This window comes from Phocoena phocoena, chromosome 17 (assembly GCF_963924675.1).
Source record: "Phocoena phocoena chromosome 17, mPhoPho1.1, whole genome shotgun sequence".
NCBI classification, from domain to species: Eukaryota; Metazoa; Chordata; class Mammalia; order Artiodactyla; family Phocoenidae; genus Phocoena; species Phocoena phocoena.
In genome coordinates this window covers 38997370-39069458 of record NC_089235.1, presented here as the reverse complement: position 1 = coordinate 39069458, position 72089 = coordinate 38997370, and the positions used below count along the sequence as shown (strand labels likewise).

Genomic DNA, 72089 nt, shown 5'->3' with positions numbered 1-72089 from the left:
TCTCAGTTAATGGCAACATCATCCAAACTGTAATAAAGGCCAAAACTCTAGGAGTAACTTTTGATGCCTTCCTTCCCTTCAACTTCCCATTTCAGTCCATTAGCAAGACTTCTTGATTTTTATCTTTTAAATATCTCTTGACTTTATTGCCCAAATATCCCTTGAATTCTTTTACTTTTCTTAATCTCTGCCATCACTGCCACCCTAAATACAACTTTCCCCCACCCCTTAATTACTGCAATGGCCTGTTTTAAACTTAATTTTTCAGCTGTAGGCATTATCAGTTGTCTGCCTGCTATGGAAGATGAAGATTTGCTTTTTATCACATTTTCTGAACCTCTCCATCTTTTTAATATATTTATTTTAAATTTTCAGTTAGAGTAGTAATCACTTTTACATTACTATGACTACTTAAATGCTGTTCACATTTGAGTCATGTACCGTACCACAATTTTTATCTTTCTCTTATTTGAGTGTCTTCTTTTCTTCTTTAGTTATCATATGCTATCATTTAAAAAAATCCTCAATTCTTCCTCAGAACTATGAATCTCCTTTCAATATATTTAACACATTTACTATGGGCCAGGTTCTCCTCCAAGTGGTTTTAATCTGTACAGTGGCCCTTTGAAGTAGATACTGTTATCCCCCATTTATAGATGAGGAAATTTAGGAAGAGAGAGAGCCAATAAGAACTTGTATTAGGATCCAGGCATCTGTGTTCCTTTTCTTATTTTTTTAGGAAAATATTTTATTTTATTTATTTTTATTGAGGCACAACCGACATGTAACATTAGTTTCAGGTGTACAACATAATGATTCAATATTTGTATATATTGCAAAATGATCACCTCAATAAGTCTGGTTAACATCTGTCACCACACAGAGTTAAAAATTCTTTTTCTTGTGATGAGAACTTTTAAGATCTGCTCTCTTAGCAACTTTCAAATATACAATACAGTATTATTAACTAGATTCGCAATGCTGTACATTACATCCCCATGACTTATTTATTTTATAACTGGAAGTTTGTACCTTTTGACACCCTCCAACCATTTTGCTCACCCCCTGCCTCTGGCAACCACCAATCTGTTCTCTGTATCTATGAGTTTGGCTTTTTTTTTTTTTAAAGATTCCACACATAAGTGAGATCATATGATCATATGGCATTTGTCTTTCGCTGTCTGACTTATCACTTACTATAACGCCCTCAAGTTCCATCCATGTTATTGCAAATGTCAAGATTTCATTATTTTTTGTGGCTGAATAATAATCCACTGTGTGTGTGTGTGCACAACTTCTTTATCCATTCATCCATTGATGGATGCTTAGGTTGTTTTCATATCTTGGCTATTATAAATAATGCTACAGTGAACATGGGGGTGCATATATCTTTTTGAGTTAGTATTTTCATTTTCTTCAGATAAAACCCAAAAGTGGAATTGCTAGATCATATGATAGTTCTATTTTTAATTTTTTAGGAACCTTCATACTGTTTTCCATAATGGCTCACCAATTTACGTTTCCACCAAGAGTGCACAAGGGTTCCCTTTTCTCTATATGCTGGCCAATACTTATTTCTTGTCTTTTTGATAATAACCATTCTAACAGGTGTGAGGTGTTATCCCATTGTGGGTTTGATTTGGATTTCCTGAGTGGTTAGTGATGTTTAGTTCCATTTCACATGCCTGTTGGCCATCTGTATGCCTTCTTTGGGTAAATGTCTATTCAGATCTTATGCCCTTTTTAAAATTGGATTTTTGGGGGCTTTTGCAACTGAATTGTATGAGTGATTTATATATTTCAGATAGTTACTCTTGTTAGATATATGATTTGCAAATATTTTCTCCTATTTGGTAGGTTGCCATTTTATTTTATTGATGGTTTCCTTTGCTGTGCATAAGACTTTTTAGTTTGATGTAGTCCCACTGGTTTATTTTTGTTTTTGTTGCCTCAGGCATCCATGTTCTTAACCACTATAGTATGTGATCTCTCCTCAGGGGAGTAAACCAAGATTGAAGAGAATATGCACTCTGTTAAGCTGGAAGAGGAAAAGAGAGATCTCAGGCTTAGTGGATTGTATATCCTCTTATTTCCTGGTTTACTTCTTTCTTTGGGCAGAGCATATACTCCAGCAGCTTCCTGAGAGGGGTCATAAGATGGAAATTTTAGAGACCTTGGATATCTGAAAATGTCTTCAGTCTTCCCCCACACTTACATAGTAGTTTCCCCCCTGTTGTGCTGATCGAATTCCCCTGAAATAATCTTCTCCCTGAAGGATTTAAGCTTGGTTACCAGTTTTCGTGGGGAAAAGAGTGTGAGTTTCATCATTCACATGATGCCCTTCTTTTCTACATAGAGCCTCTGATCTCATCTGTACCCATTGTCCCTAAGTCGTACTCTCTCCAGAGAATAAACCTTCAATCTTCTGCTATAGTTGGGGGAGAGACAGGTTTCTAGTACTGGAAGGAAAGAGCCTTAGGTGTATGTCTTCAGTGCTTTGTAAACTGATATTCAATCAACTCTGTTTTCACTTCCTTCCCCAGCAGAAGATATTGAGGCCTCTTAAGCCTTTGAGGACTTATTTGGTGCATATAAGGTTGCTTCTTAGCTTTTTCCACTGTCAATTCAGAATCCTCTTGGATTCACAAAAGAAACGATCACCTATCCATCTCATTCCTGCTTGCAAAGTTTTATTGCTGTTGTCTCCTACCCTATCATCTTCATTCTTGTCAGAAATCCTTTGAAAGTTCCCTTTTTGATATTTTATTTGGATTTCTGAAAGGAGTGAAAATAACTACAGTTCAAACTGTCACCTTAAACTGGAAGTCAAAATAACCTGTTGACCTGTCTTCATGTGCATACTCTTACCGCAGTCTAATCCATTCTCCAGACCTCAGCTGGAGTAATCTTTTGAAATGCAAGTCTAGTATGTCACCTCTCTGTTGAAAATAGTTCATTGGCTTTCCACTGGAGAGCTCAAAGTCTTTAACGTGAACCGTAACCCCCAGCAGGGTCTGACTTCTTCCTGCAGCCTTTCATTGTCCTGTGCACTCTGCCCACACTGGTCTTTCAGTTCTCTGATTGCCACTGAGCCTGTGCACTTCTCTGCCTGCACCACCTCTCCTCCCTTCCCCTTCCCAGCAATTTCCCTTTACCTTGTTAATTCTTCCTTTCCTTCCAGCTCATCTGTCACTTCTCTTCCTGACTTCCATGAGCAGGCCAGGCCCTCCTATGAAATACTCTTAGAGGAACATGTATTTCCCTTTTACAGCTCTTATCCCTGTTGTAAATTTACATTTAGCTGAATAATTCTTTCACTAGTTTTCTCTCTTCTCCTGAACTACAGTCTTCACGAGAATAAATACCATGTCCATTTTTGTTCACCATTGTCTCCTGGAGTTGTGTGTAATACATTATAAGAATTTAATACACATTTGTTGAAATGGAAAAGATCAAAACTTGCTTCATTCCCTCATTCTCTAATTTATTGTCATCTTCCGAACTCTAAGGGGAGCTCAATGCTCTCTTCCCTCATTTCATCCCTGGGAAGGGAGCAGAGGACCAATGTGGGTTAGACCTAGACCATGAGGCCTCTGGCCATAGTCCTTATGGACAGAATTTTTTGGTGTCCACATGGCATGGTGTCAGGCAGAGTACAATGCACTAATTATCGATCCCGGGGAAAACTCCAAACACGTCTGCCCGTTGCATCTTGGTATTGACTGGAGTTTCAAAAAAAAAAAAAAAAAACAAAAAACAAAAAATAAAACAATGCAGTCAAGCCCTGGATGGGACAGCACTTAACTTACATAGAGAAGAGGCACAGCAAGCTCAGCTTCAATATGGCATCGGCACCCCATAGCTAGCGGGTCTCTCCCTGCTGCTGACACAGGGTAATTAGCCTAGGCACTGCACCCGTTCATGCTGCAGTGAAAGGAACGCTGTTCCCTCACCTTAGAGGACAGTCATAACAGTGGGGTTGGTCAGGTACCATATGAGGCACATGCTTTAAGCAGAGACAAAAGAGTACTCATTGAGATTGAAACAAGGAAACATATTCCCACACAAGGTAATAAACCAGTCACAGTCTGTGTAGGGTCCTTAACCCTTGGTAAGGAAGTGTTCCAGACTCAAGGTCCATTCTTATGCAGCTGAGTGGGGGCTCCATGAGACTGCCTTTTCCAATGCAAGGTTCTTCTGGATTGTCTCTCTCTCTCTCTCTCTTTTTTTTTTTCGTTTTCTCCTTTTGTTCTCTCTTCAGAATTTCTCTGTAGATTCTTAGCTCTTCCTCTTGCTTCTTCCTTTTGTTTTATGTTCTTGGGACTGGATGGAACACAGGGGAAGGAAGCCTAAGCAGAAGAAGACATCCTGTTTCACACATGGTCCTGCCTGTTCACTAGAAATAGGTTCTACAGTGAGATTTGGGGGTCATAGCTTCATCACTGAAACCCAGAGATTTTATCCAGTACCCTTCCTGCACGCCTCCTTTTTGCTAACTATAGCATCCATAGACTGACTATTCAGGATCTCAGTCTCCTCCATATTTCTACCATGGAGACAAGACTCTCATTTACATCAGGCAAGAAGTTATCCAAGTTAGAATGCTGGGGTCCTGTTCAATTCTAACTGACCACACATCATTCATTTGTTGATTCTGTTAAGTCTTTTGGATCTGACTTCTGTTACACACAACTGAGCAACTTCCTTTATTTAATTAGTGGTATCCATACAGTGCTCCAGTGATTCCTGGAGGTTTTGTAGGTAAGCCCCTGAGAACCACTGCAGGGGACAAACTGGAAAGGAGCATACAGGCCACCAGAGAGACATGTAAGACTTTCATGTTATATGCTTTTCCTGGTGCTTTACTGTGGGTCTTTAATGCTTATATATATAAGACCATTTTATCTACACAACAACTCTACTATTGTCATCTTCATTTGATGGGTGAAGAAACTGAAGTTGAGCAACTAAAATGATACAGCTAGCAAGTGGCAGAATTGGGCTTGGAACTATGGTATTCTGATTTCTGAGCCTACCTTCTTGATTTCTAAGTTATACAGTTGGCTCTTCATATCCATGGGTTTCACATTTATGGATTCAACCAACTGCAGTTTGAAAATATTTGGGAAAAAATTCCAGAAATTTCCAAAAAGCAAAACTTTAATTTGCCACATACTGGCAACTAGTTACATAGCATTTATACTGTACTAGGTATTATAAGTAATCTAGAGATGATTTAAAGTATACAGAAGCATGTGCATAGGTTATATGCAAAGACTATGACATTTTATATAAGGGACTTGAATATCCTTGTATTTTGGTATCTGAAGGGGTCCTGGGACTAATCCCCTGAGGATACCGAGGGACAACTGTAATGGAGTTTACTGTGTCTTAGGGACTGTTCTAAATGCTTTACAAGCATTATTTCACTTAGTCCTCATAATGGCCCTGCATGGTGGGTACTGTTAACTTCCTCTACAAATGGAGAAGTTTAAGGATAAGGAATTTGTCCATAGTCACGAAGTGGAAGAGCTGGGATTTATACTTGAATCTGGCTGATCTAAGAGCCCACGGTCTTAATCCCTATGCTCTACATGTCCTCCTGTATGTGATGACTGGCTGCACATGTGGGCTTGTCTCTTCTGCTACAGTATGAGCTTCTTGAGGAAAGAGGACCGTGATTTCTTCAGCTTTGTCTGTCAGGAGCCTTAGCAAGGTTCTGGACACACAGTCCATGCTCAATAAATCCCAGTTGAATTGAATGGAAGTCAGGGTTTACAAGAGGGTCCTTGGAGTTTAGAAGATGGAGGAACTCTGAGACCAAGTGATGAGAGGCTGTTCTTGTAGATGTTGAAGACCTAGGAAGGACAGCTGAAAACTGTCTGATAGCAAAATCATGCAGGAAGGTAAGTAGTGCTGTAGTCGTGGTAACATGCCTAGTAAAGTTGACTAATTGCCCAGGCAGAGCCAAAGAATGGTCATGGCTTGGTGTGGTTACCATGTTTCAGGGTACAGTCTTCTGTTTTGCTGTTCCAGAAACTTTCTTTCTGTTTTCTAAAATGATTACGTTTTCATGTTGACACACTAAAGGCTCAAGAAACTGTTCAATAGCCAGAATACCATATAGGTAAACTCAATTACTTCTTTTGATTGTAATGGTGTAGTCATCAGAGAAAGGCAGAAGGCAGACGAGAAAAAAACAGCCATTCACTATATTGTTCTGTTTGGAGAAAATCTATGTGAATAGAAGGGGGATGGTCATCGTCGAAAAACAAGGGCAGCTGGCAATATCTGTCTAAGCCTGTCCAAGGGAAGGAGTCTGATCTAAGCACACTTGTTCAGATAAGCCTTATAGTAAGTGCTCATTAAATGATAGCTGTATTTTTGTTAAGATGGGTTAGATGGGTTTCTTAGGTACCCTTAACTGAAAAAGTTTTTGACATTAGATAACTCATGCTCTATTTTCATGCTTAGCAAACAATCCTCTCATCATTTGACTTCATATAGAGAGTGTTTACAGCCAGTAAAGTGCTGGTCAGCCTGAGTTGATCTCAGTTTCACTTTACCAGTGTTTCTTCTTGTGAATTAATATTGACAATATTGACATTTTGGAGCATTGTTTCTGTGTGCTTGTTTACATGGAGTCTGCCTCAGAAGATAGCATACTCTCCCTGTATAATTCAGAGCAGTGTTCTCTGGAAGCAAACCACTAGGGTTCAATTCCTGGTTAATACTATCTCTGTAACCGGGGGCAAGCTACGCAATCCTTTATGCCTTAGTTTCTCTTATTTGTAAAATAGGAAAAATAATAGTACCTACCTCTAAAAGTAATTGTAAGAATAAAATGAGATAATACACAGGGGCTGGCACATAATAAACTCTCAATAGATGTTAGTTTTTAAGTTCAGCTACTTGAGCTTGCTAGGCTAGGTCCAAACCCTGGAGTTTTGGAAATAATCAAGGTAAATGCTGCCTAGTCATTGAGCCTAGCTCCCTGAGGTGACATCTTCTGCTTGTCTATGGGATCACCTTGACATTTGAAACAAGTCACTAATACTTATGTAGTCTCAGATATTTACATATATTTGCTCATTCAACATTTCTGGCAACCTTAAGAGGCAGGTACTAATATTATCCCCATTTTACAGATGAGGAAACTGAGGCATAGAGAGGCTAAGTAATTTGCCCAAGTGAGTAAATGGTGGCTCACTCAGAGAACCACCTTTTATTCACTTGTTAAACTACCTCTTCTTTCTCAAAGAGAATGGGTATTTTGCAGTGAGATATTGAAAACTCATTTTTTTCTCTCATATGTAACAATTCTTTAAAGTAATAGTTTCTTAGTGAGCTTTGAATCCACCCATAAATGTATCCTGTAATTATAAAACGTGGTGGGCTGCTTTGTTACTTGCAAATAATAAAATAAAACACAAGGTTGTTCACCAGTTCTTACAAAGCAGGCACCACAGAACTTGCCTGTAACTGTGCTTTTCGCTTCTCAATTTGCAAAATTGGCTTTATGGGTTCTGTTTCAAAAAACCCAAAGGTAGGAAGAACTGTATAAAGACATTAACAGACTTCATAAATGTCTCTAAAGTTGAATATGCATGCACTTATTAAGCCCCTTGGGTGTTGGCATTGTACCTGTAACATCTAAGGCAGCAACACTAACATTTTTCTGGTCTTTTAAAAGTATTTACAAAGAGGCTTTCGTTAGATGCTTAGAACACGTAACTGCAGCACTGAAAAGATGAAGAAATCGTAAAATTTTCTCCGCTTTTGCGTCTCTTTTCTTAACTCCTGGGAATCACGAACGTTTGTCCAGTGTATTTCGGCGGTTATTTACTGAAGCCTCTCACCGCAGCAACGGGTTAACCCCGAACTTTGTCTCAGAAGCTCTCTCCTGCCCCTTGTTCAGGTTCCCGGCTTGGTTGGAATCTGAGCATGCGCAGGAGCTCAGCAACGCCACGGCGAGCGAGCGCGCTTATGGGAGCCACCTCCCTTCCCTGGACGACGGGAAGTAGGTGAGCGTCTGGGCGCGTGCGCAAACGTGGCCGGGGCGCCGGGGTGGTGGGTTACGCCTGGAGAGCGCATGGGCAGACAAACTGTGCGTCCGTTTGTCCGGAGCAGAGGGGAGAGTGGGCGCCATCTTCTTCTAGGCTCACTCAGGGGTCTGCCTGTTTTGGGGAGGCTGCTGCGACGAGGAGTGCACCCCGCCCCCAGCCTTGTGGTTCCGACTCGGCAGCAGCGGTGTGTGTTTATTGCCAAGTGCGAAGCAGTTACCCCTGGGGCGCCGGGGGCTGGGAGGGGTTGGCGGCCGGGACGGAAGCACGGGGAAAGGCGGGGCCGCGCAAGGAACTAGCGTAGCTTCTGTCGTTAGGGCACCCTCTTTCCTTGCTAAATACCGACTCCCCCGTCCATGTGGTGGTGTGTGTGCACTTGCCAGTCTGCTTGAGAGTGAAGATCTCGAAGGATTGCATAGGTATTTTTTTTTTCTTTGCTATGTCATCGTAGTCAGCGGTGGCAGAAAAGCGCTGAAGGCCTGGCTCATTAGGCTTGAGGGGAGCTAAAGTGTTTCAGTTAGATTTGGGGACAGTTCACGCTTTGGCGAGTTAGGGCGGAATGTTTGCCCTTGGGACGGTGTAACGGAAAGGCACGGAGGTTGGGCGGTACAGGTTAATATGAAGGCTGATTTTTGGCTGAAGGTGTGGCTACAGCATCGGATCCCACGTAGCAACTTTGGCCTGGTGCAAAAGAAGGAAGCTCTGACCCCTGGGAGTATGGACAAAGGCTTTGGGCTATAGAAGCAATGCCTTCGGATGATCCGTTTGAGGATGATGGATGTTATGGGAATTCCTGTGCCGTGTGGATTCATCTTCATTTACGGTTCCTACTGGGGACTTGGCTCTGTGTCGTCATGCCTTTAGTTTTTTATTTTAACCATCTACATTATAAAAGGATAAAAGGCAGATCGTCATAAAGAATCATTGTGGACTGGGGTAGATTATTTTCTGCAGGGGAAACTCTTGCGTTTGTGCTTCAAATGTGCTTCATCCTAACTTTAGGTTTTAAGAAATAGTGGCAGTGTTCTCCCCCTCACCATGTCTGGAAAATGACTTGCTATTCTCTAGTTAAAATAAATGGATCTGAAATAATACCATTTAAATTTAGCCTTCCTCCCTTTTCCCTTTCAGTCTTGATGAGAAGATGCACATTTCGTGGGGGTTTTTTTTGTGATAATGATGATTAAGTGGGATGAATCGTTGGATAAAATTAGCAAAATTATTTAAAATGAGCTTGTTAATTTCAGCGACTTGCCCTTAAATGAGCTCTTAAGGACCCACTTCCTTCTTTTCATAGGTTAGAAGTTCTAACAGATCACTGTCTTTAAACCAACACAGCCACAAAAATACTTTTGTTGCTTTCGTAAGTAGAAAAATTTTAAGTGTAGAGTATTTTAGGGTATTTTTGTGTTTTACTTTTTTGTGTAATGTTCTAAGAATAGAATTTCTGGGGAATTTGCTTAAGGAAATAACATGGGAACCACAGGAAAGATGCTCATTTTCAGAGCTGGTTTCTTATAGGTGGTCTCCTAGGTGTGTTTTTTAGAGGGATAAATGGTACATTACCTTTCTATCTCAAGGGCAGAAAAGTTTAAGCAGTAGTTATATTTGTGGCAAATTAGAAGAAACATTTTATATATTCTACTTGAATTGCAATTCACGAATTTGGACTCGTGGAACTACTTAGAATATTGTTTACAAATTAGGGAGGATAAATTGTAAGCCTTTTTTTTTGTGGTATGTGGGCCTCTCACTGTTGTGGCCTCTCCCATTGCACAGCACAGGCTCCGGGCGCGCAGGCTCAGCGTCCGTGGCTCACGGGCCTAGCCGCTCCGAGGCATGTGGGATCATCCCAGACCGGGGCGCGAACCCGCGTCCCCTGCATCGGCAGGCAGACTCTCAACCACTGCGCCACCAGGGAAGCCCCTATAAGACATTTTTTGTATTTGGCATTAATTACTCCGTGAAATGTTTTCAGCTTTTTCTGTAGATATATTTCTGTTCCTTTTTGAATTTTTAAGAAAGTTTAGGAGGGACAAAATGATGTTTATTACACTGCTTTCTAAAATATTTTAAAAGCGAAAAAGGAGCTAAGTCATTTTGCATAGGAAGAAGTCTTGGAACAGTAAGGTGGACAACTATTCCAGAAGCCATTTGTAGTTTTTGTTAAAATGTTGGTGTGGATGTTGGTTTGTTGAAGAAACTAAGCTTATACACGTTTTTTGGCGGGGGGTGGGGGTGGGTGGGGGTGGGGTTGGGGAGACAGTGCAGATATTTTCTAATAGACTATTTTTTAGAACGGTTTTTTAGTTTCACAGTAATATTTAGTGGAAGGTAGAAAGATTTCCCATATGTCCTCTGCCCCTCCCCCCACATACCATGCAAATATTTTATAGTAAAACTCATTAATATTTTTAATATCAGTTTGGCATTGATAATTTAGATGTGTAAAATGTGCCAGTTAATTTCTTGCTATCCTTGTTAGTTTAGCTTGTAGTTTAAAAAGTAATCTATGGACATTTTTCAAAGGAAAATAAGTCTTGCAGACCTCAGAGAACATGTTTTCAGACACCACTTTTGTGGATGAGTGGTACTTAGGTGTAAGTACTGAATTAAAACAACCTTTATTTGCACACTAAAAACATAAACTTATAATCATTAATTTAGCCGGTCTTAAAAACTTACTTGGTTAAGACTACTTTGTTTGGGTACATCTGAAAGTATTAGATGTAATTTCCTTAAGGAATATTAAATTCAGATTTTTCAGTTGTTAATACTGATATCCCCAAACATTCCAAACTAATATATTCTTTTTTTTTTGCGGTACGGGGTCCTCTCACTCTTGTGGCCTCTCCCATTGTGGAGCACAGGCTCCGGACGCGCAGGCTCAGCGGCCATGGCTCACGGGCCCAGCCGCTCCGTGGCATGTGGGATCTTCCCGGACCGGGGCACGAACCCGTGTGGCCTGCATCGGCAGGCGGACTCTCAACCACTGCGCCACCAGGGAAGCCCCAAACTAATATATTCTTACTGTATTTTTACCTTTCTACATTTTCATTTGGGTTTTCTCGGTAGAATGCAGGATAGTTGTTTGAAATGGAATAAACATTAGCATCATAAGATTCTGTGTTTATCTGAATGTTTTCTTTCTGGCTTAAGATGAATTTTACTAGTTTTTTAGGAGTTTAAGATAAGGAGTAGCAATAGTTGAGTATAAGAGTAGTAGTAATTGAGATTTTAGATTTTAGGGATATTTTATTATTTGTCTTATTTATAGTGGAATCAGGAAATTTGGTTCCATGTTTAGAAATGTGAGGTGTATATGTAGAACGTAAAATTGTGTCCAAATGGTAGCCATTGGTCTTGGATTTATTGCTTTAAAAATTGGGTTTTTGAATTTGAAACATTAGTGTTCACTGTATCATTTATTAATTTGATTTGGTCTTACGTTTTGAAAGGGAGGAGATTTGCAGGAGAGTTGGACATATGAATTAGATGTTGGTCTTTTCATGGGTGGAAATGAGTAGAAGGTGTTTTGGGAATTTTGGGTGTTAAATTGTCATTTTACTTGTAGAACAGTTTTTTTTTTAAAGTGGATATAAAATTCATATACAGTGAAATGCACAGACCTTAAGGATAGAATTCATTTAGCCTTGATAAATTTATACAACCATATAACCAACACTCCAATCAAAATATATAACATGTCCATCACCTTTTTCCTCACATCACTTCCAATCAAGGACCGATTGTTAAATTTTCAGGTTTTTTGCTTCTAAATAATTTGCCGATGTCTACTTGGAAGCTGTACCTTCTTTTTGCTGAAGGATGATTAATTTCCCCTTGGAACAAAGATAACCATTTCGTAATGCCCTTAGTTGTGCTTCTTATATTGCTTCACTTTTAATAGGTAATTCTGAAGTGAATATCCTAATCTGGCGTTGTTTAAGATCAATTGCAGGGTCGAAGGATTAATTATATTTCATTTTCTTTCCACAGTTAAGTTGCTTTTACAGAATTAACAGGTCTCCAAGAAATAAAAAAAAGGTAAGATATCCAGAGCTTAAGGCGTTTCACAGAAGCTTGACAAAAAAAAATGCAAAGTAGAATAGTACATCTAGGTACATATGGCTTCTGTACTTTATGTCTGGTCAGTGGTGCACTAGTGGTAAGCAGTTTATTATCATGAGCAGCAATTATATACTGACCATAGATGCCTTTTCTAAGTATGTAAAATTCGTTGTGGTTGGTAAAATTCTTTAATCACCAAAGCTCTCTCTCCCATGTTTCAGTAGAAGATATGTCTGAAAATAGTTTGGTCTTGTTGTGAAGTAGCACTTGGCAGACTTACAAAGAAGATGTGATATTTTTGATGCTCATACTGTATAGGATAGGTGATAGGAAATGTTTCTTCAAAGTAGCTGGTTTATTTATTTGTATGTTTAGTTGGGAGAAAGTTTATTCCTTTTTTTCTTTTTAAGAATTAGATACAGTCAGTATCTTTGTGAACTCATGTCTTATTTTCATTTATAAATGCTGAAGAAGGTAGGAACCAAGTAACTATTAAGCTTAGATTGGGATTAGGTACTTCAAAAATAAGACTTGCTATTATGTGTACCTTTCTGTCTGCAGGTCATTATTGCTGTGGTTTGAGCTCAGCATGGCTGTAGTCATCCGTTTACTGGGGCTTCCTTTTATTGCGGGGCCTGTGGATATTCGTCACTTCTTCACGGGATTGACTATTCCTGATGGAGGAGTGCATATAATTGGAGGGGAAGTTGGGGAGGCTTTTATTATCTTTGCAACAGATGAAGATGCAAGACGTGCCATAAGTCGTTCAGGAGGGTTTATCAAGGATTCATCTGTAGAGCTTTTTCTTAGTAGTAAGGCAGAAATGCAGAAGACTATAGAAATGAAAAGAACTGATCGCATGGGAAGAGAGAGACCAGGATCTGGGGCACCAGGGGTTGGCAGCTTATCTAATTTTGTTGAGGCTATTAAAGAAGAAGCAAGTAATTCTGGATATGGCTCTCCGATTAATCAAGATGCTGGGTTTCATACTAATGGTACAGGACAAGGTGATTTAAGGCCAAGAAAGACACGACCATTGAAGGCAGAGAATCCTTACTTGTTTCTACGAGGCTTGCCTTACTTAGTAAACGAAGATGATGTACGTGTCTTTTTCTCTGGTTTGTGTGTGGATGGAGTAATTTTCTTAAAGCATCATGATGGCCGAAATAATGGTGATGCCATAGTAAAATTTGCTTCATGTATCGATGCTTCAGGAGGTCTTAAATGTCATAGAAGTTTTATGGGTTCAAGATTTATTGAAGTAATGCAAGGCTCGGAACAACAGTGGATTGAGTTTGGAGGTAATGCAGTTAAGGAGGGTGACATTTCTATGAGGACTGAAGAACATTCTCCACCAAGAGGAATTAATGATAGACATTTTTGGAAACGATCTCATTCAAAATCTCCCAGAAGAACACGTTCTCGTTCTCCTCTTGGATTTTATGTTCACTTAAAAAATCTGTCCCTAAGTATTAACAAAAGAGATTTAAGAAATTTCTTTAGAGATACTGATCTGACTAATGAACAGATTAGGTTTTTATATAAGGATGAAAGAAGAACAAGATATGCCTTTGTGATGTTCAAGACTCTGAAAGACTATAACACTGCTCTGGGTTTACATAAGACTGTTTTACAGTATCGTCCAGTTCATATTGATCCAGTTTCTAGAAAACAGATGCTGAAGTTCATTGACTGTTATGAAAAGAAAAGACCAGCGTCAACAGAGAAAGAGAGGCTTGGACACGTTTCACAAAAATACTCTCAAGAAGGCTATTCTGGCCAGAAACTGTGCATATATATAAGAAATTTTCCATTTGATGTTACAAAAGTTGAAGTGCAGAAGTTCTTTGCAGACTTTTCTCTTGCTGAGGATGACATTTACTTGCTTTATGATGACAAAGGAGTTGGTCTAGGAGAAGCATTGGTGAAATTCAGATCAGAAGAACAGGCCATGAAAGCTGAACGTTTAAACCGACGAAGATTCTTGGGGACAGAGGTATTGTTAAGGCTCATATCTGAGGTACAAATGCGGGAGTTTGGTGTAAATTTTTCTTCAATGTCCAGTGAGGGAATGCATGACCATTCACAGTCATGTGACAGAGATGATCATTCCCATTCATTTGACTCAAATGATCTACCATTATACTCGGTTGGCCCTTCTGAAAACTTTAGGCATCAGCAGGAGGACTTGAGGCAACTGGACAATTTCAAGCATCCCCAGGGGGATTTCCGACCTCCTGAAAGGCGCCCTCCAGAAGACTTTAGGCATTCCCCAGAGGATTTCAGGCACTCCCCTGAAGACTTCAGGCACCTTCGGGAGGAACACTTCAGGCGGCCTCCTGAGGAGGACTTCAGGCGCTCTTGGGAAGAGGACTTCAGACACTCTCCGGAGGAGGATTTCAGGCACTCTCGGGAGGAGGACTGGAGGCGGCCACCTGAGGAGGATTTCAGGCGGCCTCCCAAGGAAGACTTCAGGAGACCCCCTGAGGAGGACTGGAGGCGGGCCCCCCAGGGAGACTTCAGGAGGCCACCTGAGGAGGATTGGAGACGGCCTCCTGAGGAGGACTTCAGACGGCTTCCCCCAGGGGAATGGAGGCGGCCACCTGAGGAAGACTTCAGGCGGCCCCCTGAGGAGGATTTCAGGCGACTTCCAGAGGAAGACTTCCGGCGACCTCCCGAGGAGGACTTCAGGCGGCCCCACGAGGAGGACTTCAGGCGGTCTCCTGAGGAGGATTTCCGGCGTTCTCCTGAGAAGGACTTCAGGCGGCCACCTGCGGAACACTTCCGGCGGCCACCCCTGGAGCATTTCCGGAGGCCGCCCCCGGAGCACTTCCGTCGGCCACCTCAGGAGCATTTCCGGCGGCCGCCCCCAGAGCATTTCAGACGGCCACCCCAGGAGCATTTCAGACGGCCGCCGCAGGAACATTTCAGGCGGCCATCCCAGGAGCATTTCAGGCGCCCCCGAGAGGAAGATTTTAGGCACTCACTGGATGAAGATTTCAGGGGTCCTCCAGATGAAGACTTTAGGCACCCTCCTGATGAGGACTTCAGGAATCCCCAGGAGGAAGATTTTAGAAGCCCTTCCGATGAGGACTTCAGGCGGCTCCCGGAGGAAGACCTCAGGGAAGCTCCAGAGGAGGACCCTAGACTTACTGACAGTTTTAGGCTTCCTGGTGAGGAGTTTAGGAGCCCCCCTGATGATTTTAGAAGTCATCGCCCTTTTGTGAATTTTGGTCGCCCAGAAGGTGGCAAGTTTGATTTTGGAAAGCGTAATATGGGAAGTTTTCCTGAGGGGAGATTTATGCCTGATCCAAAATTAAATTGTAATTCAGGTAGAGTAACACCCATTAAGATAATGAATCTTCCATTTAAAGCTAATGTTAATGAAATTCTAGACTTTTTCCATGGTTACAGAATTATACCTGATTCAGTTTCAATACAGTATAACGAGCAAGGATTACCTACAGGGGAAGCCATTGTTGCCATGATAAACTACAATGAAGCTATGGCTGCTATTAAAGATCTGAATGATAGGCCAGTTGGCCCCCGCAAAGTTAAGTTAATTTTGCTCTAGAGAGCATTTCTAAATTCAGAATTACCTCCCCACAGTATTGATGCAGTAAACTGCATTTTTTTAAGTGTTTACTTTTAACTAATGAAAAGAAACATTTTAATTTTACCTGTGAATAGAACAAATGTAAATAGTAGAATGTGAATCTGGTTTTCTTTTGCTTGCAAATTGCCGTTCACTTTTTCTAACTTAAAAATATATATGCCTTTTTTTTGACCAGTGGGGGAGAGAACTAATTCCCTGAGTGCATTAATTTTTGTTGATGTCATGGGTAAACGTCAAGACTTGTATAGTAGAACTGTATTTGGGGAAGATAAGTTTTATATTCACTTTTGTTTCCATTCTGTAGTCTACATCTTTTTACTCAAACTGTATAAGGAAATGGTCAGTGACTGATTGTTCAGGGTTAGCATTTTCATTGCTAACTGCCTGCAGAATTAATGCCCTCTTCCTTGTCTGAGATATTACTGTTAAGCCTCCCCTTAATCATAAATAGTTCAAAATTGACAGACTGTGAACTTGAAATTTACTTATGTAAAAAGCTTAGGAAATTCTTAAAACTTCGATCATCATAACTTTCAAAATTTTATAAAAATAAAAAAATTGCAACTGAATAAACCAACTAATTGTATTTGTATAAAGAGAAAAAAATATTATAGCTTCTTTTGTGAAGGTTTCTAACAGCTGTATAAGGTAATATTTATGACAGGAGAGACCAAACATTTTGTAATAATAGTGTATTAGTGCTGTGTATAGTTCTGTGGTTTCTTCCAACATCTCATCAACCAAACTGATAAGATTTGCTCAAAATACTTAAAGACAAAAAAATAAAAAAGTAATTATAGGTACAAGGGGACTTTCAGGCTTATGCTGGTAAGAATCTGATAAATGGACATAGTTTGTGTTTCTAGGAAGAATTTACTGATGATTCATATAACTTGTATTTTTAAATTAGGTTCTCATCTCTTAATTTCAAAACTTTTTATCCGAAGACTCAATGACTAAATATAACAAGACTTTTGTGAGATTGAATTTTGACTTCATTGATATTTGACATTTAGACATTTTGCAAATACTGGATTTGATTTTCTATACCATCATAATGTTAATGCTTACATTGGGCACTTACTATGTGCTAGGCAGTATAAGTACTTTACATGCATAATGTCAATTATTCCCTAAGAAGCTTAAGAGTATTTAGCGCTACTTCACAAATGAGATAATGAAATTCAGAGAGTTTAAGTTACTTGCCTGAAGTCATAGCTAGTAAATCATGGAGCCAGTTTCAACCCAGACAGACTACACACTCCAGTTCATGCTCTTAATACTTTTGCCTGCTAACTTTGTTAAATGCTGTTTTTAATTTTAGTAAGACCGTGCTAAAAATATTTTCAAGAGTAAAGGATATTTTCTCACCTCCATTTTTGCTTTAAAAATAGCATTAAGAAAAGGTAAAATTAGTATGCCCAAACATTGTTAATAAAAGACAAAGTAACTAAAACTTCCAGGGTTTCTCTGGGAGACAAACATTATGTATTGGCTTCTAATTTAACATTGTTCATCTTATGCAACATGATTTGACTTTGGTTGGCCTTTTATAGTTTACATAAAACAAGGTTAATTTTCCTCAATTCTGTAATTTAGATATTTCCCACAGTGAGCAAATAAGAATAAAGTTTGAATTTATATCAGTAGTTTAGTCATTTAATAATAGGGTATGGCAGAAGTAGAATACTTTGTCAGTATTTAGCCAGTTAGTGCTGTAAGTATTTTGGATTAATCTTTAGTGATTTAAATAAGTCTAAGAAAAACCAACCGAAGTTTCTGCATTTTTTTTTTTTGCGATACGCGGGCCTCTCACTGTTGTGGCCTCTTCCGTTGCGGAGCATAGGCTCCGGACGCTCAGGCTCAGCGGCCATGGCTCACGGGCCCAGCCGCTCCGCGGCATGTGGGATCCTCCCGGACCGGGGCACGAACCCCTGTCCCTTGCATCAGCAGGCGGACTCCCAACCACTGCGCCACCAGGGAAGCCCTCTGTGTTTTTAATTATGTTGAGTGTCGTTCTTGCTAGTGGAATGAATAAATTGGTAAATTTGGTTCAAAAAAGCACATCAGTATGGCTCTTGAAACTAGTAAGCTTACAAGCAGCTAGGAAAATGACAATAGGAAGAAATGATATTTTTAACTGCTCAGAGATTACTTAGATAATTTATTGGAGGAGTATATGGGAAGACTTAAAAATGCTTCTTAAATATATATCAGTAAAAGCTAAGATGAAGTTTAAAGTGCAGTATCACTTAATATTGAACTGCTTCTCAATCTAGGCTGGGATGGTCGTGGTAGATAAGAGGCTATCACAAGAGTAAACACAGGCTTTGTATTTCGATTGTAAAATTAATGGATTGATATGAATAGTTAATTTACTCCGTAATCTTCGGTTTAATATATTTTTTAACTTTAAAAAGTTTATTACAGAAAGCTGGCTTCTACTGCTTGGGAGCCATTTTTGCATATCTGTTCCCAACTCTGCCTTCAGTGACATGTTGATAACTTAAATTGGCCGTGGTAGTATTCACACCATGGAAATTGGTAAATGCAGAAAATCAGGGCATTTTCCACCCCAGAGAGCCAACTACCAGCACACCACCAATTTCAAACAGGTAAGAGAATAGTGTACTAAATCCTCATACACCCATCGCCCAGCTCCAATAATTATCTCATAGCCAGTTTTGTTTCCTCTCCTAGATGTATCAGGTATATTGGCATATTGGTTCTCTAGTTTAATACCCAGTGGCATTTTAATTATCTTAAAGCCAAACATTTTTGACTTGAGGTATTCTGAAAAATATAGATCATGCCTAGAAAGTAAACTTAATCCCAAGAGATAGGTAAGAATCATTGTGTTAGGAGCACACACTTACCACTTACTGAAAACACTGTCAAGAGCATTGGCTCTTGGTCCATATATCACCTATTAAGCAGTGACCCTATCACCTCCATCTTTGTATTAAATGTAAGCTAATATTTACTGAGCTGTAATAGATAGTGTATTTATGATCTTTAATTACATGTGAATTAACTATATCATTTAGTTCCAATAACCCTAATAAACCTGTTTTGGAGATAAGAAATGGAAGCCTATAGCCTGTCTTTTTATAAGGAAGCTAAAAGAGGCTTTTACATTTTTAAATAGGGTTACATAAGTACCTATGTAATAACCTTGATTTTGTCTCTCAGCTCACAAATTGTAAAAATATTTACTGTGTAACCCTTTAAGGAGTTTGCCAACCTACGTCTGGTCTAAAATTTAATTTTACATTGAAAGTATTTTGTATATTTCTTTTGTCCTTAGAATATTTTTTTTGAAGTGGCCAAAGCATACATTTTATGTCAGAATTATTTGCTGATTGCTTTATATATCAGGCACTATTTTAACTTTATAAATAGGGCAACTGATGCTCACGAGAAGTGAGTTGCTGTCATAAGCAAGCAGCAAGAGCAATACTAGAACTGTGTTTTTTTTCTCCCAGCTACAAATACCAGGATTAAACACTGAGCAAATAAAAATGCAATGATAGCCTCAGTTTTTTAAGAATATCAAATTATTTAGGATCTTAAAATGTTTTGAATATTTTACTTAAAAACTAAGTAAATTTATCACTTAGGGCTATTTTCATGAAGCAGTGCTTTGTTAAGAACAGAACCATGAATAACAAAGTCAAAAAAGCTTTCTGGAAAGTTTTATTTTTCTGTTATCTTTTTGTGGTAATCCCAAATGATCATTTCCTAATTTTTATATGCCTGACTGGGATCTATGAAATAACAGAAGTACAATTCCCCATCCAAAGAAGAAAAGCATCAGACATACTGAAAGGCTCTGATTAAATTGTTTTATATTTTCAGGAACAAGAGTGACTGTACACTCTTTTATTGATTAGATGGTAATTTGGTAAAAGTTTTATAGAATTTTTACTCATTTATGGTTTTCCATGATGTTTTTTAGGGCAACATTCCACCAAATCATAGCTTTGCAAAAGATGCAGTGCCATATATAGCACTTTGGTATGACAGTGGCTTCGTTTTAAAACCAGAATCAAGCTGAATGTAGCTTTCTAAAGCTAAAATTTATGCTTTATGTATAGTTGTAAAACACCAATATCCTAGTGTCCTATTATTGTTAAGAGTGACTATAATACTCTGATTGAAAAGTAAATTTATATATTGAATGATGAAACTTCAGGTTGTAGTAGAAGTGAAAAAAAAGTAAAAAAAGAAAACTTGGCTTTTTGATTAAAGCTTTATGGAACAGAATTTGTATTTCATCAGAATGACTATCTAGGACCCTTTTCTGGTATTGAAAGCATGGTGTCTTAACCTAAAGGAAGCAAGTGGAATTGTTAGAATTTTTGTTGTTGTTATCTATTTAACTAGTGTAACCTCAACTAGGTATAATGCATTAATATGAAATACTTCTGAAATACATAACCTTTTTTAAAAAATGGAAGTTATACAAAAAGATCACATGCTGCTAGACAGAATGTTGAAATGACTGGTATGTAATATTTTTTAACACTTCATTTTTGGTCAGCATAAATTTCCTTTAATAATTTCTCCATTTCCAGTAGGATTTCATTTCATTTCAAGCCAGTATAAAGTTTTACAGTAAAAGTCATTCTGGATTCCAAGTCATTTAAGATGAAAATGGAAATGCAAAGTTTACTTAAGAAATTTAATTTTCTTCTTCTGTAACATCTAAGTCTTCATCCTCTTCATCATCTTCTATTTGTTGATCCTTTCTTACTCGACAGGTGGATACCTGTTAAAAGTTAAAACATTTAAAATAATACTAACTAAAAAATATTTTTACATGCTTGGTATCTTTTTTTTTTTTTTTGCGGTACGCGGGCCTCTCACTGTTGAGGCCTCTCCCGTCGCGGAGCACAGGCTCCGGACGCGCAGGCTCAGCGGCCATGGCTCACGGGCCCAGCCGTTCCGCGGCATGTGGGGTCTTCCGGGACCGGGGCACATACCTGTGTCCCCTGCACCGGCAGGCGGACTCTCAACCACTGCGCCACCAGGGAAGCCCTTGGTATCTTTTTAATACGCCCTGATAGAGAAGTACACGTAGAACAAATATTTCAGAAAAATGTCCATAAGTAGTAAAATTCCCTATGAATTATTGTATTTTAAGGTTTGAAAACAGACGCAAAATTTTTTCATTAATATTATTTTTTGAAGAAAAATGTGAAATTAGCCATTTGATTCCAGTTGGGTACCAGTACTTCACTAACCGACTTTCAGAGAAAAGTATAGTCTCCGTATATTATAAATGTCAAAAAATATTTTAAGTTAAACAGTTCTTAAGTCACAAAAACAGGCATCTGAATGAGAGTCACTAAAGGGATGGCAAAAACACAAGGATATTTCAACTAGGCAACTGAAATATTAAACTTTAAAAATAGTGTGATTTAAATGTAATGAGTTGAGAATCTGAATTCACTACTTGGCTTTAAGTCCTGACTGTTGCCACTTGGATCATCCTGCTTCAAACTTTTCTGAGGGTGATTATACCCAGGGGACATCTGGCAATGTCTGGAGACACTGCTGATTGTCAAAACTGGGGTGTGTGTTTGTGTGTTACTGGCATCTTGTGGGTAGAGGCTAGGGATGCTGCTCAACATCTGTACAATGCACAGGACAGTACCCCTGCCTCCCTCCCCACCTCCAAATTATCTGGCTCAAAGTTAATAGTGCTGAGGTTGAGAAACCCTGGGATTATGTATTCTAAAGTGCAACACAGATCTTGGCTAACTTAGGTGATATTATTAGCTCTAAAAGGTCAAAACTCTGCATACTATAATACTATAGTACTATAATACTAGATTTATGGAATTTATGTGCAAGGCACTTAGTACTGGAATAATAAACATATAATTTGGTTAAGGGGAGAGATGCATAAATAAAAAGCAGTAAATAAATTCTTAGAGGAGAATCAAATGTAAACAGAAGGTACTGGGTCACACTTATCTGAAAGTTATATTTTGAAAATATTTTGCTCAATTTTGAATTCTGAAGGCTAGATATGAAAAAGGCCATAGCTTTCTAAATCAGGAGTTGGCAAGCTATAGCCCAGTTTGTGGCGTTTCTGTAAATAAAGTTTTATTACAACTACTGATTTGTTCATGTATTGTTTATGGCTGCTCTTGGTTGGGGCAGAGACCATTTGGCCCACAAAACCTGCTATTTTCAGTGTGGCCCTTTAGAGAAAAAGGTGGTTGACCCCTCCCTGTTCTAGATACCAGGTACTTCAGGCTTTCTGGATATAGAAGAAAAGAAAATTGATTCTTTACCCTAAAGATATGTGCTTCTGGATCTATGATAATGTTCAACAAAAGCCCTTTTTAGGTATCATTTCCAGTAAGCTGTGATAGTGGGATTTAAACCCTAAATAGTTTGATTTCAGAATCTGTGCTCTTCATGCTATACCAGAGAACAAATGTAGATCAGCATTTTCCTGTCCCTTCCACCTCTGCTCCCAAGTGTTCTGCTTCAGAGAGTAGTATCTTACAGATGATATAAGAATTAAGAGCCGAATCTAGTGCAGTCTTCTGTTATTTTACATAAGAGGGTAAGAGAGGGTAAGTTATTCGAAGCCCTGTGACTTAAGGGAAACATTTTTAGTACTGAACAATTCCAAAGGCAGTAGCTCACATTCCTTTAAATTATGGTTTCTAGCTCACCTGTCCTGTTCCAGATACACACTTGGCTGACAGTGATCTCTGAAGAGGTGACTTTGAATTTGCTCTTACGATATCTAAACGGGATGAATAATCTGGTGGATACAGAGAATTTCGGAAAACCTGTTGCAATGATAAAACATTATAAAGTGATACTAAACAATGGAAATCTAGAAAATCATGTTAAGTTCCCCTTAGTTTATTATGTTAAGTTCCCCCTTAGCTTAGAATTTTTTTAAGCAACTCCCCTCCCCACACTGGGGACAAAGTTTATTTATTGTAAATTTAAAACAAAAATCAAAAAAATAAAATAAATATTTTAAGTTGGAAAGATGTAAGTTAAAAAATTCTATTGAACCACCTAAGATGATGATGGGCCCTGAAACAATCACTTAAGAGCTTTTGCTGGTGAAACATGAAAAGTTCCTACATTCAAAGAGTATGCAAGCCAGTGGGAAGACTAAGTCACAACTTTGATTCTTTCTGTTCTGCTTATCCTCAACTCTTTATCAGTTTAAATTCACTGATGGCTTTCATAGTACATCACAGAAGAGTAAATGGAGCCACTCTAATTTATGGATTCCAGTCTCACTAGGATCTGGAATGCCATCACTTGGCAGTAGTTCCAAATCTTACTGTGGTCATAAGCTTCCCTACCTGTAGTTTTTCCACCATTTCTGTAACAAAGAAGGCAAGTCTGTCAGATGTGAATTTCTTCATATTCCCTCTTTTTTTCCTCAACTCTTCACCCTATCCTTTTCCTTTTTTTTTTTTTTTTTTTTTTTGCGGTACACGGGCCTTTCACTGTTGTGGCCTCTCCCGTTGCGAAGCACAGGCTCTGGATGCGCAGGCTCAGCGCTGGGCTCCGCAGCATGTGGGATCTTCCCGGACCAGGGCATGGACCCGCGTCCCCTGCATTGGCAGGTGGACTCTCAACCACTGCGCCACCAGGGAAGCCCCCCTTTTCCTTTTTTAAAGCAAATGTCATTCTGATTCTCTCCAAGGTGCATTTTCCCTTTAGCGAAACTTCAACAAACAAAAGCTCTTTCTCCAGTTTTCCTCCCCCACAAACGAGATCCATTAAAAAAAAAAAAATTACTTCAAGGTATAACTTTACTTTTTAAAAATCTTCTCAAACATTCTACTTCATTTGTCAACAAACTACAATTAGGCTTTCCCCTTCCACTGAAATTGGTCTTGCTGTCAGTCACCAAAGTTGTTTTTTTGTCTTCAGCTGACCTCGTCCTGAAACTTCTTTTCCATGCATGCCATCACGAAACTCTTCATGTGCTAGCTGCTCTATTTCTTCACATCCCTTTTTCTACTGCATATACCTGAAATATTTTTAAAGGGTTTCCCTTAGGCCACGTTACCTTTTTTGACAACTTTCTCTGAAAGATCTACATAGTGTTTAATGGCTACCCTTCCACCAATTCTCTGTAGACTCTTCTGATAGCCATATTTATGCTCCCCAGTACCTTCTGTTCTAGACCAACACCGTCCAATAGAATTTTCTGAGATGATGGAAATGCTTGCTGTTCTGTGCTGTCCAAAAAGGCCACATATGGCTACTGAGCCCTGGAAATGTTTACGTGACTGACAAACTGAATTTTTAAGTATAATTTAATCTTAAATAGCCACATATGCCTAATGGCTACTATACTGGACAGTGTAGCTCTGGATTCACCTTTACAGTGAAAGACATTACCAAAACCTTAGACCAAGCTAGAAGCCTGGGCATTCTCCCTAAATTTCTCACCTGAGGTAGTTCTATTTTAATTTATTGACTCTATACATCTTTAGCTTACTTAGAATTAGCATACTACAGACCAAAATATGATTTCTCTACCAGAAAACTTTGGCTCCTGACTACTGAGAGTCTAAATGCCTTAGGTGACATTCAAGGCTTACAATCACCCCAACCTACCCGTTATACTTCACTTTTAGCATATATACCTGTATGCAGAACACGTAATACTACTGTGACTTTGCAGTGCTGGTTCCTCAGCCTGGAATTTCAGCGCACTTATTCATCCTTCAGGAGCCAAGTCAAATGCCATCTTTTTTCTGCTTTCCCCTGTTCTCTAGTCAGTAGCTCCTATTGTTTATACCCTCAGTACAGCTTTTATCTCACTGTTTTGTAATTACATGTCTGTTTCTACAACTAGTTTTAAGTTCCTCTAGAGCAAGAAGCCTTGTTTTATCTTTGCAGTTCCTTCCAGCTTAAGACAGTAGCCTGGTAAATGAATGATGTTAACATGAACTTAATCTGGGTGTTTTGAGAAAAAAACGACCCAAACTAGGGGATGTCTCTACACATTTCTTTAAACCTTAAAGAAGTGCAGGACACAAAAGGAATCAAGGGATGAAACTTAACGCAAGAGGTATGATGACTTGGCTTAAGGGTAATTCAGGCATGCTAATAATTAGGTTATTGAACAGTTTACTGAGGACCCAATTATATTTTGGTGCCAGACATGGAACCTGGCATCCTGGTATGATATCAAAACTGCACGACTCAATCCACTGGTATTTGGAAGAAATATTTTTGTTAGAACGACATTCCTTTTTAAGCTTTTCTAGCAAAGATAAAAGTGGGAAGTGGAAGATAATTTACAACCCTTGGGGTAAAAGTCTAAACCAGTTGAATATTAGTCTCCTACTACAAAACAACAGATTTACAGGAATATTAATTTATTGGCAATAATGCATTTTCCAATATGGTCCAGGATCTCTTCTAGGAGTGAGTCTCAAGATCTGAAATATGCTCTGAACTGAATGTACAGAGGTGATCTTTTGAAGGGGAATATGGGCCTGACAATACTTTTTATGTGAAGAACAAATCAGGTAAGATGGTTTCTGATAACTAGATGCAAAAAATTAGCTGCTGCCTGAGTAAGTCAGGACTGCTATCTAAGAAGAACAGCAAATTATTTCTCTGTTCCTCTCTGCATATTTTCTCTACTTGTTTCCAAGAAACTTGTATTTAAAGGGTCCTTCCTCATCTTGGTAGCTGTTTGATGTAATTTTACTTCGACTTGTCCCACACAACTTTCCCCAGACTGCTCTCTTCTCCTTTCCACAATTTCTGTATGGCATTGTAGTGATAGCTTAGGCCTATATAGTTCATGACATCTCAGGACCTTTGTATACCTATCTGAGCTCTCTGCCTGAAAGCTGTTGCCACGTACCCTACTTATCCCTCAAACTTCTGATTAAGAAATCATTCTTTCTCTAGACTATTTAGAATCCTCCATCACATACACTTGCAGCACACTGTATTTTTTTCTTTATTTTTTCTTTGTATATTTTTTCTTCTTCACATTATAAAATGTAAATAGTTACACAGTATATTTTTTAAATGTCTGAACTCCTTCTGAACTCCTTTTAAGTTTCTGCTTTTTTGACAACTTGGACCAATTCTTTTTTTTTTTTTTTTTTTTTTTTTTTTTTTGCAGTATGCGGGCCTCTCACTGTTGTGGCCTCTCCCGTTGTGGAGCACAGACGCGCAGGCCCAGCGGCCATGGCTCACGGGCCCAACCGCTCTGCGGCATGTGGGATCTTCCTGGACCGGGGCACGAACCCGTGTCCCCTGCATCGGCAGGCAGACTCTCAACCACTGCGCCACCAGGGAAGCCCCTGGACCAATTCTTATAATGCAAAATCCTTGGCACTTAGAGTGGTGTCTGGCATATAACAGGTGCTCAATAAACAACTGATGAATGTACTTTTTATGAGGTAAGCACTATAAGTATCTCCATTTTACAGATGAGGAAGCTGAAGCATGAAAAAGTTAACTTGCTCAATACTGCCCCATTAGAAAAAAAGGGGAAGTTCATACTCAAAAACACATCTACCACACAGCCCTGAGATCTTGAATTTTTTTTAATGAATCCTACAACCTACCTAGCTAGCTGATGAAGAACAGTGTTAAGAGAAGTGGTAAAGGAAGTGGCATGACAAAAAAAGATATCTAGGACCTCTGGAATGAGAAGGAAAATCTTGGGGTCCAAAGGGCTTGAAGGAACTTTTAGTGACTTTAGTGACAAGTGTATTGGGTTAAGGGTATTAGAAAAAGGAGAATGAAAATACTTGTAAAGGAAACTTAAGTCCTGTAGGAAAAGCGAGGGATCAATTTTGAACCTGCCACTCAATATAGTGTTGTTTCTTGTAGGAAATGGTTCATGTCACTCATCAAGAACCACGCTTCTGGCAGTATAGATAAGATAAAAACACAATGTCTATAGCCAAACTTCTGGGTTTGGCTCCCAGCTTTGTTACTTACTAGCTATGGGATCCTCTGGGAGGTTCCTTAACCTCACCATGCCTCAGTTTTCTCATCCACAGAAGTGAGGATAATAAATACTTTTATTAAAGTTGATGGTAGGGTTAAAATAATACAATGAAAATGCATAGATCAGTAGCTGGTTCAGAGTAATCACTATATAAACATTTGCTACTTTTACAAATTACAGATAAAAGCTTGATCTATTTTTTAAAAAAATAGGATATAAAAAGGAATAAAAATTTAGAAACCTTAGCTTTTGTATTTGGAGGGAATAGACACTTAAGAAGCCATCTATTAACAAACAGTAATAGAGATACGATCATGTATGCTTAACTGAGGTAAAACTGAGATCAGATTTCAGCATTGGAAAATGTATATACACATACTAAAACATGTACTTTTCTTCATTTTGGCCAAGCTATAATCTGGTTTTACTGAATTCAAGTTTCTTGGAACCAGTAGAGTAGTGGAAAGTGAAGGCCCAGGGGATCTCTTTATAGATACTTCAGTTAAAAAAAAAATGGAATCTTCAAAATTATGAAATGACAGACACTCTCAAATTCTATCACTTAGTAATACAAAATTCTGGTTATATCTTGAGAGTACGTGGCCTTTTTCACTTCTACTGTAGACAGAGTAATATCTCGAATATTTTATCTATTTCAGCAAAAATACTTGCCTTTTTTTCCCCTTTTGGAAGGTAAGCTTGTAGGACATTAACTCTACAGGTGAGCTTGTTGAAACCAGGCTTTGATATTTAATTGCTCTAATGTTAGCTGGCCAGTAAGATTTATTTGTGTTTAACTATCAGTACAAAGTAAACCTACATTTATTTCATAGCTTACTGATTAAGTCCCACAAAACTAGTTAGAAGCCAGATTCTGCCAGATTCTGCTATTTACTAGCTAAGTGGCCAAGGGCAAGTTAAGTTACTTAAAACCTCTACACCTGTTTCTTTAGTTGTAAAACGAGAATGATAACAGTACCTACATCAAAGGAGTGAGTGAGAAAATGCCGGTAAAGCTTTGGGTGTTGTGGCATAAACACTCAAATGTTAGCTCAAATCAATAAATGCTATTTTTAGCACATGTAAGTGACATATCACTAGTCAAAATGATACATTATTTCATGTAATGGCTTTATTTCTATGTTTTACTAGATATTAATCCTTGGATTAATCCTTGGAACTCTACCATGGTTAATTTGAACAGTTAAAAAATAAATAGGAAGTCATACAGGTTGAGCTATTTGGAACTGCATACAATAACATCTAAACCACGTAGTGTTCTAATTTAAGCTATTTTTACCCAAACTAATGCTTTCTTTTAAACATTTCCATATCAATAGAAGAACTGAGCTTAGATGGACTTAGTCTTACCTCTAAATCTTCTTCTTCATCAATCTTTTGTATATTTTGGTAGGCAGCAGTGTAGACCTCTAAAGCTTTGCCGTGAAATAACATTTCGATAGTGATAAATTCTGAAAATATAGTCTAAAAGAACAAGGATTTGAATTTAAACAATCATATAAACTGCTTCATGAATTTAGTAAATTTATTCCTTACTATATAGTCTTGGCATTTTATGAGATACAGAGGTGTCTGTTTTTCCACAGGGCAGATGAAGTACAAAAGATAACTGGAATAAAAGTAGTTGCAAAGACCTTCTGCAGCAAAACTTTCAAATTACACAAAATATTTCCTATCTTATTATTTACTTCCCTTTTTTAGTCGGTTCTTCTATTAGATATTTATGATTTTAAAAAAGATTTGACTAAAATGTATGTCATTATGTACTCTGTTGCTCAGTGCCTATAAGTATTAGCTAAAGCGGTTTAGTACTGAAGCTGTTTTTTTTTAGCAACTCCAACTGATGTTTAAAAGAATGTTTTTTAGGCAAGAATTCTATCCCATCATATTTATATGATACTTGTATTCTCTAACCACAAAGGGATTACTTGGTAATAATGATATTCCTACTACTGATAATAGCACCATACATTTTTATAGAGCTTTCCAGTTTACAAATATATGACTTGTCCAGTGTTGCTCACAGCTATAATGTTAAGACTTAGATCTGATTCTTCAAAGTTATAGCTCTTGCTCATTGTACCGTGTTGTTCTCGCTGGAATCAATCATTTCCTTTAAAAATAAACTACAGGTAAACTCTATGAGCATGATGATGACAACTTACAGTAGGGAAGGTCATGAGCAAAGAGAAATGAATAAAGATGTGCATGTTGATCTAAGCAGAGGTGAGATAATCGGTGGGTAGGGAAAGTATACAAGCCAGACAAGTTTTCAATAAAATAGGATCTATCCTTTTGTTATCTTGTCCCTTATCAAAATAAAAAGTCAGAGCATTAATGTAAAGAGAAGTGGGCAGAATAAGAATAGGATAGAAAATATTCAAGCATTGTCCTTTAAGGGGCAATAGAGATGAGATGGGTTAGGCTAGAAGGCAATAGTCAAATACTCATTTTCCTTCATTTCTGTTCTCCTGTGTTAACCACCCAGATAGGAGTGGTCCTGCACCTTGCAAAGTAGCCATACAGATATCCCTTAGTGTCCTGTGATTTTTTTTTCCCCCCTCTCCATCTCCATTCTTAAGGATTAGAAAAATATTTAAGGGAGAACTAACAGGCTTCTGATTGCTACTCAGTGGAAATAGATCTGTAGTTGAAAGTAACCCTTCTGAGCTGCCAAGCACATATGTAGGGCTAAATGCAAAGATTGGGCTCTGGGATAAATGACTTATAACTATAACTGACAGTGACCTTTACTGTCACTTCATATAGGTCACAAAGTGCTCTGGTATACTGGACTGGCAACTGACTAATAAACAGCATTATGCCAAGGTGCAACTTTGGATTCCACACCAAGAATCTCCAGATAGAAATACCTTAGAGGTAGAATGGCTTTTGACTAGGGCTGGTACTTCTCTTGTCAGTCTTCCTAAGATAGTTGACTAGCTAGAAAGTAAGGGGTTAAGCTTAAATCACTCAAGTAAATTGGGTATTACTCCTCTTTTTAAATAGTTCTACAAATGAACATTCTAAATCTTTAAGAGACTGGCACACTATTCAATAACTAATGAAATCCAAACATTTACAGCCTTATTACACCTAAATCTGTAGGTTTAGGCTTAATTCAAGTCTATTCCACTGTGGTAACTGAGGAATATGGAAAAAATTCAAAATAATTTAAAATATTTTTTGAATATTTGAATATAGTTATTAAATCCCTGATGCCAAAATCTCTGAATGTGATGTCATCTCTGAACTAACAATTTCTTAATAATAGCATTTTATAGGAGTTATATTCCCCTTAGCTCATAAGTAAGCCCTGAAAATATGTTGGTATGTCTGTCACTGAAGAATGATACATTATTTTGGTTTATCCATATCCTCTGATAAAAGAATCTATTACACTCTCATTTTAAAAGACAGAGCTCAACTTTGAGTCTGTTAGCATTCTGCAGTCTCAAAATTTAGTTTCACTTAGTAATAGAAAACATTTTAAGAAGTAGCTTTAATTAGTAAATGGCTATTATTTACTACTTGGAACAATGAGTGAAAAATCACTCAAGTTTTGTGATACTTTGGTTTAATCCTTTATGGTATGACCTTTTATTTCTTGACAAAACGTATACTATATATCTATTTAAGATGGGAATGGCCCTGTTAACTCTTCTGTCAAAAACAGTGATGGAGAATCAGTGGCATTGCTAAGGTAGTATTCCAGACTTGGAATTTTTGACCCAAGAACCATGAAGCCTTAAGATTATCAGAGAGGACAGTTATATCCCTGAGTATAATAAGAAGGAAAAACTACCAGTTATACTTTTTCTTTCTAGCTATTCATAGAATTTCATAAAACATGGGAAAATGGGCAGAAAGGAGGAGGATAACAGCAAGGAAGAATCAGATGACAACTGGTATAAGAAAGAACATAAAAACATTGTGTTTTTAAAATAAAATAATTTCAGTGAGTCACCAGAAAGGTGGTGGAACTTTGAAAGATCCATTCATATTTAGAAAAAATTTTCCTCAAATAAACATAGCTTTCAATGATCTCATGTAATCTGCTAATCTGGAATGGGTCAGTATGGTCAGGGACAGAGGCATTCACGCATTACTTTTTTTCCCTCATTTTCAATTTTATTTTGTGTGACTAGAAGGCCATTTGGGTACGTACTTAAATTTTATTGGTGGGGGTGGTGGGGGAGCTAATATGAAATTCTCTACCCATCGGCAAGTATTCTGCAAAGCAGGTAGCCTAGTAGTTTAAAATAGGGGCTCTGGATTAAGATAAACCTGGGTTCAAATCAAGACGGAAACAAATCAGCTGTGTAGTATTAAACAGTTTGTTCTTTTTTCCTTAATTTCAACATCTTAGGTTTTGCCTTAAGGATTAAATGTAATCCAAGAAAAGGTACAGTATGGTAACTGGCTTAGAGTAAGTGCTCAGCACAAGTGTGCTGTTTTTATTATCCAAGGAGTAAACCAGCTATATTAGAAAATGTTCCTTATCATCACATTAAAGCCTCCATCTAGTTTAATTAGAAAGCAGGATATTTAACAAAAAAGTCATAAAAGGTCTTGTTAATAATTTTGGCAAATGGGAAATGGCAGCTCTCCAGAGTAGAGGCTATTTAATAAATGATGTCAGGAGAACTTTCTATCCATTTGAAAATAATAAAGTTAGACATCTACCTCATACCATATGCAGAATACAACTGCATAAAATGAAATATTTAAAATATTAAAAAATCATACAAACACTAGAAGAAAATATAAGCAAATAGTTATATAATCTTCGGGATGAAAACTCCTTTCTAAGCATGACACCAAGGCAGAAATCAAAAAGGAGAAGATCAATAGATCTGGCAGCAAGAATAAGACTTTAAGGTGGTAAAAACATACCATAAGCAGCAAAATGGGAAAATATATTTGCAACAGATCTTCTCTTTAATATAATGGGTTAATATTCTCAATATAAAGAATTTTTACAAATTAATAAGAAAAATGCCAACACTCAATAAAAATATAGGCTAAGGTCAAATGTGAGTAATTTACTAAAGAAAAATGTGTCATTAAATATATGAAAAAATACTCTGCCTCAACAGTAGTAACTGTAGCAAATTAAGATGATACTGATTTTTCACCTATTAGATTATTTTATTATTAAAAATACTACCACTCGTCATTGTTACATTGGTGTGCTCATGTAAGGTTCTGCAGGAATGTTAACTAGTTAAAGCTTTGTGGACAGAAGTTAAAAACAGCTATCCAAATTGAAAGTGTGTATGCTCTTTGAATGAGAATGCCACTTCTAGTAATTTATCCCAAGAGAATAACTGGACCAGAAAAAAGGTTGATGTTTAATGATGCAACGAGATCTATAATTGCAAAAATAATCTAGATGTCCATCAATGAGGGCTGGTTAAATAAACTGATATATCCATATAGCAGAATACTATATGAGGGTGCCATTACGGACAATATGGATCTTTGTTTCCTCAGCACAAACATATCCATGATATATTAAATTTTAAAAAGATGCTACATATAGTGTGGCCCCATTTAAATAAAACTGTATAGTGGTAATAATATTACCTTTCTCATAGGACACTGTGAGGAGGAAATGAGTTAATCCATATAAAATGCTTAGAATGTGTGACATAGTTAATGTCTAAGAAATATTTGTTATTATTCTTATTAGTATATTTCTTGAGTACATTTCATAGAAAGAAAGTCTGGAAGGATATAAACCAAAACGGCTTATTTCTGAGCAGTGGAATTATTACATTTTTCTCAATAATTTTATGAAAAAAAGTCATGGTGATTTCATATTTATTTATAAGAAAAATAAAGTTACTAAAAATTAAGTTTTGAAGCTATTTCTGGCTCACGTCAGCGACTTTACCAATACTGAATTCCTGTCCCTATCTGTTCCAGGAGTGACCCCTGGTCAAGATCGTTTTCATAGGTCAGAACTTCCCTTGACACCATATAACTGATGACTTTTTCCATTACATGGGAAACAAATAGGATTGTGAGTTTTCTTCCACATTCTATACAACTAAGTTCATACCAGCTTTTCCCAGAAAGACAGATTCTTTGCAAGGTTCCTATCAAAAGTCTTTTCCTAAAAATTGTGCTACCTTACTAATTAACACTGCTGCTAAAATTCAGATGGACTTGTCAATTAAACCCCACCTCAAACACAGTTAATACAGTTATGAGCAGTGCTCACTACTGCCAATCATTTTTACCCCCAGGGAGGTTAAAGAAAGACCCAGAAGCTCTGCCTCCATCTGAAGCAGTAGCCTGATAACAGGTACAAGAAGAATGTTCTTAAAAAAAAAAAATGCTTTGTGTCTGATTCTCCCAAAACATGAGCAGGATCAACAGTTTTGACTTTTCCAAGAATTTATCTCACAAACAGAGGTGTTTGTCAGACATGGTAATATCAACATGGCAATATCTGATTATTGTTTTTGTTAGAAATAAGGGGGTGGTAAAATAACCCTTCTGATTGATTTTCGAGGCTTTTGGGTACAGGATCTGTGCATCCCTCTTTATCCTAAAACATCTCAAATGAGGCCTAACTTGGAAAAGGAACAATTTGACAGTAAGGAGGAAAGACATACAGAACAGAGATTCATAACCTTAACAGGCCCTGGTATTAATCTCTGGAACTCATATTTCTGGGAGTTTGCTAGAGTCATGGGGGCCTGTATTAAAAGTGTACACTTTCACAGATGACATGATCTTGTACGTAGAAAATCTTGAGGAATCTGCAAAAAACTATCAGACCTAATAAATGAGTTTTGCAAGGCTGCAAGATATAAGATCAATGCACAAAAATCAACGGTATTTCTATGCACTTGCAATGAACAACTGGAATGAAATCAAGTAAACAATTCCATTTACAGTAGCATCAATAATCATAAAATACTTTGGAAAAAATTAAAGAAAAGCACAAAACCTACACTTTGAAACTTATAAACATTGTTAAAAGAAATTAAGGATGATTTAAATAAATGGAAAACCAGCCCATGTTCATGGATTGGAAGAATTAATCTTAAGATGGCAGTACTCCTCAAATTGACCTACAGATTTGATGCAATCCCTGTCAGCATCCCAGCTGACTTGTAGAAACTGACAAGCTGATTCTAAAATTCATACCGAATTACAACAGATCCAGAATAGCAAAAACAATCTTAAAAAGGAACAAAATAGAACTCACACACCCTGATTTTAAAAGTTACTACAAAGCACTGTTAATTAATCAGGACAGTGTGGTACTGGCATAAGGATAGACATAGATCAATAAGAATGGGAGTTCAGAAACAAAACCACATCAACTGATTTTCAACAAGAGTGCCTAGACTTCAATGAGAAAAGAACAGTCTCTTCAATAAATGGTGCTGGAACAACTGGATAGTCAGTCACTTGCAAAAGAATGGGGTTTAACACCTTCAGTTCACATGATACACAAAAATTAAATGCATAAAAGACTTAACAATGAAAACTATAAAAGTGTTAGAAGAAAACATAGGGATAAATCTTTATAATCTCAGATTTGGCAATGGATCCTTAGATATGACACTAAAAGCACAAGCAACAAAAGAAAAAGATAAATTGGACTTCATCAAAATTAAAAAGCTTTGTGCTTCAAGGGACACCATCAAGATAGTGAAAAGAACTCACAGGATGGAAGAAAATAACTGCAAAACATCTGATAAGGGATCTGTATCCAGAATATATAAAGAACTCTTAAAATGCAATAAAAAAAGATAACCCAATTAAAAGATCTGAATAGACACTTTTTTCAAAAAAGATATACAAATGGCCATAAGCATCAGCAGGAAAATGCAAATCAAAACCACAATAAGGTACCACTCTACATCCACTAGGATGGCTATAATGAAAAAGTCTGATGAACAACAAGTATTGGTGAGGATGCAGAGAAACTGGAACCCTCATATACTACTGGTGGGGAAATACAATGGCACAGCCACTTTGGAAAACAGTCCGGCAGTTTCTCACATAATTAAAGACAGAGTTACCATATGAACCAGCAATTCAACAGGTTATATGGTTGAACTGAAATGAAATGTCCAAGAGAAATGAAAATATGTCTATACAAAAACTTGTCCATGAATGTTTATATCATTAATCATAATAGTCAAAAGGTAGAAACAATCCGAAAGTCCATCAACTGATGAAAAGATAAACATAATGTGCTTAATATCCATACAATGGAATATTATTCCACCATAAAAAGGAATGAGATACTGATACATACTACACTACGGCTAAACCCTGAAAGCATGCTAAGTGAAAGAAGCCAGTTACAAAAGCCATGTATTTTATGATTCCATTCATATGGAATGTATGTTCAGAATAGCCAAATCCAAAGAGACGTGAGATTAGTGATGGTTGCTTAGGCTGGGGGTGAGGGCTGGGGGAGCAGGAAGGTAAAAGTTAAAGTGTACTAGGCCTCACTTTGAGATGATAAAAATGTTCTAAAATTGAGTGATGATGGTTGTACATATCTGAACACACTAAAAACCACTGAGCTGTACATTTTAAATAGGAGAATTGTATGGTATATGAATTCTCTCTCCATTTTTAAAAAAGTAGGTTTTTTCCTGTCTTCTTTTTTTGTGACCACCACAAGACTTCCCTCTTCCAGGGTCATGATATAGCAGGCCAAGAGAGAAGCTTGGAAGCCCTTTTCTTCTCTGTGCACCATCCACTGTGCAGTCCCTTACTCCATGTCCTACTGCTTCAGGAAATCCCAGGTCGTAGGAATTGTAATTGGGAATTCTGCACTCACTGTCTCTGCCCGTTTTGTAATTGGTGATGCTCATGGGATTAAAAACACCTGTAGAGTTGGCCAGCATGCAGATGGAACACTGAAGTGAGCCTAAAGATCAGAGACAGATTGCGATGTGTAAAAGAGAAGTTTTTAGGCATGAAGAACAGTGGTAAAGTGAGGAATCAGGCTCCCAAGTCACTGAAGAAGCCCTTACTTAGGTGGCAATGAATCAGACATACCTCACAAGTCTCCAATCTCATTTTTCAGATTAAAGCCAATTATTTTAATCTTCCTTCCCTTCTCCCTCAATTTGAGAGAGGATGTCAGCAGTTGTAAAATGTAATGCCCTGCCCACACTCTTCTATGTCGGTAAAAGGGTTTGTCTCAGGGCAGCTCCTGAGGTGCTCTTCCTGAGTAGCAATCTACACAGCAGGGTGCAGAGTGAATTGAAAGGCTTACATTTTTTAAAAAATTTTTTTAATCTTCAGGACCAAGTAGAGACGTTTGAGCCTGGCTATCAGAAAAATCAAAGTTCTGAAATCCTATGCAACTATGATAGGAAATTAAAAAAAAATAAAAGGGCAAATGAATGTTGTTTCATGGATTGTAGAGAGAAATGATACAATTAAGTGGCAGATAATGCCTATTTTATTGATAAGAACGTAACTTTTGAAGGCAGGATATTTTCTTTGTTAATAAGCTATTAAAATGACAAAAAATACTTTTCTTTAAAAGCTGTTCCAGGAAAATTTGCAGTGAGCCAAAAGGCATCCTTAGATGACTTGTTTTAAAGGCCATAATGTGATCATAAGTAATCCTCCAAATCTTTCCAAGATGCCTATGAGAAAGTCACTGAAGACCTTCTCAAGTCCATGATCCTGAATATCTACTGATGTGTTATAATAAGTCAATTCTTGTGATACCATACCATGGTGGATGCAAGTTTATGTGGTTAGCTACTCTTAATTATTTGATAATATGTACGTATTAGAAACCTATAAGCTATAAAAATTAGTGATGGTGTATCATAATGGAAAGCACAGATTTTTAAAATACATAATTGGTTTATAGTTCAGACTTTTGGCTATGATACTTCAGAAAGGTTACTTTATATCTCTGCTTAATTTTTTTTTTTTTACATAATATATGATAACACTACCTCACTTTCATGGGGTTGCTGTAAAGATTAAAAGATAATTTATGTAAAGTGCCTGGAGCCGTACCTGATACATAAAAACATAATAAATGTCATTTTTCTGTGATTAACACTATTTGTAATAACATTTGAATATCTGGCCTTTGGCTGGGAATGGAGCCCCTTTAAATACCATTGTTTCCATAAGAAAATAATATTTGACATGTTTCTGTTTACATCTTTTTCACACAGACTATTTATGGACTAAAAAAATCAGTAATTTAAATTTGTCACAAATTTAAATAAAAAATAAGGTTAGAAAACATATTTTGAACCTTAACAGTTACTTTGTTACCTTTATATCCTTTATTTTCTGCTTTTCAAAGCTGTCAATAGTCTCCTCCAGATGGCGAGTTGTTCGAGCAGCATCCATTGTGGCCCTTTGTAATTCAGTTTCTGCCTACAAAAGTGTCCCCGCCAAAGTACAGGAAAAACTCAAGTCAGAATCCATTTGACTGAGTCTTTTTGTAAACGCTACCACTGCAGTACTGGCTTTTTGCCATAACAGCGTCAATCATTCAAAATATATTTTACCACATAAAGTAAAACGATCTATACGATAAGCACATGCAGAATAAAGAACTTTAAATCTTTCAGGTGACATGATTCATGATCTCAAACAAAAGAAAACAAAAATTCCTTCCCTTTCTGCATACAAAATCATTTTATTTCTATATCACCCTTGGATGATTTACTGTAAAACAATTTTCTATATTTTCTACTGCTTTCACATATTTCACTGTCTCTGCCATTTATCATACTCTTTTCTCCTATCTCTCTCCCCTTTAACCCTTTCTCCCCCCAAATACTTAAGTATTTTCAATCTTCTAGTTCTCCAAATGCATGAAATGTTTCTACTTCTGTAATATCCTAATCAGGTAGAGTAGAATATACACTACAAATATTTATTTCAGCATGGATTTTCTATTTGTATATTCTTCTTATAAGCTAACAATATTACACTATTACTTAGTTAATGCTTATTACAAAAAATATATACCAGCAACTAATAAATTAGATGGAAAATCTAATACTTTCCTTCAAAGTACTCATACTATCTAGATCCATGTTGTACAGTCAATACGGTGGCCACTAGCAACATGTAGCTATTTACATTTAAATTAATTAAAATCAAATGTAAATTAAAAAACTGGTTACTCTAGTTGCCATTTCAAGAGCTCAATAGTCATATATATAGCTAGTGGCTACAGTGCTGTAAAGTGCAGAACATTTCCAATCTAATCATGTATTTCTCTTTAAAAAAATCATCTCTTCCTTTAAGGACAACAGTTTGCCCCAAAATATTTAAAATTTTTTGTTAAACTATAACATATTTTTAAAAACATGGCCCAATTTTCTGATTAAACTCTTTCTAATAATGTTTCCTATGTTAGTATTATGTTTACTCAAAAGTATCACATATCATCATCTTAATATTTACTCCATAGGAAAAATTTGCAGTTGTGAATCAAAGTTTTGTGAAACATAATATTACGACATTTAAGCCTTTGCTCTCTTTTTCAAGAAAATGTATAAATTGAAATAAGTAAAAAGGTTTACTATAGGGGTCCATCTCTTCACACATCACTTTATTACCCACCTGTGACTGAAATTTTTCATAAAGGAAAAAAATACATTTCAAATAGAACAATTTCTTCCAATAAATTAAAATCATATACTATTATAGAATTATATCTTCTTGCAATTAGATTATACATTAATCATAACTTTATACTGATTATATACTCTTACAACTAGGTTAATTCAGATATACAATTTCAAGAAACTAAGCATTTAAAACTTATTTATATATATCTCTGTGTGTGTACATTTGCTATATAGGGTATAAAGTTTTCTTTAAATCCATGCAAACTTTTATGCTTTTAATCATAACCAGTAATCAAAAACAATTCTATTACTGATTTTCAGAATTTTAAAAATATAACTATCACAGGATTTATTATGAAAAAATTTCTAACAGTTATGATGCATGTTAACCTTTTACTAATGAGAATATTCAAGCAGACTATTTTTCTAATACTGTTCAGTACATGTGACTTGTGAAATTCTTTACCGTGACTACTTACTTTTGACTTAACATCTTTTCCCTCCCCGTTTATTGACAGTTTCATTTTAAAATCTGGAAGGGTAGGTAGAGTTGGCTAAATTAGCAAAGAGCAGGGAAGCAGAAGCCACAGCTGGGACATGGGTATCTTAACCTTCTACCACACTCCAGCAACTTCGATTCATTTCTTAGTCTCAAATCCTTTTACTCGGGCATAGCCACGTGCCCAAATTCGCACAGCTATTTTTAGCAAAGTGGATACAGATTTCTGTTTCTTCCTTTTGTTGAAAATTCTTCAAAATCCTATAACATACCAATTTGGGTAGGAGATACTTTTGATTAAAATACTGTGATACAACTTTATGAATAAGGATATCAGTATATTTAATGAAATTAGTCATGAGTGCAAAATGGCTTATAAAAGAGTGAGCCAGATCGGTGTTTTTCTAACTGTTGCAAGCTTTTTCAGAAGCCACCAGGGGCCTTAGGGGGTCCAGGCAGAACACTGGGATTCTTCTTTACCCCATCCTCTTATACCAGAACTACTCTTTTATTTTATATACTAAACTTTAATGTACTTCTTTTGAAGATCAGATGAATTTTAAGGGTCTATCCTGGTAAATATTCTATGATGCTATGATAGAATACCTTTATATTTATAGTGAATGCATTTATATGTAGACTGTCCTTTATTTTCTGGTTTCAGGTTGTCAAAATCCACTGGAGTCCTACACCTTTCCCACTGAGTGTGGCAATTCATCTACAGCCATAATCTATTCAGTTGCTGCTTTATCTCCCCCTGTGTGAACTCCTGACCTGCTCTGTCTATGGTATAAGACAGCCACCTCCACAGCAGTGTTTACAGCAAAGTACCAAAGTCAGAGGCGTCTGTCTTAGGAAGACATTTATTTCCACATCGAGTGCCCATAGCAATACCCCTGAATCAATCTTACCACCTCCTCAAGATTCCAGATGTGACATTTTTTCTGCCCTTATGTACTCTCCCCTCCTCCAAACAAAGCAGCAAAATTTTGACCTCTGGCTTGATTCTTAAAAACTGGTGATATTCCCTAGTCTCTGCCTTAGTCCATAGTTGTCAGTCAGATTTTCCAGCATTCTGTAGTTTGTCTGACTTGCTTGAAACCCAGACTCTATAATCTCCAGTTTGTAGATCCCAGACATGTGGCTGCCCATTTTTATTACAAGGTTGGGTGTATGTATCTTTGGTCCAAAGGAAGGAGGACCAGGCTGTTGGTGCAGCCCAAAATCACTAATCAAGGGATTCCCCTCAGAAATGGAGGTGTTCTGGAACCTCAAATGTCCCCAAAGAGTCAATCCTCATGTGGTTTCTGGCAAAGGTGGGCTGTAAAAAACCTTAAGGAAGTAGGGAGGAGACACAAGGAATGGGAAAAAGAGGCAGCGGGATAAGTTAGTACTTTATATACAACTGCACCTATCCCAGTTGCTGGCAATTAGCCAGATGCTATTTTCTTTATTTAGTTAATTTATTTCTCTAACTATTTATTTATTTATTTATGGCTGCATTGGGTCTTCGTTGCTGCATGTGGGCTTTCTCTAGTTACGGTGAGCAGGGGCTACTCTTCCTTGTGGTGCACCGGCTTCTCATTGCAGTGGCTTCTCTTGTTGCAGAACATGGGCTCTAGGTGCGTGGGCTTCAGTAGTTGTGGCTCATGGGCTCTATAGCGCAGGCTCAGTAGTTGTGGTGCACGGGCTTAGTTGCTCCGCAGCATGTGGGATCTTCCCTCACCAGGGATCGAACCCGTGTCCCATGCACTGGCAGGCGGATTCTTAACCACTGCACCACCAGGGAAGTCCCTGTTTCGTTTTGAACAAGGCACATTCTAGTTTAACAAATAATCATCCTGAACAGAAGAACCTTGTTACAGTAGACACTCCTATTTAGATCTGTGTCCAGCTGTGGACCTCAATTATACTCTTGAATCTCCTGAGGGTCTTTGGCTGGAAGTCATAATTGTGGTTTCACATAGCTGTTGTTTTTTAAGATGAAGGGAATTTTACCAGGAAAAAAATTATTGTTCCTTCCTTTTCTCAAATGCAGGGCTGAGAAGGCACTGATATATTAGGATTAATGATAGATCTTTAACTTTATAATTAATATTTAGTCATCATTTATGTAAAAAATCTTAGAATTTTGTATTTATTCTTTATAAAAACATCTACACTTATGAGTGTTTTATATTTTGAATATCTTGTGGAAAACAACATAAGACTGAATTAAGTTGTGTATTCTCTTTAAAATTAGCTAATTTCCATAGTGAGAATTTGTAAATGCATGTGTTTCTTTTCAAACTTTACATTCATATTCTTTGCACATTTAAAGTAGAAATACATCATTTCCATATATATTTACTTCTGTACTGCATACCTTACAAAGTATCTTTTTAAAGACCCAAATTCAAAGGATACAATAACATGTCGATCAGATGGGTTTCTCTGACGTGTTCTTTCTAACTGAGTTAACTGTTTAGCTTCTCGATTCCTTGCTGTTAATGTTGCTTTGAGGTCATCCTGTAAACAGGCATTTCTTTTTGTTAATAAAAATCTCTTATTTTAGTAGTAAAATATACACTTCTTTGTTTTAAGAAGGGAAGAACACTCCCTATTTGATCCAGGCATCATTACCACAGGAATTATTACTATTGCATAATCAGTGTGTGTCTTTTTGTGTGAGACTGTGTGCATGTGTGTAGTTTAATATCCTCTCAAATAATGACATAATTTCAATGCAAAACTATATATATATTTATATATATGTATATACACACACATAAAATTTTGATTGTGGTGGTATTTACAGATATATACACATTTATTAAAACTCAGTGTACATTGAAAACAGGAGCATTTTACTGCATGTAAATTATACCTCAATAAAGTTGATTTAAAAAATAGAACTTTGGGAATGTAATGTATACCCTGGTGACTAGAATTAATAATACTGTACTGCATTTTGAAAGTTGCTAGGAGACTAGATCTTAAAAGTTTTCATCACAAGAAAAAAAAATTTGTAACTATGTATCATGACAGATGTTAACTAGACTTATTGTGACCATTTCATAATATATACAAACATCAAATCGTTGCGTTGTACACTTGAAACTAATATATGTCAATTATACCTCAAAAAAATTAAGAAAAAAAAACTTTGTCACATTCATTTTTAGTTTACACGTTATCGCCTGCTTTAAAACAAAAATATAAACAAATTCATTTAGTAAAATAATTTCTGTCCATATATTCTTCATGAATATAAATATTAAATATTTTAAAGTTTCCATAATAAACAAAACTGCCTTTATGATGCTACAGTAGTATATAAAAATACTTCCTTATTCTCAAAGTTCTAAGAATGCTTCAGAGTATGTAAAAAGAATGACTAAACACTACTCTGTACCTTTTATTAAAAGGACAGTTACTGGAAACCTCATATGTTTTGCCAGAATACCTAATAATAGTAGAAAAAATGAATTTACTTACTCGTTTCATTTTTACAATGGTTCCATAAGCTTTCAAAGGTTCAACTACTTTGGCTTCAAGTCTTTCAACCTATTGAAAATTATTATAAAATATAACTGAAAAGAAACACAGACATATCAAAATTTAAATTCTGAAATAAAACCTGTGCTGTCAAACCTGAACATAATTACTACACCGATTAATATTTGAAATTTTTTAAATTAAAATGTCAGTTACCGTTATAAATAAAAGAATAACCACCAGAAATTGATAAGACTCAGAACCTAAACTCAAATACATTAAAAACTGTTAAGCTGTGCAGTAGCAATAAAAGCTTTTGGTAAGTTTTAAGACACCTCAAATTTTATTGCAGCTACCACTTTCAGTGTGTTTAATACTTGGATGGATACTTTACATACATTATATCCGAAATGTAAAAGCCCAACCTTCCAGATAAGAAAATCAAAGCTGAAAAATATAGCATATTGGAAACATTTAAAACAACACAATCCTCAAAAGCAAAAAAGCCTACAGACCACTTAGAGAACAAGATAAATAGTGTTTCTGAGCTGTTATACTGTATGGTGGATCTCTTAGAGTTAAACCGGTTTTCTTAAACATTACAATATTTATCAGATTTTGAGTAATTTCTCCTTTTACTAATAGCACTAGTGGAAGGCACTAAAGAAACAGATTTTTTTTAAGGCAAGTATATAACTATAGCATAAGAAAAATAACTCCAGGACATTAAAATTTTTCTTTTTCAGGATAGCTAATACAAGATGACATGTATTTAATTGTTTAAAATGAACATGTATTACTTTTGTAGCAGGAAAAAGGCTTTTTTTTTGATGATACAGGTTTATATAATCAGTGAGTGTATATCACTCCATATTCATTTTTGTTTAGTTTCTATAAACAGAATGTATATGAATGTTTCATTTAAAAAAATTTTAGGAAAATGGAGAAGATCAAGTTCTCATTGAGCATTTAAATATTAGGAATCCTAAAATCAAATCCATGAATACTCAGGATTATTTATTCCATTTCAAATAATCCATACACTGATTATTCAGTGTAAAGATTAGCCAAGTCTTTTTTTCTGTTCTCCTTTTTGTAGCCTACCTTTTGTTCATTGTTCTTTAGCACCTCCACCATTTGGTAAGCAAGTGAAATAAAAAAAACAAATGTAAATCAATTCAGTTTGCTATTTGATAAATAGCATAAACGTTTTCTAGAAAGGGGCAATGAAATTATTGGCTAACATAGGGTTCTAGTATTATCTGTGAGTATAAACTAGTTTTGAAACATTAAGTTCCCAGTTACACATAACTGAGAGTTGCTTATTACAGAATATCATATGACAAGAACGAAACATTTTCCCCCAAAGTAGCCCCAAAAGTAATTACTACTCAAATTTCTGTATGATTAGCAGTTATAGGTTTAAAGATCATTATCTTCTTTTTGATTCTGAGGTTTTTTTGATAATTGAAATTTCTGTTTTAGGCTTTTAAAAAGGAAGAGAAGCACTGATGAGAAAAGTACAAAAGAAGCAATGCAGCTCTAATTGGGCAACTTCTGACAAGTTAAAAGTTAAAGTGAAAATTTCTGACCTGTATCTTGAATCCTGAAGTAAATATAAGTGAAAGTACTGATGAGGTATTAAAGTAAATGGGCTTTAACAATTTAAACAATTACAACACCACCTTCTTCCCTCCCCCACCCCAAAGCAAGAAAAACCCAAACAAACCCACAAAAAACCAAAAAAACTCCACAAAATTTCACTACTGGTTTGTATGCATAATACCATGGTGACTAGAATTAATAATACTGTACTCCCCCTCCGCCCCCGCTGCCCCCCCCCAAAGTTGAAACATTGGTCAACTTTCCAGAGCATGGAAGCAGCAACAAAAATCTTTTGTTCATTTACTACTTATTCACTCACATTACCACTTCCAACATCTTCCATCTCCATATATACTTTAAAATATACCTACCTGCACACAAGACACAAATCATGCTCCTTTTCTTGCCCTGGGGTACTACGTTTACTACGCCCTGCAAATAGCCACCCCGTGGCCAAAAGTTGGCAAGTAAGGTGGGGAAATTCAGTACTTCAAGACACCCTAGAGTTTAGTTTGAAAACGGTAAAATCACAGGAAGCGTCCCTTTAATAGACTTACACAATGTTACCGACATGAAAAGGTACGTTTATCATCAAGAGTGTGTTCGCCACTGCAGTTAGGTAGATTACAAGTCTTCAGGGCTCCTCGGTCCACTACGTCAGGGCTCATTCATAACATGACGGTGTGACTTCACTCCATACCTCTGCTTGTCGATAATCCTGAAGTTTGGCAAACTCATCAGCAAAGGTTTTCAGGCCCTGCTTTAACTTCGGGGTCTCTGTAGAGGCATACACGTTGATTTCATTCACCAGGAGGTCTGCTTTGTCTCGCAGTCTGGCAGTTTTCCGCACATAAGCAGCAAAGATTTGGCACAGCTCTCCAAAGTGCTTCTCCACATTTGTGACAGCATCTTGCAGTTGTCTGGTTTGAGCATCCCTAGAGAAAAAGGTGACACAAAAAGCAAATCATTCTCATTTGAGATGAGATGGCTTCATCTTCACGTTAATTTGATTATGCCAATACTCCCGGGGTATTCTGCAGCTTCGACGGCGCAAACCTTCAAAGATCCCACCATCTCCCAAGGCCGATCCTCCTCCTCTAGGTCCCCATTCGGGGCCTGGCCTCCACATCCCACAGTGCAGGCGCACGAAGAGGCCTGGCTCCGGCCGGCGGCGCCACTGCGGGGTGGCGGCTCCCGGGGCAGCTCCGCGCCATGCTGCCCAGGCGCCCGGCTGCCACCCGGCGTCTGCACCGCCCGCGGCAGTGCGGGGGCTGGCGCCTAGGGAGCGTGAGGGCCGGCCACCGGGGCTCGTCGCAGCCCAGGGAGGTAGGCCCCAGAGCGCGGCGGCTACTGTCCAGCCCCCGGCCCCGCGCCGTAGCTCGGCGCGGAGGCCCACGGAGGAAGGCTCCACTCCCCAACCCGAGCCCTCCGAGCCCTCGCGTGTGGCGGCCCTGGGCAGCTGCGGCCCCGGGGCTGTTACCGGTTTTCCAAGCTGCGCCTCAACATCTTGCCTCGCGCACGGTCGGAGACCCGGGGCTGGGGCCCAAAGACAGGGGCTCCGAAACGCCCTGGCGTGCGCGGGGTCGCGAGAGCCCGAGAGCCCGCCCCACGCGCCGCCGCGGCGGCCCCGGCGTTTCCACGGCAACGCGGCGCGCGCCCGCGCGGTCGGCGCCGGCTTCCCGGAGCGCGGAAGCGAGAGAGGTGCACTGGAGTCCACCCGCGCTCACAGGCCGGCGCGTCCACCTGCGCGCTCCTGCCCGCGCGAGCGTCTGGAACGCGGTGGAAGGCTGGGGGCTGCCGGACCTCTCCGCGTCCTGCGGCAACGCGCCACCAAACTCCCGCCTCCGTCCCTACATGCTGGACTGTGAGCAAAACAGGAGAAAAGCGGGTCAAACGGTAACGAGCAGGGAGGGAAAACTGGAGGCTAGTGGGGCCAGTCTCTGCTTATGCGACGCTGAGTCTTAGAAGCTGTGCTCATCTTGTCCACTTCTCTGTGTTGAAGCCGAACTTGTGGGCTCTTTCCGCCTTATTCATTTATTCAGCTTTTCACTTATTCAGCAAATATTTACCGAGTTCCCATTTTGTGGAAAAAATAATGTTTGACACTGGGAATAATACAAAGATAAGAATCCCCTCCCCGCCCGTAACCTTCCCGGCCCTGAAGGGCCTTAGAGTTTGATGAGGAGACACTTAAACCTTTGCGATATAACCCGAGATAAATAACAAACAAAACCCCCTATCCTTGGCCTTCGCTTCTGCTGCTCTTCCAAGTAAACACCATCAGGACTAAATCTAGGCTTTATTTCTTTCAAGAACCCTCCCGTGACAACTTGCACCCTTCCCTCTTCCAGACAGCGTTAGGGCCCCCTTCCAAAGTCGTGTATTCTGTTGATTTTGTACTGTGTCCCGTAGTCTAGACTTTTGAGCTCTTGGAGGCAGAGGCAATGTAATCTTGGCCTTGTATTCCTCAGCACTTGGTGCTGATAAAACTTTGTTTTGGACAAACGGATGTCCCCAGTCCTATGTTACCTCTCTTACAGAACTTTTATTCTCTCATGTTACAGTGTATGCCTCTCTTCTCCCCTTGCATTCATTCAGGAAGTTATCCATTGACTGCCTGGTGTGTTCCAGATGTTATGCCGAGCTCTGAGCATGGAGTGGTAACTTAAAACCAGAATAGTCTTTACTCTTACAGAGCCCACTTGGAGGGATAGACACTAATCAGACAAATATTGATACATGTAAGATTGTAACTGAGTTGTGTGCTATTGTATCAGTTTTTGCTGTGTAGCAAACCACCACAAAACCTAGTGGCTTACAGCAATGCTTTAGCTAACTCGGGATTCCGTGAGCGAGCTGGGTGGTTTTTCTACTTTGGGTCTGCTCAGCTGGGCTCTTTCATACATTCCTGGTCAGCTGGCGGGTCTGCTGGTGGCTGGATGATCTAGGATGGTCTCGCTACCAAGTCTTCTGGTGGGAAGGCTGTCAGCAGGGGCAAAAAAAGGCAACATATTAGTAGCCACTTCTGCAATGTGACACAAGTACTAAGGAAAAATAGATGACACCAAGAGAGCATATACTGAATATAAACGTTTGTTTTGAACTATTTGGGGAAAGGACTAAAGTGACGTTTGAGCTGAGATCCAAAAATTGGGAAGGGGGTAACTAGGTGAAGAGGGAAGGAAAAACAGTCCAAAGAGAGGGATAATACAGGCAAATTGCCCTCCCCCCTCCCCCACCCCGTTCCCATCTATACCTCAACTTCATGTTTCAGGAAATGGTACCAACCTCCAGCTGTTTGTTCTAGTCAGAAACCTAGCAGTCATCCTTTCTTTTCCCCAGGCATGCTGGCAGTTCTCACCTGTTCTACCTCCAAAACGTATCCTGAACCATTCCTTCTTCATTTCTACATCACCGTAATCCAAACTACTGGCATCATTCATCTTTATTGCAAACCCTTCTTACTGGTCTCTTCATGTCCATAGTTACACACGGAAATGCAAAATAAAAGATGTGGGTCAGATCATGCCAACCTTTCAGAGCCTCTGCTGGATGTGTCTGAATGTTTGTGTCTCCCAAAAATTCATATGTTGAAATCCTACCCACTAAGGTGATGGTATTAGGATGTGGGGCCTTTGGAAGGTGCTTAGGGCATGAGGGCAGAGACCTCATGAATGGGATTAAGTGCTCTTATACAAGAGACTCCAGAGAGCTCCCTAGCTCCTTCTGACATCGTGTACTGAGCAGACGGTCTCAGCAGGCACTGAATTGGCCAGTGCCATGATCTTGGATCATGAATTGTGAGAAGTAAATTTCTGCTTTTTTATCTATGCTACCCAGTTTGTGGCATTTTTGCTATAGCAGCTCAATGGACTAAGACACACTCCCAGTGTACTTAAAATAAAATTTTAAATTCTTACTCTGACTATTAAGGCTGTATCTCACTCTTGCCTACCTTCTCTCACTGCCCCAGTGTGCTATAGCTACAATATCTTTCTTTCTGTCTCTAGCATATATCTAGCTCATTTCAGAGTCAGTTTTGTGTTTGTTTTCTCTGCCTAGAACACTCTGTTCTCATATCTCCACATGCCTGGCCCCTTTTCATCATATAGAATTCTACTTAAAAGAGACCTAGAGAGTGAGGCTTTCTCTGATCACCTAGCTATTACCATGTCACCCGTTTTTGTTTCCTTTGAAGCACATGCTACTCTCTATTTGTTTATATGCTGTTTGCCTCCCATGACTAGAATATATTCTCCATGAAACCAAGCACTTTGCTGTCATGTTCATGTTAGATTTCCCATACCACCACAGTCCTTGACTCATAGTAGGAACTCAGTAATTAGCTGAGTTTGCCAGTGAATGAGTAAGTGAAAACCCCATGACAGAGGGAGCATGGTGTGTGTGAGGAAATGGAAGAAAACCAGTGAGGCTGGAGTAGAAGAAGTGGGCATGATGATATGTGTTGCAGTGGGAGGGTAGGTTGGGCCAGGTCTTGTAGGGCATCTCGGCCATGCTAAGGAGTTTGGTCCTTGTATTAGTCAGGGTTCTCCAGAGAGAACCATATATATGGTTTTCTTATAAAGAATTGGCTCCTATAATTATGGAGGCCAATTCCCAAGATTTGTAGTCAGCAAGCTGGAAACCCAGGAGAGCTAATGGCATGAATTCCAGTATGAAAGCTATTAGGCTCAAGACCCAAGAAGAGCTGATGTTTCTGGCTGGGTCTGAAGACTGGAAAAAACCAAAATCTCAGCTCACACAGTTAGGCAGGAGGAAATCCCTCTTCCTCAGCCTTTTTGTTCTTGTCAGGTCTTAAATTGGTTGGATGAGGCCCACCCACATTAGGGAGGGCAATCCCTTTTACTCGGTCTACCAATTCAAATGTTGAGCCCATCCAGAAACACCCTTACAAACACACCCAGAGTAATGTTTAGCCAAATGTCTGGGCATCCTATGGCCTAGTCAAGGTGACACAGATTAACCATCCAAGTCCTTATCTTGGTATCTATGTGAAGATATTGATGTGCTATAGCAAGGACTATCTTATTCATCATGTAACTCATATCTTTTAGCAGATGCCTCATATATAGTATAGTAATTGTTGAATAAATATATATTGAAGTGCACTCTTTCAGTCTCCACCCAACGTATGGGATGGATGTGTTCTAGGGACCCTTCTCCTGAGGTTTAGGCTCTTTGATCTTATTCTCCTGTCAACAGACATTTCAAAACATGCATCAGTACAATTGTTCTCCAGTCTTTGCACTGCTTGGAGAAACTTACTTTCTTATAGGCTATACTTTCTCCTAGGACACCTCTCATAGAAGAGGAGCTGGGGGCCTGGGGAGGCCAAGTGCCATGGCCAAGGTCACATGATGAGATAGCAGGGGAGCTGGAATTAAATCCTTTGTCTTCCCTCTCTCTCCAGTGCTCTTTCCACTGTACCAGGATCCACTCACCCCCATTATGCTTTTTTGAAAAGTTATTAAACAAATGTAAAAATAAATAAAGTACTAAGTAGTCAATGAATGTCATTTCATGTTTGGAATAAGGAGAGGGTGTGCCCATCATTGGTTGTGGCATTCCAAAATCTCTCGGGATTATTGTTCCAGGTTACAAGCAGTGTAACCTGACTTTTCTTAAACTACAACTGCCTTTTCATAAACTACTATATGATATTTGTATATTTATTGTGGAAAAACAGCACAATCTTATTTTGTATACAATTGAATAAATTCCAGTGCGGGATGGCTTAAGAAAGGTCCAGTGGAGACAAAGTCACATTAACATCATTCACTCATTTATTCAGCCCTACTTACTGAGAACTCATCATGGACCAGATGCTGGATTTACCAATCTTTAATCCAAGTGGTCTGAATAATGTGGAAAGAGACAGCTATACACATAACTCGATCATTAAAAAATTTTTCTGTTCTTTCTTTAGAACTTTAGAGGTGATGATGTTTAAATTAGATTATTTTATTTAAATTATGTCATTATTTTGTTAATCTTTCTCCTCCCCTATCCTTTCGTCCCATTTTATTTTTTAAAAAATATTTATTTATTTTCCTTATGTTTCTCTTTTGGCCGCGTCGGGTCTTAGTTGTGGCACACGGGATCTTTGTTGAGGCGTGCAGGATCTTTTCGTGACAGTGCACTGTCTGCTCGGGTTTTCTCTCCAGGTACGGCATATGGGCTTCTTTCTAGATGAGGCGTCTCGTTGAAATGTGCGAGCTCAATAGTTGTGGCACGTGGGCTTAGTTGCCCCACAGCATGTGGGATCTTAGTTCCCTGACCAGGGATGGAACCTGCATCCCCTGCATTGGAAGGTGGATTCTTTACCACTGGACCACCTGTCCCATTTTAGAAATGAAGGAAGATGTTAAATGACCAACCATGATATATTGTATTTATTTGCTAGTGTTTATGCCTAAACAATATAACTTCAGATGCAGCTGTCCCACGTTAAGAAGCTTAAGCAAATTGTTTTAATGCTGATGCACAGAAATAAAACCTCTCTCCAGTAAAATTTTAGGCTTTTTTTGGTTTGTATGATTTTATTTTTTGCTTTAAAGATTCAATACTTGAGGGGATATAGGGGCTCCTTCTAGTGGTGAATTTAGTATTTAAAATTACTTGGTGAAGAACTAGAAGCCAAGAGTATAGAATGAAACTACCCCAGAATCCTATCTCATTTAACACCAGTTTTTAAGTAGAGATCACCTATAGCCGGTTTTCTTTATAGTAATTAAGGGGGGGAGTATTATTAGGTGATAAAGCACATGGGCTTTGATGGACTCTGAGGTCTCATACCTGGAAGTAAATTCTGGCTCCATCATTTTCTCAACTGTTAGCATGCCTCAGAACCACCTGGAGGGCATGTTAAAACACAACCTTCTAAGCCCCACCCCAGAGTTTCTGATTTGGGAGGTCTGGAGTGAGAGCCAAGAATATGCATTTCTAACAAATTCTCAGGTGATACCGATGCTGCTGGTCCAGGGACCACACTTTGAGAAGCACCATCCTTGACTCCTAGAGTGATGAAACTAAACCTTATATTCCTTAAGGTTTAGCCATAGGGTTATTGTGAGGGTTAAATGGAACAGTAGATGTCAAGCGCTTAGCATGGTACCCGACATAGTAAGTGCTCCACAGAGGTTAACTCCTAGTAATAGATCTATCAGTGTTTTCCAATGTGAAAAGTTCAAAAAATAACGTAGAACTTTTTAATAGTATTGTTGTTGAGCTACTATTGTTAGCTAAGTTATATCAGTAATTTTACTTACGATTGAGTGTGCTTGACAGTGTACTAAGTATTATTAATATATCTATTAGCATCTCTCTCATTAATACATTGATCTTTATGCATATTGCTTTGAAAAATTGATACAAAGCAAAACAAAAACGACACACTGAGGGGGCTATGTCAAAGAGACAGAGTGACCAATTGAAAGGGATCCCAATGACCAAAGTTGGGACAATTTGAGCAATAAAATAAAGTGGTAATTGATTATAACCCACATTAAAAAGTAAATATCCCTGAGTTCATGCTGAGATAAATAAATGATTGAAGGAAGGAAGGAATAAACAAACAAATAAATGGAGAAGAAGAGACAAATCTCCCGTGTTAGTAATTCCAAATATTCTCTGTAGACACTATGCCCTCAAAGACGTGGGGGATAGCTACCCACTCCTTAAGTGTGAGCAGCACATGGTGACTTCCTCGCGAAGAGGGAAAAAAGAGTAACTTTACAGCAGAGAAACATGACACACACCACCTCAGCCAGGTGATTAAGGTCAATATCAACAGTGGTAAGTCATGTTACTAGTATGTACCCTTTATATGATGTACCTTAAACTTATGGTCTTCTTCCTGATAACCCATAACCCCAGTGTAACCATGAGAAACACATCAGATAAATCCCAGTTCAGGGATACTTTACAATATACCTGACCATTACTCCTAAAATTTGTCAAAGTCACTAAAAATAAGGAAAGTCTGAGAAACTGTCACAGCCAAGAAGACCTTAAAGAGACATGACAACTAAATGTAATGTGATATACTGGATGGGGTGGGTCCTGGAACAGGAAATGTACATTAGGTAAAAACCAAGGAAATATGAATAAGGTATGGAAAAATATAAAGCAAAACTCTTTGACTTTTAGAAAAAAAAGACATATTTGTTATTAGAAGTAGCATCAAAACTTGAAAAGCATAGTAAAGAAAATAAATGCCAATGCTATATGATGTTATGTTAATATTAGGTGAACATTTTTCTAGATTGATCTATGTACCTATCTAATAAATAGAGGTAGAGCATATATATGCATATATACACATACATATGTATATACACACACATATATAAACACATAGGCATGAAGACAAGCAATCTTATAAAAATAAGATCTTTATATGTGTTTTAAAATTTTATTTGGGGCATTATTTGAATTTTTTTACATTATGAAATATATCAAACATACAGAAAATAATTAACTGACCCCTATAGTAGTATATTTACTGGGTGGATTTTACCATATTTGCTTCAGTTTTTTTAAATAAGCAAAAGTTCTAGATGAGTTAAAGCCCTACCCCTTCATCTTATTCCCTCTGTCCCTTTTGTCTCATAATAATTGCTGTCTTCAAGGTGGTGTGTATTCTTTCCATGCCTGTTTGTATATTTCTACTTTACATGTATGTGTTTATTAATGATGTACTATTTTTATGTTTTTGAACTTTACATAACTGGTATAATATTTTATATACCTTTTTGAAATTTACTTTTTAACACAGCATTGTATTTTAGAGATTTATCCACGTTGTTACATTTCGTACTGTATAGATTTCTTTTGTATGAATAAATGTCGGTGTTTTCATTCTTCTGGTAAATATTGGTTGTTTTTTTTCCTATTTACAAAATATGCTGCAATGTATATGTACTTTATTTTCTCTAGAGTATCTGTATAGAAATGGTTTGTCTTTTCATGTTGTTTGTAATCACTTTTGCAGAGCAGCAGTTTTTAATATTAGGTCTTTAATCTAGTTGAAATTTATTTTTGTATATATTCTGAGGTAAAGGTCTAATTTTATCTTTTTCTAAATGGATAACCACTTGTGCCAAATTAATGTATTGAATTTTTGGTTCAACACCCCCCCATCCCAACTGATTTTTTCTTTTTTCTTTTTTTTTACTACTTCTGTCGTATACCAATTTCCCATACATAGTTTTGCCTGTTTCTAGGCATTCTGTTCTGCTGGCCTATTTGTTTATAGTTGGACCAATTCTATACCATTTACATTAGAGATATTCTGAATGGATCTAATTACTCGAAACAAGAGAAACTTGTTTGTTGATTTTTAAGATAAATCAAGTTGGCCTTAACGTGAAAAAATTTTTTAATGGCTGTAACCACAATTTATTTTCCTAATCCACTTTTTGGGGACAGCTTTATTGCGATATAATTTATACACCATACAATTTGCCTATTTAAAGTGTACAATTCGATCTTTTTTAGTACATATACAGACTTGTACATCTATTACCACAATCAATTTTAGAACATTTTTATCACCCCCAAAAGAAACTGTGCACACATTAGTGGTCACTCTCTATTTCTCCTCAATCCTCCCAGCCCCAGGCAATCAATAATCTACTTTCAGTCTCTATAGATTTACCTCTTTGGGACATATATAAATGAAATCATACAATATGTGGTCTTTTGTGACTGACCTTTTTCACTTAAGATAATGTTTTCAAGGGTCATTCATCTTATAATATGTATCAGAACTTTGTTCTTTTTATTGCTGAGTAATATTCCATTGTATGGATATACCAATTTGACTTTTCCATTCATCTGTTGATAGACATTTGGGTTATTTCCACTTTTTGGCTATTACAAATCATGCTGCTATGAACATGTGCCTTCAAGTTTTTGTGTGGACACATGTTTCCATTTCTCATTGTTATATACCTAGGAGTGGAATTACTGGATCCTTTGATAATACTATGTTTAACTTTTTGAGGAACTTCCAGACAGTTTTGCAAAGTGGCTGCACCATTTTACATTCCCACTAGCAGTGTGTGAGAGCTCCAATTTCTCCACATCCTCACCAACACTTGTTATTATCTGACTTTATTGATTCTAGCCATCCTAGTGAGTATGAAGTGGTATCTCAAAATGGTTTTGATTTCCATTTCCCTGATGGCTGGTAACGTTGAGCATCTTTTCATGTTCTTATTGGCCATTTGTAAATCTGTTTTGGAGAAGTAACTATTTGTATCTTTTGTCTATTTTTAAACTGGGTTGTTTGTCTTTTTATTACTGACTTATAAGTGTCCTTTATATATTCTAGATATAAGTCCTTATCAGATATATAGATTTGCAAATATTTTCTCCTATATATGGATTGCCTTTTCACTCTCTTCCTTTTTTTTTTTTTTTTTGCGTTATGTGGGCCTCGCACTGTTGTGGCCTCTCCCGTTGCGGAGCACAGGCTCTGGACACGCAGGCTCAGCGGCCATGGCTCACGGGCCCAGCCGCTCCACAGCGTGTGGGATCTTCCCAGACTGGGGCACGAACCCGTGCCCCCTGCATCGGCAGGTGGACTCTCAATCACTGTGCCACCAGGGAAGCCCTCTTTTCACTTTCTTGATAGTATCTTTTGAAGCACAAAAGTTTTTAATTTTGATGAAATTCAGTTTATCTAATTTTTCTTTTGTTCCTAGTGCTTTTGGTGCTTAGTTTAGGCAAAGCCTTCTTTGCCTACCTAAGGTCACGAAGAATCACTCCTAAATTTTCTTTTAAGAATTTTATAGTTTGGGCACTTACATTTATGTCTATGGTCTAGTTTGAGCTAAATTTTGTGTATGGTGTGAGGAGGGGTCAAAGTTCATTCTTTTGCATGTGATTATTCAGTTGTCCCAGAACATTCATGGAATAGACTATTTTTTCCCCACTGAGTGTCTTGGTACCCTTGTTGAAAATAATTGATCATTAATATAAGGGTTAATTTCTGGATCTCAACTTCTTGCCATTGATTTTTATGTTGATCCTTGCGCCAGTACTATACAGTCTTATAATTTTGTAGCTGTTTTGAAATTGGGGTAAAGATAGGATATTTTTAAAGACATTGTTTTTAATTAAAATGTTAACTTTAATTTTATTGAATTTAATAACAGAGAAAAAAGAAATAAAGTACAATATAAGGAGGTCTTGAAATTTAGAAAATAATATTCCTGTTCCACAGGATATTAGTTCCTAAAAGATCTAAGATTAAAAAAAGGGAAGTCATTAAGAATAGAAGTTTTCACATTTTGTAAACATGTGCTTAAATTTCAGGTTCTATGTTTAACTCTCCTATGAAAAATAGGGAAATTAGCATCTTCATAATTCCTACCTCTTCCCTTTCCTCACATTTTGTTTTTATTAATAATATTTTCATGGTACCTTATCAATGTTACTAACAATATATTTGAAACTACAACCCATACAGTGGTTTAGTCTTGGTTATACATTTACATCAACTCAATGCTCCCTACCAGTCCATGTTATCTAAGTTGTTGACTATAAGCTCAAAGTTGTGTGTAATATTATCTTTTTTTATTGAGTTATGGTTGATGTACACTATTATATAAGTTGCAGGCGTACAATATAGTGATTCACAATTTGTAAAGCTTATACTTCATTTGTAGTTATTACAAGATATTGGCTATATTCCACGTGTTGTACAATTTATCTTTGTAGCTTATACATAATACTATGTACCTCTCAATCCCCAAATCCTATATTGCCCCTCTCCCCAGTGGTAACCAGTAGTTTTTTCTCTATATCTGTAAGTCTGCTTTTTTGTTATACTCACTTTTTTGTTATATTCAAAATAGTTTGTTATATTTTTTAGATTCCACATATAAGTGATGTCATGCAGTACCTGTCTTTCTCTATCTGACTTATTTCACTTAGCATAATACCCTCCAAGTCCATCCATGTTGTTGCACATGGCAATATTTTCTTTTTTGATGGCTGAGTAGCCTTCCATTGTGTGTGTGTAACACATCTTCTTTATCCATTCATATGTTGATGGACACGTGAGTTGCTTCCATATCTTGGCTATTGTAAATAATGCTACTGTGAACATTGGAGTGCATGTATCTTTTTGAATTAGTGTTCTTGGGGTTTTGGGGGGATATATACCCAGGAGTGGAATTGCTGGGTCATTTGCCAGCTCTATTTTTAGTTTTTTGAGAAATCTCCATACTATTTTTCAGTGTGGCTGCACTAATTAATGTTCCCACCAACAGTGTACAGGGGTTCCCTTTTCTCCACATTCTCACCAACATTTGTAATTTGCGTTCTTTTTGATGATAGTCATTCTGACAGGCATGAAGTGAAATCTTATCATGGTTTTGATTTGCATTTTCCTGATGATTAGCAATGTTGAGCATCTTTTCATGTGCCTGTTGGCCATCTGCATTTTCTCTTTGGAAAAATGTCTATTCAGTTCTTCTGACCATTTTTTAATTGGGTGGTTTGTTTTTTTGATGTTGAGTTGTATGAGCTGTTTATATATGTTGGCTATTAATCCCTTATTGGTCATATCATTTGCAAATATCTTCTCTCATTCGGTAGGTTTTCTTTTCATTTTGTCAGTGGTTTCCTTTGCTGTGTAAAAGCTTTTAAGTTTAATTAGGCCCATTTGTTTATTTTTTTCTCTTGTTTCCTTTGCTTTAGGAGACAGATCCAAAAAAAATATTGCTGTGTCAGAGTGTCCTGCTTATGTTTTTTTTCCCCGAGGAGTTTTATAGTATCTGATTTAGGTCTTTAATTCATTTTGAGTTTATTTTTGTATATAGTGTTAAAGAATGTTCTAATTTCATTCTTTTACATGTAGCTGTCCAGTTTCCCCAGCACCACTTATTGAAGAAACTGTCTTTTCTCCATTGTATATTCTTGCCTCCTTTGTGATAGATTAATTGACCATGAGTGTGTCAGTTTATTTATGGGCTCTCTGTTCTGTTCTATTGATCTATGTGTCTGTTTTTGTGCCAGTACCACACTGTTTTGATTACTGTAGCTTTGTAGAATAGTATGAAGTCAGGGAACATAATTCCTTCAGCTCTGTTCTTCTTTCTTAAAATTGTTTTGGCTACTAGGAGTCTTTTGTTTTTCCATACAAATTTTAAAATTATATTTTCTATTTCTGTGAAAAATGCTATTGGTATTTTGATAGGGATTGCACTGAATTTGTAGATTGCCTTGGGTATTATGGTCATTTTAACAATATTAATTCTACCAATCCATGAGCATGGTATATCTTTCCATCTTTTGTGTCCTCTTCAATTTCTTTCATCAGTGTCTTATAGTTTTCCAAGTACAGATCTTTTACTTACTTAAGTAGGTTTATTCCTAGGTATTTTATTCTTTATATTGCAATGGTAAACAGGATTGTTTCCCTATTTTCTCTTTCTGATAGTTCATTTTTAATGTATAGAAATGCAAGAGTTCTATATATTAATTTTGTATCCTGCAACTTTACTGAATTCATTGATGAGCTGTAGTAGTTTTCTGGTGGCTTCTTTAGGATTTTCTAAGTATAATATCATGTCATCTGCAAACAATGACAGTTTTACTTCTTCCTTCCAATTTGGATTACTTTTATTTCTTTTTCTTTTCTGATTGCTGTGGCTAGGACTTCCAGAACTATGTTGAAGAAAAGTGGTGAGAGTGGGTATTCTCTTCTTGTTCCTGATCTTAGAGAAAGAGTTTTCAGCTTTTCACCATAGAGTATGATGTTAGATGTGGGTTTGTCATATATGGCCTTTATTATGTTGAGGTATTTTCCCTCTATGCCCACTCTCTGGAGATTTTTTTATCATAAATGGATGTTGAACTTTACCAGAAGCTTTTTCTGCATCTATTGAGATGATCATATATATGCCATCTAAGTCTTCTTTTGAAAAATGTCAGCTCAGGTATTCTGCCCATTTTTAAAATTGGATTATTCATTTTTTTGATATTGATTTTTATGAGCTCTTTATATATTGTGGATATTAACCCGTTATCAGACATGCCACTTTCAAATATCTTCTCCCATTCAGGAGGTGGCCTTTCTGTTTTGTTGACGATTTACTTCACTGTGGAAAAGCTTTTAAGTTTAATTAGGTTCCATTTGTTTAGTTTTGCTTTTGTATCCCTTGATTGAGGAGACAGACCCCCCTGCCAATAATATCACTAAGACTTATGTCAAAGGGTGTACTGCCTAGGTTATCTTCTCGAGTTTTATTATTTTCAGACTTACATTTCAGTCGTTAATCCATTTTAAGTTTATTTTTGTATATGGTATGAGGACATAGAAGTTCTAAGTTTATTCTTTTAGATATAGCTCTCCAGTTTTCCCATCACCACTTATTGAAAAGACTGTCTTTTACCCATTGTATGACTTTGCCTCCTTTGTCATAGCTTAATTCACCATATGTGCATGGGTTTATTTCTGGGCTCTCTATTCTGTTCCATTGATCTACGTGTCTGTTTTTGTGACCATACCATACTGTTTTGATTCCTGTAGCTTTGCAGTGTATTCTGAAGTCAGGGGCAGGGCACTTCCAGCTTTGTTCATTTTTGTTTTGAAGATTGTTTGGCTATTTGTGGGTTTTTCTGTGGTTCTATACAAATTTTAGGATTATTTGTTCTTGTTCTATGAAATATGTCATGGGTATTTTGATGGGGATTTCACTGAATCTATAGATGGCTTTGCATAGTATGGAAATTTTAATGATATTAATTCTTTCCATGAACATGGGATATCTTTATATTTATTTGTATCATCTTCAATTTCCTTCATCAATGTTTTATATGTTTCAGAGTATAGGTCTTTCACTTCCCTAGTTATATTTATTCCTAGGTATTTAATTCTTTTTGATGTGACTGTAAATGGGATTGTTTTCTTAGGGGAATTACCTGGCAGTCCACTGGTTAGGATATGGCACTTTCACTGCTGGGGCCTGGGTTCGATCCCTGGTCAGGTAACTAAGATCCTGCAAGACGTGCAGTGCAACGAAATTAAAAAAAAATAAAGCAACAGATTTCTGTATATTAATCTTGTACCTGCAGCTTTACTGAATTCATTTATTGGTCTCTAATAGTTTTTTGGCAGAGACTTTAGGGTTTCCTATATGCAGTATCATGTCATTTGCAAATAGTGACAGTTTTACTTCTTCCCTTCCAGTTTGGATGCCTTTTGTTTCTTTTTCTTGACTGATTGCTGTGGCTAGGAGTTTCAATACTATGTTGAATAAAAGTGGCAAGAGTGGGCATCCTTGTCTTATTCCTGAACTTTAAGGAAATTCTTTCCAATTTTCTACATTGAGTATGATGTTAGCTGTGGTCTTGTCATATATGGCCTTTATTATGTTGAGATATATTCCCTCTATACCTACTTTGTTGAGCATTTTTATCATAAATGGGTGTTCAGTTTTGTCAGATGCTTTTTCTGCCACCTATTGAGAAGATCGTGTGATTCTTATCGTTCCTTTTGCTAATGTGGTATATCACATTGATTGATTTGCAGACATTGAACCATTCTTATATCCGTGGAAGAAATCAAATTTGGGACTTTCCTGGTGGTCCATTGGTTAAGACTCTGCACTTCCATTGCAGGGGCTGTGGGTTTGATCCCTGATTGGGGAGCAAAGATCCCACATGCTGTGTGGCATGGCCAAGAAGAAAAAATAATAAATAAAAAATAAAACATTTTTTAAAAGAAAGAAATCAAACTTGATCATGGTCTATGAACCTATTTATATGTTGATTTGATTTGCTAAATTATTTTTAAAGATTTTTGCATCTGTATTCATCAGGAATTTTGGCCTGTAATTTTCTTTCTTTACTTTCTTTCTTCCTTTTTTTTTTTTTTTTGGTAGTATCTTTGGCTGGTTTTGGTATTAGAGTAAAAGTGGCCTTGTAGAATAAATTTGGGAATTTTCTCTCCTCTTCATTTTTGGGAATAGTTTGAGAAGTATAGTTATTAACTGTTCTTTTTATGTTTAGTAGAATTCCCCTGTCTGATCCTGGACTTGTATTTGTTGGGAGTTTTTTGATCACTGCTTCAATTTCAATACTAGTAATTGATATTTTCAGATTATTTATTTCTTCCTGATTCAGTCTCAGAAGATTGTTTGTTTCTAGGAATTTATCCATTTCTTCTAGGTTGTCCAGTTTGTTGGCATATAACTGTTCATAGTATTCTCTTATGATTATTTATATTTCTGTGATACTGATTGTAACTTGTTTTTCATTTCTTATTTTGTTCATTTTGGTCCTTTCCCCATTTTTTAATGAGTCTCGCTAATGGCTTATCAATTTTGTTTATCTTTTCCAAAAACAAGTTCTTGGTTTTATTGATCTTTTCTACATCATTTTCTTGTCTCTATTTAATTTGTTTCCTCTCTAATCTTTATTATTTCCTTCCTTCTTCTGACTTTGGTGTTCTTTTTCTAATTCCTTTAGGTGGTAGGTTAGGTGGTATATTTGACATTTTTCTTGTTTCATGAGGTAGGCCTCTATCAGTATAAACTTCTCTAGTTTTGTTGCATTCCATAGATTTTTGGAAGGTTATGGCTTTATTCTAATTGGTTGCAAGGTATTTTCTGATTTCCTCTTTGATTTCTTCATTGACCCATTGGTTTTTTTTATTAACATATTGTTTAGTTTTCATGTGATTGTGTTTTTCCCATTTTTCTTCCTGTAATTGATTTCTAATTTCACACCATTGTGGAAAAAATGCTTGATATAATTTCTATCCTTTTAAATTTGTTGAGACTTGTTTTGTGGCCTAGTATGTGGTCTCTCCTAGAAATATTCCATGTGCACTTGAAAAGAATATGTATTCTGCTGGTATTGGATGGAATGTCCTGTAGATATCTACTAAGTCCAACTGGTCTAATGTGTCATTTAAGGCAGTGGTCCCCAACCTTTTTGGCCCAAGGGACTGGCTTTGTGAAAGACAATTTTTCCATGGACTGGGGGGCGGGAGGGATGGTTCAGGCAGTAATGCGAACGATTGCCAGTGATTGGGAGCGAGTGGTAGATGAAGTTTCACTCACTCGCCCACTGCTTACCTCCTACTGTGTGGCCCAGTTCCTAACAGGCTGCGGACTGGTACTGGTCTGCGGCCCGGGGGTTGGGGACCCTGATCTAAGGCCAGTGTTTCCTTATTGATTTTCTTTCTGGATGATCTGTCCATTGATGTAAGTGGGGTGTTAAAGTCCCCTATTATTATTGTATTATTGTTAATTTCTCCCTTCATGTCTGTTAATATTTGTATATATGTTGATGAACATTATATCTGCTTCTTGTATTCTCTTTATCATTATATAATGCCCTTCTTTGTTTTTTATTATAGACTTTGTTTTAAAGTCTATTTTTTTTCTGATATGAATATTGCTACCCAGCTTTCTCTTTGTTTCCATTTGTGTTTTTCCATCCCCTCACTTTCAGTCTGTGTGTTTCCATTTGTGTTTTTCCATCCCCTCACTTTCAGTCTGTGTGTCTTTAGCTCAGAAATGAGTATCTTTTAGGCAGCATATAGATGGGTCTTATTTTTTCATCCAGTTAGCCACTCTGTGCCTTTTGATTGGGCATTTAATCCATCGACATTTAAAGTGACTATTGATAGGTATGCACTTATTGCCATTTTTTTTTTCTGTGTTCTGGTTGTTTTGTAGTTCTCTGTTCTTTTTTTCTTCTTTTAGTCTCTTGTTTTGTGGTTTGATGATTTTCTTTAGTGTTATATTTGTGTTCCTTTCTCTCTAGTTTTGTATATTTATTGTAGGTTTTTTGATTTGTATTTACATGTTGATCTATAACCATTTCTACTTATTAAAAATGGGTAGTCATTTAAGTTCAAACACATTCTAAAAGCTCTACATTTCAGCTGCCCCACCATGTTTTGTGTGTGTGTGTGTGTGTGTGTGTGTGTGTGTGTTTGCGGTACGTGGGCCTCTCACTGTTGTGGCATCTCCCATTGCATAGCACAGGCTCCAGATGCTCAGGCTCAGTGGCCATGGCTCACGGGCCTAGCCGCTCTGCGGCATGTGGGATCTTCCCAGACCGGGGCACGAACCCGTGTCCCCTGCATCAGCAGGTGGACGCTCAACCACTGTGCCACCAGGGAAGCCCTGTTTTGTGTTTTTGATGTCATATTTTAACATCTTGATGTCTATCCCTTAACTGTTTATTGTTGTTATAGTTGATTTTACAATTTTTGTCTTTTAACCTTTGTACTAGCTAATTTAAGTGGTTGATCCATAGCCTTTACCAGCAGGATTTTTCCCTTTCTGTAATTTCTTATTTCTTGTTGTAGCCTTTTTTTCCACTTAGTAAGAAGACCCTTTAACACTTCTTGTAAGACTGGTTTATTATTGATGAACTCTTTTAGTTTTTGCTTCTCTGAGAAGTTCTTTATCTCCTCTTCAATCCTGAATGATAACCTTGCTGGGTAGAGTATCCTAGCTTGTAGGTTTTGTCCTTTCAGCACTTTAAATATATCTTGCCATTCCCTACTGGCCTGCAAAGGTTCTGCTGAAAAATCAGCTGATAGCCTTATGAGGTTCCCTTATATATAACTCGTTTTTCTCTTCCTGTCTTTAGAATTATTTTTTATCTTTAACTTTTGCCATTTTAGTTATGATATGTCTTGGTGTGCTTCTCTTTTTGTTCATCTTGTTTGGGACTCTCTATGCTTCATGGACCTGGATATCTGTTTTCTTCTTCAGGTTCGGGACGTTTTCAGCCATAATTTCATCAAATACCTTTTTACCCTTTTCTCTCTCTTCTTCTGGGCCTCCTATAATGCAAATGTTAGTATGCTTGATGTTTTCTCAGAGGTCCCTTAAACTATTCTCATTTTTTTAATGTGTTTTTCTTTTTGCTGCTGTGATTGGATGATTTCCATTATTCGATCTTTCAGATTGTTTATGTGTTCTTCTCTATCACCTAATATGCTGTTAATTCCCTCTAGTGTGTTTTTCATTTCAGTTATTGTATTCTTTGGTTCTGATGGATTCTTTTTTTAAAAAAATATTTTCTAGTTCTTTGTTAAAATTCTCACTGTGTTCATATATTCTTTTCCCCAGTTCAGCTTATTATTGCTTTGAGCTTTTTTTTTTTTTTCATAAATTATTTCTTTCTGTTTCATCAGGTTTTTTGTTCAGGGTTTTTCTTTTTCTTTCATTTTAAACATATTCCTCTGTCTTTTCATGTTGTTCAACTTTGTCTCTATGAAACTAGGTGACTCAGTTACCTTACTTGGTTTTGAAGTCGTGTCCTTGTGTGGGATCATCCCTTTTCAGTCTGTGTGTGCCCAGTGGCTTTGGTCAGAGAACTGGATCTGAAGTAGGCAGGGATCATGTCTTCCCCAGGGTGTGCTGGCAGCACCACTTTGGTGGTGGGTGGGTCTGGAGGTGGAGTGGCTAGAGCAAGAGCCAGGTGCAAGTTGGGGTTTTTCCGTGATCAGTGGCTGTTACTGCCCTATCAGGGGCTAGGGCAGGGCCCGTGGGGCTGGAGCAGGAACTTTGAGGAAGCTAGGTTTCTCCCAGGTGTGATGGTAGTCTTTGCCTTGGTTTGGGATGTGGCCTGAGCCTGAGGCTTGGGGCTGTACTTCTGTGTTGGTTTCATTTTTCCTCTGGGGTAAGCGCCTTGGTTAGAGCCTGTGTTTGGGCTGGAGGGGTTGGTGTCACACCACTGAGCTAGCCTTATGCAGGGATGCATGCTATGATGATGGTGGTCTCTACTCTGGAGTTAGCCTCATTCCCTTCCAGTTGTGTGCAATCAGAAGGCATGTGCTGGCAATGGCTGCCTCCATGCTGGTCAGAGGCAGGGCCAGAGTCCAAGCTGGCTCCATTCCCTCCAAGTTTGTGCACTCTTGTTGGCAATGGCAGACTCCCTCTTAGTGCGGAGCAGTGTTGGAGCAAGAGGGGCTGGAGCAGGAGCCCAGTGCGGGCTGGAGGAGTGCTCTGGGGCAGCCCTGGCATGCTGGGGAGTGCTGCCTCAGCGCTATGACTGGGAGTGAGCCAGGCTCTGGGCATGCTCTTTAAGAGTGGAGTCTCAGTTTCTTACAGCCCTCTGATAAGCCCCAGTAGGTTTTAGACCAGCTAAGGTGCTTCATCTTCATGGTGTCACACCCCAGGGCTGGCATGTCTAATATGTAGCTCGGACCCCTTAGTCCCCAGGGAGGATCCCCGAGCTTGTAATGTCCTCTCCTCTCTGTTTCCCCCACTAGGGGTGCAGGTCCCGACCAAATTGCTTCTCCTCACTTCCTACCAGACTCCGTGTGGATCTTTCTTTATAACCTTAGTTGTAGAAGAGCTGTTCTGCTAGTCCCCAGGTCAATTTCAGCAAGAGTCATTCTATATGTCATTGTAGTTTTGATGTGTTCATGAGGGAAGGTGAGCCCAGCATCCTCCTACTCTGCCAGCTTGATCGCTCTCTTTTGGTAAATATTTCTTTTCTATTGACTAGAGTTTTAGATGGTACATATACTTATATATATGGTGTGGTAACTATTTTATATAAAACTCCAGCCAATAAAAAAGAAATGTGTGTGTGTATATATATATATATATATATATATATATATATATATTTCTATTAATATAAAACATACAATGACACAAGTTAAGTTTTTATGGAATTGTAAATACTATATAGACTATATTGTAAATTGTTTAAAATATATTTATAATGTACTTGGAAATTTTTGTATAGCAGAATATACGTCTATCTCATTCTATTTAGCGGCTGTGTAGTACTCCATGGTATGAATGTTTCATTATGCATTAACTATTAACCTATTGTTGGATATGTAGGTTATCTACCATTTTTTGCTATTACAAACAATACTGAAGTGATCACTTTATACCTTATCAATGTGCACAAGGTGTGTGCAATCTTTAAGAAAAATTCCTAGAAGTTGAACTTTTGGGTTTAAAAGGTTAATGGTTTAAAGTTTAAATTTCTGGGCTAAAAGTGCCAAATTATCCTCTAAAAAGACTTATAAATTTCTGTTCCTTTCAACAGTGTGTGAGAAAAGTATTACTTTCTCTACACCCTTGCCTTTACTGAATATTATCTATTCTTTAAAATTTTGCCAATAGTGAATAATGCTTTCTCCTTGTTTTAATTTGCATTTCTGGGAATAGCAGTGAAGTTGAGCATCATATATATATATATACACACACACACACACATATATATGTATATATATTTGTCCTTTTAAAAACATTTCATTTGGAAATAATTTCAAAACTGCAAATATAAAAACAGTACAAGGAACATATGCACACACTATTTACCCAGGTTTATCTATTGCTAACATTTGACCCCATTTGCTTTATCATTTGCTCTCTGTGCATATGTTTGCGTGTGTGTGTGTGTGTATGTGTGCAGAATTTTTTGCTGACCTATTTGAAGGTTACATATATTATAATCCTTTAAAGTATCTTCATGTATATTTCCTAAAAATAGGAATACTTTTTTATACAACCATAATGAAGTTATCAAATTCATAAGTTAATATTGATACAATATCTTAGTCTATCATTCATAGTCCAGTTTTGTCCATTGACCTAATAATATCCCTGATAGCAGTTTTTCCATTCTAGTAAAAGATCCAGTCTAGGATAAGGTATCACATTTAATTGTCACGTTTCTTTAGCTTTATTTAATATAGAACATTTCTATAACCTTTTTGTCTTTTATGACATTAATATTTTGTAAGAATGTAATCCTCTGTGCCCCGCTTTCTTAGTAGAATGTTTATCATTTTGTGCTTGTCAGATGTCTCCTAATAGCAGACTGAGGTTATGCGTTCTTGGCAAAAATACTGCATAGTTGATGGTGTGTTCTTCTCAGGGTGTCACATATGGAGCACACGTTGTCCATCTCTTCCTTATTGATTATGGTAATAGTCACATGTCAGTTGTTCAATATGCATCCCTTATATGTTAAGTACTGGGTTCAAAGATGAATAAGATAATCCCTTTGCCAAGGAGATTATGGTCTAGGGAGGAAGCAGAAATATAAACAGAAAAAGTATGTTGAATGTTGTAATAGAGGCATGGACAATGGAATAACTAATTCTACCTTTAGGAGTAACTCTGGCCAGGGAAGTTGGGGAAGCTTTACAGAGATAAGTTACTTGAGAACGGGGACTATCATTATGAATGTTTGTTTCCTGTATAGCATCTGGCCTTATACTCATTAAGTGTGTTAAATAAATAAATGAAAAAAAATCTATGTACCTCAAAATAAAACCGTCAGAATATGGTACAAAATATGATTTTGTCTCTCTTTTTAGCTCACTATTGATTACAGAATTGAATGTTTTACACACTAAAGAAATATAGTTACATGCTGAGAGAAAATGTTCTTAGTAAATTATGTGCAAAAATGTGGTTTATAAATTTATGATGTAAGCTTTTCTAATACAGTTTTATATCCAGTTAGAGACCTTGATTACAAAATTGAAATATGTACAGAATCATAGATCTTGATGCAGAAAAGGATTTCAAGAGTGCATTCATTCCAATCTCTTCTCTTCAGGCAAGGCCAATTTTACATGCAAATCCATGAGACTCAGAGAAGTTTAATGGTTTGACAAGGTCAAAGTTATACAGTTATCAAGGAGTCTATAGTCCTGATCAAATGCCAGGCATGTTCCTGGCAATAATTGGTGCTAAATTCGTATTTGCAGAATGAATAATGTTCCTTCTTCCTAGTGTATTGTGTTATCTACTATTCACACTGAACTTTTAGGAATCCCTATGATTGCAGTTTCTATTTGTGGTCTCCAATAGTCACAGCTAATCCTTCAAGTCATATCCTAAAGTTACAAGTTCTGTTGCTGTGAACTAATACCACTGTCTAATAAAAATGTAAAATGAGCCGTGTTTGTAATTATAAATCTTGTGGTGGCTACATTAAAAAAATAAAAAGAAAGAATTAATTTTCATAATATATTTTATTTAATGAATATATTCAAAGTTTTAGCATTTTAGTATGTAAACAATATAAAAATTATTGAGATATTTTACATTCTTTTTTCATAATTTCTTAGAAATGCAGTGTGTATTTTGCATCCCAGTCTTATTTTGGACTATCTACATTTCAAGTGCTCTATAGCCACGTGTAGCTACTGGTTACCATATAGTCCAATACTAACAATATGGAGTGTGTGTTGGACAGTGCAGATCTAGCATGAGCTTTGGTAATCTACCCATATGCTTTGCATTGCTCAGTGCCAGCTGCCAAAGGACAGATGTCCCAATGAAAGGTCTCTTCTCCCACCAGACCTGACTGTGACATAGTCTCAAGGTTGTGAGTACAGTTCTTTATATTGTTCTTTCATAGAACTGTGGAATTTTAGAAAGGAATGAGAAAATATAGTAGTACTTTAATAAAAACATACACACACACACAACTGCTTGCTTCTCATGCTTATGGTATCAACAGCTAGTTGTGATGTTTTCAGAATCAGACCATGGATAATGTGTTCATCTAAACTGATCTCCATGTTCCTTTTATAGATTGATACATCATAGCATCAAGATATAATTGCTTACTCCTAGATTTGAGGGGAGGAAGAGAAGATAGCTTTGATGAAAATTTGACATTCAGACTTTAAATACTTTATTTCATATGTTGATAGTGAACATTTTTCTTCGCTATTATTAAAGACGGAAACCTTTGTAAAAGGTAACATTTCAAATTAGTAGGTAAAGATAATGGACTTACTACATGATCCTGGGAAAACTGAGCATACCTCTGTAGAACTGTAAAATAATAAAGCTGGATCCGAACTTTATTTCTATATCAATATGGTGCCGTATGAGACATTCTGTTTCATGTGCTGTTGGTGGAGTGGAAAATTGGAGAGCAATTTGGCAATGTCAATTTAAATTGTATGTTTCTACCTCTAGGAACATATCCAAGATATATGTTCATACATGTACAAAAAGAAGTATGTAAAATGTAATTTACTTTATCAATTATTTATAATAACAAAAAATAGAAAACAACCAAAATGTGTATCAGTATAGGATTGGCTAAATAAATTTTGATACATCCATACAGTAGCTTTTCATATACTTCTTTAAAAACGAGATCTTGCTAATATTCTGATGTAAAATTCACTCAAAGACATATACAGAAAACAAGATACAGAAATGTATATAGATTGGGGTCAGCAAACAATCCAACTTACTGCCTGTTTTTGTAAATAAAGTTTTATTGGAACACAGATTCTCCTATTTGTTTATATTTTGTCTATGGCTGCTTTTGTGCCACAATATGAATACGTTTTTTTTTAAACATTTTTATTGGAGTATAATTGCTTTACAAAGGTGTGTTAGTTTCTGCTTTATAACAAAATGAATCAGCTATACATATACATATATCCCCATATCTCCTCCCTCTTGCATCTCCCTCCCACCCTCCCTATCACACCGCTCTAGGTGGTCACAAAGCACCGAGCTGATCTCCCTGTGCTATGTGGCTGCTTCCCACTAGCTATCTATTTTACATTTGGTAGTATATATAAGTCCATGCACTCTCTCACTTCATCCCATGTTACCCTTCCCCCTCCCCTTGTCCTCAAGTCCATTCTCTACATCTGCATCTTTATTCCTGTCCTGCCCTAGGTTCTTCATAACCTTTTTTTTGTAGATTCCATATATATGTGTTAGCATACGGTATTTGTTTTTCTCTTTCTGACTTACTTCACTCTGTATGACAGACTCTAGGCCCATCCACCTCACTGCACATAACTCAATTTCATTTCTCTTTATGGCTGAGTAATATTCCATTGTATATATGTGCCACATCTTCTTTATCCATTCATCTGTTGATGGACACTTAGGTTGCTTCCATGTCCAGCCTGTTGTAAATAGAGCTGCAATGAACATTGTGCTACATGACTCTTTTTGAATTATGGTTTTCTCAGGATATATGCCCAGTAGTGGGATTGCTGGGTCGTATGGTAGCTATATTTTTAGTATTTTATGGACCTCCATACTGTTCTCCATAGTGGCTGTATCAGTTTACATTCCCAACAAGAGTGCAAGAGGGTTCTTGTTTCTCCACACCCTCTCCAGCATTTACTGTTTGTAGATTTTTTGATGATGGCCATTGTGACTGGTGTCAGGTGATACATCATTGTAGTTTTGATTTGCATTTCTCTAATGATTAGTGATGTTGAGCATCCTTTCATGTGTTTGTTGGCAATCTGTATATCTTCTTTGGAGAAATGTCTATGTAGGTCTTCTGCTCATTTTTGGATTGGGTTGTTTCTTTTCTTGATACTGAGCTGCATGAACTGCTTGTAAATTTTGGATATTAATCCTTTGTCAGTTGCTTCATTTTGAAATATTTTCTCCCATTCTGAGGGTTGTCTTTTCGTCTTGTTTATGGTTTCCTGTGCTGTGCAAAAGCTTTTAAGTTTCATTAGATCCCATTTGTTTATTTTTGTTTTTATTTCCATTTCTCTAGGGGTGGGTCAAAAAGGATCTTGCTGTGATTTATGTCATAGAGTGTTCTGCCTATGTTTTCTTCTAAGAGTTTTATAGTGTCTGGCCTTACATTTAAGTCTTTAACCCGTTTTGAGTTTATTTTTGTGTATGGTGTTAGGGAGTGTTCTAATTTCATTCTATTACATGTAGCTGTCCAGTTTCCCAGAACCACTTATTGAAGAGGCTGTCTTTTCTCCATTGTATATTCTTGACTCTTTTATCAAAGATAAGGTGACCATATGTGCGTGGGTCTATCTCTGGGCTTTCTATTCTGTTCCATTGATCTATATTTCTGTTTTTGTGCCAGTACCATACTGTCTTGATTACTGTAGCTTTATAGTATAGTCTGAAGTCAGGGAAGCTGATTCCTCCAGCTCCGTTTTTCGTTCTCAAGATTGCTTTGGCTGTTCGGGGTCTTTTTTGTTTCCATAAAAATTGTGCAATTTTTTGTTCTAGTTCTGTGAAAAATGCCATTGGTAGTTTGATAGGGATTGCATTGAATATGTAGATTGCTTTGGGTAGTAGAGTCATTTTCACTGTGTTGATTCTTCCAGTCCAAGAACATGGAATATCTCTCCATCTGTTTGTGTCATGTTTAATGTCTTTCATCACTGTCTTATAGTTTTCTGCATACAGGTCTTTTGTCTCCTTAGGTAAGTTTATTCCTAGGTATTTTATTGTTTTTGTTGCAGTGGTAAATGGGGATATTTCCTTAATTTCTCTTTCAGATTTTTCATCATTAATGTGTAGGAGTGCAAGTGATTTCTGTGCCTTAATTTTGTATCCTGATACTTTGCCAAATTCATTGATTAGCTCTAGTAGTTTTCTGGTAGCATCTTTAGGATTCTCTGTGTATAGTATCATGTCACCTGCAAACAGTGGCAGCTTTACTTCTTCCTTTCCGATTTGGATTCCTTTTATTTCCTTTTCTTCTCTGATTGCTGTGGCTAAAACTTCCAAAACTATGTTAAATAATAGCGGTGAGAGTGCACAACCTTGTCTTGTTCCTGATCTTAGAGGATATGGTATCAGTTTTTCACCTTTGAGAACAATGTTGGCTGTGGGTTTGTCATACATGGCCTTTATTATGTTGAGGTAAGTTCCCTCTATACCTACTTTCTGGAGGGGTTTTTTTTTTTATCATAAATGGGTATTGAATTTTGTCTGAAGCTTTTTATGCATCTACTGAGATGATCATATGGTTTTTCTCTCTGAGTTTGTTAATATGGTGTATCACATTGATTGATTTGCATATATTGAAGAATCATTGCATTTCTAAGATAAACCCCACTTGATCCTGGTGTATGATCCTTTTAATGTGCTCTTGGATTCTTTTTGCTAGTATTTAGTTGAGGATTCTTGCATCTATGTTCATCAGTGATATTTGCCTGTAGTTTTCTTTCTTTGTGGCATTTTTGTCTGATTTTAGTATGAGTGTGATTGTGGCCTCGTAGAATGAGTTTTGGAGTGTTCCTCCCTCTGCTATATTTTGGAAGAGTTTGAGAAAGATAGGTGTTAGCTGTTCTCTAAATGTTTGATAGAATTTGCCTGTGAAGCCATCTGGTCCTGGGGTTTTGTTTGTTGGAAGATTTTTAATGACAGTCTCAATTTCAGTGCTTGTGATTGGTCTGTTTATATTTTCTATTTCTTCCTGGTTCAGCCTCGGAAGGTTGTGCTTTTCTAAGAACTTGTCCATTTCTTCCAGGTTGTCCATTGTATTGGCATATAGTTGCTTGTAGTAATCTTTCATGATCCTTTGTATTTCTGCAGTGTCAGTTGTTACTTCTCCTGTTTCATTTCTAATTCTGTTGGTTTGAGTCTTCTCCCTTTTTTTTTTAGTTTTGATGAGTCTGGCTAATGGTTTATCAATTTTGTTTATCTTCTCAAAGAACCAGCTTTTAGTTTTATTGATCTTTGCTTTTGTTTCCTTCATTTCTTTTTCATTTATTTCTGATCTGATCTTTATGATTTCCTTCCTTCTGCTAACTTTGGGGTTTTTTTGTTCTTCTTTCTTTAATTGCTTTAGGTGTAAGGTTAGATTGTTTATTTGAGATGTTTGTTGTTTCTTGAGGTAGGTTTGTATTACTATAAACTTCCCTCTTAGAACTGCTTTTGCTGCATCCCGTAGGTTTTGGGTCGTCATGTTTTCATTGTTATTTGTTTCTAGGTATTTTTTTCATCTCCTCTTTGATTTCTTTGGTGGTTTCTTGGTTAATTAATAGTGTATTGTTTAGCCTCCATGTGTTTGTATATTTTATAGATTTTTTTCTGTAGTCTCATAGTGTTGTGGTTGGCAAAGTTACTTGATATGATTTCAGTTTTCTTAAATTTACCAAGGCTTTATCTGTGACCCAAGATGTGATCTCTCCTGGAGAATGTGCCATGAGTATTTGGGAAGAAAGTCTATTGTGTTGTTTTGGGATGGAATGTCCTACAAATACCAATTAAGTCCATCTTGTTTAATGTATCATTTAAAGCTTGTGTTTCCTTATTTATTTTCATTTTGGATGATCTCTCCATTGGTGAAAGTGGGGTGTTTAAGTTCCCTACTGTGATTGTGTTACTGTTGATTTCCCCTTTTA

The 72089-nt window shown here is 37.3% G+C and overlaps 2 protein-coding genes across 3 annotated transcripts; one reads left to right on the top strand and one right to left on the bottom strand.

Annotated features, from left to right (window-relative positions):
• The first annotated feature begins 12723 nt into the window (after positions 1–12723).
• Positions 12724–15708, top strand: RBM12B (RNA binding motif protein 12B). The gene has a single exon (XM_065895733.1). The coding sequence runs from the start codon at positions 12724–12726 to the stop codon at positions 15706–15708; it is 2985 nt and encodes a 994-aa protein (XP_065751805.1).
• Positions 15709–20282: 4574 nt separating this feature from the next.
• CIBAR1 (CBY1 interacting BAR domain containing 1) lies at positions 20283–45484 on the bottom strand. Of its 2 annotated transcripts, XM_065895250.1 has the most exons (9): positions 45426–45484; positions 44646–44880; positions 42341–42409; positions 41270–41371; positions 38357–38362; positions 37052–37156; positions 28109–28222; positions 22446–22565; positions 20283–20521 (listed from the first exon to the last, which is right to left on the bottom strand). In XM_065895250.1, the coding sequence occupies exons 1-9, from the start codon at positions 45449–45451 to the stop codon at positions 20435–20437; spliced, it is 864 nt and encodes a 287-aa protein (XP_065751322.1). In that variant the 5' UTR covers positions 45452–45484; the 3' UTR covers positions 20283–20434. The 2 variants fall into 2 exon arrangements, with proteins under 2 accessions (XP_065751322.1, XP_065751321.1); XM_065895249.1 differs by lacking the exon at positions 28109–28222 and having other exon boundaries at positions 20435–20521; positions 45426–45451.
• Between the last annotated feature and the right edge of the window lie 26605 nt (positions 45485–72089).

Bases quoted from the DNA above. Each gene is read 5' to 3' on its own strand.
- RBM12B (XM_065895733.1), top strand. From the start codon at position 12,724: ATGGCTGTAGTCATCCGTTTACTGGGGCTTCCTTTTATTGCGGGGCCT.
- CIBAR1 (XM_065895250.1), bottom strand. From the start codon at position 45,451: ATGTTGAGGCGCAGCTTGGAAAACCG. The intron at 28,223-37,051 runs GTAACAAAGTAA...TTGTTCTTTTAG, and splicing joins AGAAAATAAAGGATATAAAG to ACTATATTTTCAGAATTTAT. The intron at 22,566-28,108 runs GTAAGACTAAGT...TCATTGCAACAG, and splicing joins ATGAAGAAGAAGATTTAGAG to GTTTTCCGAAATTCTCTGTA.